The sequence below is a fragment of the Nicotiana sylvestris genome, chromosome 9 (assembly GCF_000393655.2).
Source record: "Nicotiana sylvestris chromosome 9, ASM39365v2, whole genome shotgun sequence".
NCBI classification, from domain to species: domain Eukaryota; kingdom Viridiplantae; phylum Streptophyta; class Magnoliopsida; order Solanales; family Solanaceae; genus Nicotiana; species Nicotiana sylvestris.
This window is the reverse complement of record NC_091065.1, coordinates 39,402,154-39,474,242: the sequence shown is the minus strand read 5'-3', so window position 1 is coordinate 39,474,242 and position 72,089 is coordinate 39,402,154. Positions and strand designations below refer to the sequence as shown.

At 38.4% G+C, this 72,089-nt stretch overlaps 3 protein-coding genes and 1 non-coding gene across 7 annotated transcripts; 1 reads left to right on the top strand and 3 right to left on the bottom strand.

Annotated features, from left to right (window-relative positions):
- Nucleotides 1–19,652: 19,652 nt before the first annotated feature.
- On the bottom strand, nt 19,653–20,311 carry LOC104220870 (uncharacterized). The gene is made up of 3 exons (XM_070157086.1): nt 20,205–20,311; nt 20,012–20,145; nt 19,653–19,810 (listed from the first exon to the last, which is right to left on the bottom strand). The coding sequence occupies exons 1-3, from the start codon at nt 20,309–20,311 to the stop codon at nt 19,653–19,655; spliced, it is 399 nt and encodes a 132-aa protein (XP_070013187.1).
- Nucleotides 20,312–24,419: 4,108 nt separating this feature from the next.
- On the top strand, nt 24,420–24,524 carry LOC138878854 (small nucleolar RNA R71). The gene has a single exon (XR_011402627.1). It is a non-coding gene; the product is annotated as a small nucleolar RNA R71 (small nucleolar RNA).
- Nucleotides 24,525–30,461: 5,937 nt separating this feature from the next.
- On the bottom strand, nt 30,462–70,615 carry LOC104219467 (D-lactate dehydrogenase [cytochrome], mitochondrial). 4 transcript variants are annotated; one of them, XM_070155924.1, is made up of 18 exons: nt 70,090–70,613; nt 69,374–69,473; nt 68,780–68,880; nt 67,866–67,914; nt 61,384–61,476; nt 60,186–60,300; nt 57,793–57,853; nt 54,060–54,096; nt 53,931–53,992; nt 52,146–52,242; nt 43,451–43,525; nt 42,802–42,910; nt 40,935–41,044; nt 33,312–33,374; nt 32,265–32,344; nt 32,030–32,160; nt 30,918–30,961; nt 30,462–30,810 (listed from the first exon to the last, which is right to left on the bottom strand). In XM_070155924.1, the coding sequence occupies exons 1-18, from the start codon at nt 70,350–70,352 to the stop codon at nt 30,691–30,693; spliced, it is 1,710 nt and encodes a 569-aa protein (XP_070012025.1). In that variant the 5' UTR covers nt 70,353–70,613; the 3' UTR covers nt 30,462–30,690. The 4 variants fall into 4 exon arrangements, with proteins under 4 accessions (XP_070012025.1, XP_070012027.1, XP_070012028.1 ...); XM_070155926.1 differs by lacking the exon at nt 61,384–61,476 and having other exon boundaries at nt 70,090–70,614; XM_070155925.1 differs by lacking the exons at nt 30,462–30,810; nt 30,918–30,961 and adding an exon at nt 30,984–31,516 and having other exon boundaries at nt 70,090–70,615.
- LOC138876867 (uncharacterized mitochondrial protein AtMg00300-like) lies at nt 63,975–65,112 on the bottom strand. Its single transcript, XM_070155928.1, has 2 exons — nt 64,531–65,112; nt 63,975–64,450 (listed from the first exon to the last, which is right to left on the bottom strand). Exons 1-2 carry the CDS (start codon nt 65,073–65,075, stop codon nt 64,444–64,446), a joined length of 552 nt encoding a protein of 183 aa, XP_070012029.1. The 5' UTR covers nt 65,076–65,112; the 3' UTR covers nt 63,975–64,443.
- Nucleotides 70,616–72,089: the final 1,474 nt, after the last annotated feature.

Sequence of the window (72,089 nt, the reverse complement as noted above, 5' to 3'; positions counted from 1 at the left end):
TTCTTGATTTGGGGTCTCTTGATGTTTCTTTTTGTGCACATTATGTATATTGTGCACCCTATGACCGAGCCGTGAGGCGCCTACGTATCCTTCTTTGAGGAATCAGGTCAAACGTAGTTCACTAAATAATAGTGATTTTTTTTACCATTATTATTGTTACTTCAATTTGATTTTCATCGATTCCAAGAGACGGTAGGAACGAAACAAATATGGCTCAAAAGGGGAAGCAAAGGGTATAGTGTTTGGATAGCAGAATAAATTGCCTTTGTCATTCCAATCTTCGAAATAATGCTAAATACAAACATTCAAAAGTTATGCGTAATATCTCTTTACCGCGTCAGAATTGATCGCCATGTCCATGCATTTGCCTTCAATATCTGTTAAGCATAGTGCACCATTCGACAATACTCTGGTCACAATGAATGGTCCTTGCCAATTCGGGGCAAATTTGCCTTTCGCCTCAACCTGATGTGGAAGAACACGTTTCAGCACATGCTGACCCACTTCAAACTTCCGTGGACGCACCTTTTTGTTGTATGCTCTTTCTATTCTTCTTTGATATAATTGACCATGACATACTGCGGCCAATCGTTTTTCATCAATCAAGTTTAACTGTTCCAGACGGGTTTTGACCCATTCATCATCATCAATCTTTGCTTCGGCGATGATCCGAAGGGAAGGAATCTCAACTTCTGCAGGAATTACTGCTTCAGTGCCATATACCAACAAATAAGGAGTTGCTCCTACTGAAGTGCGAACAGTAGTGCGATATCCCAATAATGCAAATGGTAATTTTTCATGCCATTGTTTTGAACCTTCTACCATTTTCCGAAGTATCTTCTTTATGTTTTTGTTGGCTGCCTCTACTGCTCCATTCGCCTTGGGCCGATATGGGGTAGAGTTGCGATGTGTAATCTTAAACTGTTGACATACTTCCTTCATTAAGTTGCTGTTAAGATTAGCACCGTTATCTGTGATGATCACCTTCGGGATTCCGAATCGACATATGATATTTGAGTGGACAAAATCGACCACAGCTTTCTTGGTCACTGATTTAAATGTTTTGGCCTCAACCCATTTGGTAAAATAATCAATGGCTACCAGAATGAACCTGTGCCCATTGGATGCTGCCGGCTCAATTGGTCCAATCACATCCATGCCCCAAGCAACGAAGGGCCATGGTGCCGACATTGTGTGCAATTCGGATGGTGGAGAATGAATCAAATCTCCGTGTATTTGGCATTGATGACACTTGCGCACAAAACTGATACAATCTCGCTCCATGGTAAGCCAATAGTAACCAGCACGGAGGATCTTCTTTGCTAATACATATCCACTCATGTGGGGTCCGCAAACTCCCGAATGTACTTCAGACATGACAGTTGTAGCTTGTCTGGCATCTATGCATCTTAATAATCCAAGATCTGGTGTTCTTTTATACAAAACTCCTCCGCTTAAGAAGAATCCATTTGCCAATCGTCTAATGGTCCTCTTTTGATCTCCTGTGGCTTGTGCGGGATATATCCCCATCCTGATATACTCCTTGATGTCGTGGAACCATGGTTCACCATCAAATTCTTCTTCGACCATATTGCAATAAGCGTGCTGATCGTGGACTTGAATATGTATTGGATCTACATAAACTTTGTCCGGATGATGCAACATTGATGCCAGGGTAGCCAATGCATCGGCAACCTCATTATGGATTCTTGGAATATGTTGGAACTCCACTGATTGAAACCGCTGACAAAGATCATGTAGACATTGTCGGTATGGTATGAGCTTCAAGTCTCGAGTTTCCCATTCTCCTTGAATTTGATGGACCAAAAGATCCGAATCTCCCATGACTAAGATTTCTTGGATACCCATATCTGCGGCTAGCCTTAACCCCAAAATGCAAGCTTCATATTCAGCCATATTATTGGTGCAATAAAATCGCAATTGAGTCGTAACAGGATAGTGATGCCCTGTTTCAGAAATGATTACGGCTCCTATCCCGACTCCTTTCATGTTAGCGGCTCCATCAAAGAAAAGTTTCCAGCCAGGTTTTTCAATTCTCTCCACCTCGTCGATATGCATTGTTTCTTCATCAGGAAAATAGGTTTTCAACGACTCGTATTCCTCATCGACCGGGTTTTCGGCTAAATGATCGGCCAGTGCTTGAGCCTTCATTGCAGTTCGAGTCACATAGATGATGTCAAATTCTGTGAGCAATATCTGCCACTTTGCAAGTCTTCCCGTTGGCATAGGCTTTTGAAAAATGTATTTCAATGGATCCAACCGAGAAATGAGGTAAGTAGTGTAGGATGACAAATAGTGTTTCAATTTTTGAGCTACCCATGTTAGGGCGCAACATGTCTTTTCCAGATGAGTATACTTAACCTCATAAGCTGTGAACTTCTTGCTAAGGTAGTAGATGGCCTGTTCTTTTCTGCCAGTGAGGTCATGCTGCCCCAATACACAACCAAATGAATTTTCCAAAACTGTTAAGTAAAGAATCAAAGGTCTTCCTGGCTCTGGCGGGACCAACACGGGTGGGTTCGACAAATACCCTTTTATTTTATCGAACGCTTCTTGACACTCATCGGTCCATTTGACCGCAGCATCCTTTTTCAACAATTTGAAAATTGGCTCACAAGTTGTTGTGAGCTGAGCAATAAACCTGCTGATATAATTTAACCTTCCCAACAAACTCATTACTTCAGTTTTGTTCCTGGGAGGTGGCAATTCTTGGATGGCTTTGATTTTTGATGGGTCTAGCTCGATGCCTCGTCGACTGACTATGAATCCTAGCAACTTTCCAGATGGAACTCCAAATGCACATTTGGCAGGGTTAAGCTTGAGGTTGTACCTGCGAAGTCTTAAGAAGAACTTCCTCAAATCCCCAACGTGGTCGGCCTGATGCTTTGATTTTATGATCACATCGTCCACGTATACCTCAATCTCCTTGTGTATCATATCATGAAACACTGTGGTCATTGCTCTCATATAGGTTGCTCCGGCGTTCTTTAAACCGAATGGCATTACCCGGTAGCAATAAGTTCCCCATGGTGTGATGAATGCCGTCTTTTCTGCATCCTCTTCATCCATTAGAATTTGATGATACCCGGCATAACAATCCACGAAAGATCCTATATCATGCTTGGCACAATTGTCGATCAAAATATGGATATTGGGTAATGGGAAATTATCCTTTGGACTTGCTTTGTTGAGATTGCGGTAGTCGACGCATACTCTAATTTTGCCGTCTTTCTTTGGTACAGGAACGATATTAGCCAACCAAACAGGATATCGAGTGACTCGAATGACCTTTGCTTCCAATTGTTTGGTGATTTCTTCCTTAATTCTCACACTCATGTCAGGCTTGAATTTTCTCAGCCTTTGCTTGACAGGAGGCACCGTTGGATCGGTGGGCAATTTGTGAACTACTAAATCAGTGCTCAGGCCCGGCATGTCGTCATATGACCATGCAAAAACATCTTTGAATTCTATGAGTGCTTTAATTAACTCCTCTCGAATTTTTGGTTCGAGATGGACACTTATTTTAGTTTCCCGGACATTACTCGTGTCCCCTATATTGATGTCCTCGGTATCACTCAAGTTAGGTTTGATTTTTTCCTCAAAGTGAATTAACTCTTTACTAATCTCTTCAAAAACCTCATCTTCATCATATTCTGATTCATAATCACAATATATTTCTTGAATTATTACTTCGGAACCAGATTGATTTTTAAGACTGGGCTGAGGATTCCTCATGCATGCCATATCACTAGAGCCAGCGTAAAAAGAACTGTACAGAAAAAAGAAAAAGAAAAGAAAACTATCAGGAATGACAATAAAAAGGAAACTGCTTTTTATTGGATGATGAAAGATAACAAGGTTTGCACACTTCAAACAAACTGTAAGATAAGCTTTGGGATTACAACCCTGAAGTAACCCAAACAAACTTGAAAGAAAATCAAAATAAACTACCAAGACTCCTTTCGAATGGGGAGAGGAGTGGCTTTCCAATTATTAAGCTTTGTTTCTGGCCCAACGAATTGAACTTCCGCGTTGCTACACCCTTCTCCGCTTTCCAACATATTCACATCATCAAACAACTTCTCAAATCTTTCAATCAACTCCTCCTCAGGATTGACCCGGGATTTAGGAATTGTTGTTATCGGGCGATTTCTAGCACCGGTCTTGACAAAAGATTTTGACAGATGTGGGACTGGTTTTGGAAGATCCCATGCCTTATGTTTCAACTTTCTGGCCTTTATCACGTCATTTACGGTGGGTATGAACCCCAAACCGAATGTTCCCCAGTTCTCGGGGAGAGATACTGGTTGTATAATTCCTTGCAAAGATAAGCCCAGGCCTTTGCCGGGTATAAAACCATTCTTTAACATTTCATAAGCTATCATGACTGATGCAGAGGATATCTTTGGATTCGGAAGGTATTTCCCCTCTGGAATTTTCTCTACCGACACTGTGTCGGATACTTGGTATACCCATGGTCCCTGGTCATTTTCTGTTCCCTCGACCGGTACAATGGTACTGCTGCGAGCATTTAAACTTTCTTCCCCATGCACAACTATTTCTTGATGATCCCATTCAAACTTGACAACCTGATGTAGTGTTGACGGGACTGCTTTAGCAGCATGGATCCATGGTCGGCCCAACAACAAGTTGTAAGAGACAGTTATGTCCAACACTTGAAATTCCATTGTGAATTCAACTGGCCCTATTGTTAGTTCCAACACTATGTCGCCAAATGAATCTCTGCTTCCACCGTCAAACCCCCGTACGCAGATACTATTCTTCTGGATCCTCTCCTCTTTAATTTTTAATTTGCTTAAAGTGGAGAGAGGGCAGATATTTGCACTTGACCCATTGTCAACCAATACCCGGGTTACTACGGAGTTTTCACATTTCACGGTGAGGTAAAGAGCTCTGTTGTGCTCAGTACCTTCCACAGGTAATTCATCATCAGCAAATGTAATTCTGTTTGTCTCAAAGATTCTGTTGGCTATTCTTCCTAAATGATTTACGGAGATCTTTTCAGGAACATGAGCCTCATTCAGGATTTTCATCAAAGCCAGACGGTGCTCCTCTGAATGAATCAGTAATGACAACAATGAAATTTGAGCGGGCGTCTTCTTTAATTGATCCACAACAGAATAATCATGGAGTTTCATTTTTCTTAAAAACTCTTCCGCCTCTTCTTCCGTCACAGCTCTCTTTATTGGTGTTGGATTGTTTTTAGTTTTTCTTAACTCTTCGGGCGTAAAACATCTTCCCGAACGAGTCAAGCCTTGCACCTCACACACTTCTTCCTTGACTTCTTTTCCTTTGTACATTACAGTCACCCGTTCGTAGTTCCATGGGATGGCTTTGTTGTTGATGACCGGCAGCTGGATTACAGGTGCGATAATAACCCGATCTGTACGGGCTCCTTCCACGAATACAATGGGTTTGTTAGCAACCCCTGGTACTATCACTTTCGGCCTTTCTTGTTTTGCGGCAACTTTGCTCGATGATCCCTCCTCGATTATCATAGATGGTCCATCACCATTTCTGTTCTGCTTAGGTACCGGCTTCTCCTCTGTTAACTGCTTATCTGATTTGGCTTTCATGAGACTTGATCATCATGACAGTTTGTGATGGCTTCTTTGTCTCCCCATCAGCTTGTATGATTTCTATCATATTAGCCTCTTGATGGGCTGGCATTGGATTTCTATTGATATTTGGGGCTTCGGGGGTTTGAACCTCGATTTTATTAGTATCAATCAGCTCTTGTATTGCATTTTTTAAATGCCAGCATTTCTCCGTATCATGGCCTGGTGCACCGGAGCAATATTCACAGCTAATGGTGTAATCCAGATTCTTTGGAGGAGGATTGGGTAGCTTGGATTGTATTGGTCTCAGCATGTCTAGCTGTCTCAGCCTGTGGAACAGACTAGTGTAAGACTCTCCCAATGGAGTGTAAGTTTTCTTTTTCTGTTCTCTTTCCCCCCTGAACGCTGGCCTCGGCCTGAAACCTGGTCCGGGATAGGCTCGTGGGTAAGTACTTGGTGTGGCAGGAGCACGCCAATTGGTGTGAACAGGTGGCTGATTGTATGCTTGAGCATGGTTAATGGAGAAATGAGGCTCCAAAGGGTGATAGTAGTGTTGGGATGAATCATGGTGGTAAGCTGATTGGCGAGGTCGTTGTTGATTATAGTAAAGCGGTGAACCTCTGGGTCCCGACCAAATTCCTGAATCAACTACCGCTGCTTCCTCCCTCTTCTTTCTTCTGATTCCTCCTACCCCGCCTTGAATAGCTTGAGTAGTTGCCTTAATTGCTGAATAGCTCATAATTTTATTTGTTTTGAGACCTTCTTCCACCATACCTCCCATCTTCACCACTTCGTTGAATGATTTTCCAACCGCTGAAACCAGATGGGCATAGTAAGTTGGCTCCAAGGCTTGGAGGAAGTAGTCTACCATTTCGCTCTCCTTCATAGGAGGATCCACTCTTGCTGCCTGTTCTCTCCACCGAAAACCATACTCTCTGAAACTTTCATTGTGTTTCTTCTCAAATTTTGTCAAAGATAATCGATCTGGGATGATTTCCAGATTGTATTGGAAATGGTATGCGAATGCCTGTGCCAGGTCATCCCAGGTGTACCATCTCCCATGGTCCTGGCATGTATACCACTCCAAAGCTGATCCGCTTAAACTTTGACTGAAGTAAGCCATCAATAATTCATCCTTTCCCCCAGCTCCTCGCATCTTGCTACAGAAACCCCTTAAGTGGGCTACTGGGTCGTCGTGCCCGTTGTATAGGTCAAATTTGGGCATCTTGAAGCCAACTGGTAATTGTACATTGGGGAATAAGCACAAATCTTTGTATGCTACACTGACTTGCCCACCTAATCCTCGCATGTCTCTGAATGATTGTTCTAAACTCTTGACCTTCCTGAACATCTCTTCTTGTTCAGCATTTTTGGTTGGCTTGTCAATTTCGGTTGGGAGATCAAAATGAGGAGCAGTTGAATTAATTTTGGAGGCTTTGAGGGTGGGCTCCGGGGGTAATATTGGTTGTCCTGGGCCTGGAATGTAGGCTCACTAGGAGATTTGTGAAATGTAGCAGGGGGAGGTGCTACGAAAACAAGAGTCATAGGTGGAGGAAAGTATGGAACTGGTTTCGGAGGTGGAGACTGTGGTGTCTGAGAGGTGGTGCCTCGGTAGTGCTGGTAAATGGGGAAATTTGGGGATAATTCAGTGGTAATATTATCCTGAGTGTGGGTCATTGATGGAGCAGGGTTATTTGGGTAAGATGGGGGGTAACTGTCCTGTAGACCAGGCTTGGTACATCTCAGCCATTTGTTGCTTGAGTTTAAACATCTCTTCTTTCATTTTCCCGACATCCATCTCCTCTAGCTCCATACCTGTGTCAACATCTGGGACAGACATACTTTCGGGTATTGGTCCTTTTGATCTTGTGTGATAGTGATAATATGCCAGTATACTCTTTAGAGAAACTAACTGCTTGAATTCTGAAAATGAACAAACTTGTTAGTTTTGAGAGTTTAACACATATATAATCACACGTTGAGATGCAATGCTCCTAGACAAATAATCCCTTTCTATTATGCATTTGCTCGGCTGCTTGTGTCGTCCCAGCTTTCTTGAAATTTTTATTGTTATTCACTTCTATTTATTATATATATCTTTTATCGTGGTGGTCGAATCTTATAGAGATTGCCTACGTATCATGCCCTTACATGAATCAGACCTTGCGTAGTTCGGACTAAAGGCAATCACTTTTATTCATTATACAAAGATGGAATTACATTTGAAAACTTTTAAGAAAATGTCTTGAAACACACACACTTAAATCAAAATAAAAGATACAATTCTTAACATCTCACAACGTGCCCCACTTTCCACTTGTGTTGTATATTATTAGACTATTTGCTCAATGTGGAGCTTGACCTGGATGACCTCCCAGCGTACGATACATCCTTTCCAACTCCATTGCTAGATGACGAGCAAAAGTGGGCGCATGCTCTGTAAACCTTTCATAATCCATTCCTTGGCAGTTTACATAACTTTGAGATGTGAAGACTGCCAGGTCGTGGATTTGTGCCCTGAAACCTTGGAGACGTTGGTCTTGGTCTTGCAATTGCTGCTGACGAGTGGTGGCTATATCTCTGACATGGTTTTCACGATCTAGAGCTGATTCTAACAGAGCTCGGAGTCTGGCCTGCTCTAATCTTGCTTGCGCTCTTTCTCTGTCGAGGTCTGTTCTCTGTTGCATCTTCTTGCCTCTTCTAGTTGTGCACGAAGCTGGTTTTCTGATCGTATCCAATGGTCTTTTTCCTTCTTGAATTGTGCCCTGTCTTTTTCGGATTGCCTATCTTGGCGTTCCTTATTAGACATGGCTTCTTCGTTTAATCGTTGGATCCTTTCTTTTGCTTTGCTCAACGTCCTTTCGTTTTCTGCAAGAATAGAATCATAATCTTGCATTCTTTCAAAAAGATTGGCGATGGTTTTTTGATCCTTCCAGCTCCTCTTTGGTGTTTCAGAAACTCTTTTCATTTTTTGGAATCGAGCATGAAGATTTTCATTCTCACAAGCTAGACTCTTCTTCTCGCCTTCGGCTTCTTGTGCTTGCAAATCTTTCTCCAAACTGAGGCTTTCTCAGATTTTCTTTTAGGGCATGGATAGTTGCTTTGTACCCTTTTTCCTTTTCTCCCCAGATCAACCGCTCTTGGATTTTATCATTGAAGTTTTGAACATGGGGTCTTTTTGTTGGCCTTCTTAGCTCAGGCTCTGGTACATCATCCACGCGAGACCGTTTTTCAAACCACCTTGCATATCCAGGATTTATCTCACCCTTTGTAGTGTCTGGGACTTGAGTATCACTTTTTAAGTATCGACATCCATTCCACATCTGCTGAAGTAGAGCCTCAGGAATAGTGGCTTCTGGGTGTAATTCGATTACTTGCATACTCAAATCTTCATCATCAGGAACTACTTGATATCTCCCTAGTTGTCTTAGGACTCTTAGTGGCGCATACGACTGAATGCTTCTCAATCCCAATAGTAGTAGATAACTATTTGAGGTTGACATGTGTATTACTTCCCTCATCAGGAGCCATCCCAAAGTCCATTCAATCTGATTTGCCGTTAAAGCCTTTAGATGAGATACCCATGCTTCTATTCCTTCTGGAGCCTGATAATTTTTTGTTCTTTCCTCATAGCTCTCGATGCAATTATCATTGTTTGACCCATACTGTATGATCTTGGGCTGTTGTTGGAGATGTTCCATCACCCACATTTGCAACAAAATTTTGCATCCTTCGAAGACCTTTGCTCCTGATTTACATAAAGTCAAAGCCCGATAAATGTCTGATAGAATGATGGGGACAAGGGTGTGATTTTCTTTGGTGGTGAGGATTTGCACAATTTTTGCGGTGCGAATATCAATTGTTCGCTCTTTGTTTGGGAAGATCACGATTCCTAGAAAAGCCACCATGAAGGCAAAGCGACGGTGAATATGCCAGATGTCTTTGTTTTGCTTGTTAGTAAGGCCTTTCTCATGAATTTCGAACTCATCTGACTTTCCGAACCTTGAATACAAAAAGTTAAAGAAACAACATCCATTGATGACATTGCTTTTCCTGATTTGACTGCGGATGTTCAGAAGGCCGAAGAATCGAAGTACCGAAGGAGCCTTTGTGAATATCAGGCTTTGATTTCTTAGACTTCCGTCAAAACCAGCATATCCAGCTATTTCCTCTAATGTAGGAGTAAGCTCGAAGTCAGAGAAACGAAAGACATTGTGAGCAGGGTCCCAAAAAGTTACTAATGCCGCAATCAGATCATCACGGGGTTTAACCTTCATAATATCCGTGAGGTTTCCCAAATGCTTGACGACCCATCTTTGACCGTCTTCGCCTAAATCATACCACCATATTTGAAGCTGAAAGAGAAATTCTTCTGTACTCGTGGATGAGGGGCTTTGTGTGGTGCTCATTTTGTATCTGAAGTTTAATTTAATAAAGTTAAGACTCATTTTGGAAATAAAAAAAAAAAACTATTTTCAAAATTTTATATTTTTGAAAATTTACTCTAAAAAAATCATTTTATTTATTAAATTATCTTTATTTCAAGATTTAAAAAAAAACAACCCATTTTATTCCTCTCTTCTCACCATGATTTCGTTTAAGCTGGTCAACAAGCATGTTCGAGGCAAATGAATGCACAAGTAGCAAGTAGGATGCATCAGGATGGTCTTTTTGTTTCGGGTTCACCTGTCCTAGACAGACCCAACCCCTGTGTTGAGTCTCCAAGGCCAAATGTATATGATGCAAATAGACGTTCCTACTAGGGATCCGGTACATGGCTGAGTTATTCTAAGTGTAAAACCTGAGGTTGATTGTTCTAAACCTGGCTTACCCAAACGGACAGTTTGAGCCGAAGCGGGGGCAACGTACCGGGAGCACGAAAGTCTGCCCGGCCTAGTTACTTGTCCCAACTCCGTCTTATTTGGTATGACTTTAACAGAAAGGTGGGTCACGCGCACGTGTACACCATAAATTCAGAAGACTCAGAAAGAAGGGGGTTTCGTAGCAGTTGTATATATTCACAATTCAAATAATATTAAAGCGGTAAAAAGCAACATTTAGCATATTAGCATATAAACAGTTGAAAATCATATAGTAAATAAAGCCAATTAACACAGATATTTTAAGCTCGAATTCTTTAAACCCTGAACCAATGGTTCTGGGTTACAGTTTACACTGTAAAGTCCCCAGCAGAGTCGCCAGAGCTGTCACACCTCCTTTTTACCGCGCCCGCGGGGCGCGTGGGGAAGTTTTCTCCAATTGAAGGACAGTCGAAACGGGATTTATTTAATTATTTCAGAGTCTCCACCTGGGAATTTTAAGGCATCCCAAGTCACCAATTTTAATCCCTGAATCGAGGAGAATATGACTCTGTTTATTATTCTGCGAACCAGAAATCCTGAGTAAGGAATTCTGTTAATCCGGAAGAAGGTGTTAGGCATTTCCGAATTCTGTGGTTCTAGCACGGTCGCTTAACTGTTTTTATTATTGGCTTAATTATCTTGATTTTACTAAATACGTTTTTATTGCATGATTTTACTACCGCTTTTTACTTATTGTTTACAATTATATGGACGAATTACGCGTACGTATATTCGTATTATATACTTTTTATAATTACCGGGGATCATGCCACGCGTACGTGTACACAATAAAATTGTCCATGTTATAGTTTTTATAAAAAATATATGTTCGAAATTTAAAATAAAATCAGGAACATCATCACCCTTTTTATTTAAATAATGAACTGCACACCTCGGGTTATATGAAATTATTTTAACATCCTTGGAAAAATCCTTTTCTTAAATATTCGCTCGAAATTGCGCGTACGCATAATCCGAATTTGCTTTTTTTTTTAAAAAATAATCAGGGTACGCGAACGCATCCCTAATTGCGTAAAATTTTTGTAATAATATTATGGATTTTCCACAAAATTGTTTATTATATCTACACATTTTTTATATGAAATTCCTGTAAAATTCATATTTTAGGGGATGCCTTTAAATTCTTAAAAGAATTCACAATTTATTAAGTATTGCCCGTTGACTATAATTTTCGAGTATTAATTATGTTCATCCCAAGACTATTCAAATTCAAAGTAAAATAAGAACATGATTAATACTATTCTTCACAAATACAACATATACATATACCAAAGGATGAATGCCATATGAAACTCACAAAAATAATTTATGAAGGGAAGAAGTATTTTTGAACAATTTTTATTTATTTTAATTAGTGCAAATTCTACTTTTATTTACCATTGATATAAAGTGTTGCGATTGGTTCTTATACATATCACCTCATTCTCACATGCTTGTTTTTGATCCAGAATTATAATTGCTCAGTTTATTTATAACGATAAATAATCAAATTGATGAGAAAAGAGTTATTATTCAAATTGATTCAATTCGAATTGTATTACATACAACATAGTTGTACGCCTAAACATTCATAATATTCTTAACATCATGACGAGCTATACCAACTCACTTTACTCATATGATTATACCTGTCATCATACCATATAATAACTTATACCAATCTAAACAAAATCATATTTGTTGCAAGATATACTACTAATGTAACTTCTTAATATTTCCATTCTACTTTACATTTAGCTAATGGTATTATGGGATGTAATCAATGGCCCATTTTTATGCCTTACTCCCTGTTTTGACAATTCACATATACCTATACCAATGAGATTTCGGAATGGCTAACATTATTACAAAGCTTTATATGAATTTCAAAATAAGACAATTAACTCATAGCTATCAAATTGAATTCACTACTAGTTAACTAACATGAAACAAAAAAATGAAATTTAAACTAATGAACTTGGACAATTGGAAACAGAATTGCAATTCAGGCTTCATGGATTTGTCATGTTGAATCTCTTTTCAACATAAAATTCAAAAGATAAGTACCTGGAAATGAAGGTAGAAGAAGTAAATTTCAGCAGTAGCAGCAGTAACAAAATACTGGCAGAATATCAGTATTTCCACAGATTTGAGCAATAACAAGACCCGAGAAACCCAAATTCACAAGAGTAAAGCTTCTTAAAGAACTTCATATTTTAAGACCAAATAGTATCAGTACACAGACCCGGACAGATTCCAAAAAGAACAACAAAGTTTCGGATTTTTTTTCTTTTCTTTTCTATTTTTTCTGTTTCAGCTTCACTGTGTGTGTGTGTGTGCGAATATTTTCTTTTCTATTTCTTTTTCTAAAAGAGCTCCTAAATCAGATTTCTCCTCCTTTCAAAATCAGATTTTTCTTCTTAAAATCTTTCTGTTTTAAAATCTGCCTCTATCAGATTTTTCTCTTTCAAAATGTGCCCTCAAATCTGATTTTTTTTCTCTTTCAAAAAAATCTCTCTTATCAGATTTTTCTCTTTCAAAATCTGCTCTTAAATCAGTCCCTATCCCCCTCTATTTATACAGGGCTGTCCTGTACCCTTCTAGTGCTGCCTGGACCCTTTTCTCCTTTTAAAAATCAGAAAATTTTCCATTAAAACTGCTTTTGAATACTTTAAATCTAAGTGCTCTTATCCTGATTTTTCAGCAGCCCATTACCCTTTGTTTCCCATTAGTATCTTAAATTATAGCCAACCAACATTCCACTTTCAGTCCACTATTCTATCACATTACCCTCACTATTCTGTCCCAAAAAATGTCCCAGATTTCCTACTGTAATTACTGTTATTACTGCCTTAAATTCAGAATCTAACAATACAGATTTTAAAATCTGTTTAAGCAGCTATAACCAATCCTAAAGTTTTAGACTGAATCCTAACTAAGAATGTAACCTTCTAACACAATTACATCTAATCAACATTTGTAAAATCACACTGAATTCAGAACTAACATCATAACAACATATTACTGAAATTATTATAACAATTCAGACTGGACTTAACATTGAACCAAGATCAAACACACACAGGAGCATTGTCAATATACTGACAATGCCCTGTTCAGAAAACAATACATACACATCATACATTTGAATTTACTGATTTGTAAACAAACATGATTTAATTGACGAGTATTAATCAGTTGATTATTTACAACATTTGTCCATAATCAGTTTAAAACAATAGAAGCAGATTGTTTCAATCAGCATCATCATAAATGAGAATTCATAATATAACTAATCGACGAACTTAATCGAGTCGATTACTTACATTGTGAATAATCACAACCAACAGAAACAGTTTCATATTTTGATCATATAGACGGGCATGAGACAAAGATGACAGAATTAATCAAAACAAAAATGTGAAAAATTAACAAGTTATTAAAACAAACGAAAATACATACAGAATACACAAACAGAAATAGAAAAGTACCTCTGAATTTTAATCAAACTCGAACTCAACTTGGCTTCGGATTTTGTTTGAAATCAAACAGACCTTAGTCGAAGTATTTTCCACTGAAAATACTTCGACTAAGGTCGATTAAACCTCAATCTTTCGTCTGAAGTGAACAGAATCCAAAAGTCTGGTATTTCTAGGGTTCTTGAAGGTTCGATTTGGGACTTAACCATTTTTTGTCAGATTCGAGGGGGACCAAATACGACACAAGGGTGAGGGTAGCCTAGGGGTCATTTGGTGTCAGTTTAGAACGGATCTGAGTTTGTTCTTGTTTGGTCCGAATCTTCAAAAGAAGATTCGAGAAGCTCGGAACTGATTCGAGCCAAACAAACTTCAGATCCATAACGAGGCATGCTAGGGGGTACTATGGTGTTATTTTGGAAGCCATTGGAAAGGTTTGAGTTTTCAGACCCACCTTCGATTTAGTATTCGAAGAGTTGGGGTCTGATTCAAAGGAAACTAAGGTCAGATTTGTGTAGAGGATGTTCAGGGGGTTCTAGGGTGTTATTTTGGTGACCGGCGGTGTTGATGCCGTCGGGTTTCAGGCGGTGGGATTCTAGGGCGGCTAGGGTTAGGGGTGGGGTTTGGGGACGATGATGAACAGTGAGAGGAGGGGGGTGTTCAGTTAGGGGCCGGGGTAGGGATTTGGGATTTATATAGGGGGAAGGTGAATTGATACTAACCGTTAGATCAAGTAGAATGAAGGGCCAGGATCAGTTCATTAAACCAAACGATGTCGTTTGGTTTAATGCCAGGGTCGGCTGAGTCGGGTCAATGGGTCGGGTAGAGGGTTCCGGGTAAGGGCAAGGTATCTCAGTCGTTGGATTGATTTAATCCAACGGTCCTTGATGAAGCGGGACCAAACGTCGTCGTTTGGATTTGCTCCTGAGTTGGACCGGACCTGGGTTGTTTTGATTGGGCTGAGGGGGGTTAACTTGATTTTGGGCCTGGATTTTAATCCAGGTCCGATTTTTTATTTCTTTTTCAATTATTTCATTTTTCTAATTTAAATTTCTAATTTTAATTATAAAACAATTTTAACTTCACAAAAATATATTAATTACTTTATAACAATTATTTAACACATAGACAAAACATTAATCACACAGTGAAATATTTAAAATAGAACTAATGCATTTTTTTTTTGTGATTTTATTTAAATTATCTTTTAAATGCATAATTAAATCTTATATGCATGCAACATGTATTTTATTTTATTTTTCATTTTTATTATGACAAAGTAAACATTTACGGACATAACACATATATTTAACACCACGCAAATTCAAGAATTACACAGTAAAAGAAATTTATTTTATTTTTTGATTTATTTTGGAGTAGTTTTCGTAAGGCAAAAATTACGTGCTCACAGGTATATTCCTATCCTAACCACAAATCCGCTCCCCCTGAAGGTTAAGATCGTGCTCTCTTTAATTCTTCTCTAATCTAAACACGGCTTTTCCAAGCATAGCATAGATAGTAAATAGAACCTAACTGTTGGCCAGACAATTAAGCAATTAAACACAGAATTGAAGAAATAACCATATGTTGGTGAATTATAATCAAGGTTAAGTTAATGTCAAACCACAATATTCATGGCTAAATCACAACCCCAGAATAATGAGTGTTTAGCCACTCATGATGTAATCAAACAATTGCATAAGTTTTGATTAATTGAAAATACTAGAAAAGATGAAGAATTCCGAGATGTTCTTGCTCCTCAATGTTTCTTGTGTGTATTTTTGCTCCAAAAGTGCATCTCCCCCTCCAAATTTAGGCTTAGTCTTCCTTTTATACGTGTTGAATAAGTCTAGGGTCGAATAAACCGTGTCCCGGGCGAAATAGGACACAATTTGCATCACCGGCGCCCAGCCCGACACCAGGTGCCCTCCACAGTGCCCCCAAATTTGTGCATACTGTTTTTGGCGCCACAGGTGGCGCTAGGCGCTGCCTGTGGCGCCCAACTGGCTTCCTTTTCCGATTTTGTTCGTTTTAGCTTCAAATCTTGCACGTTTTTCCCCAATTGCTCCCAAATCATTTCTACAAGTAAAAACACTTCAAATTAATATAATTCATAGCATTTAACATCCTAAATTCACAAAACAAGAGTAAGATATGAGGCGATATACATAAAAATATATATTAAGCTAAACATCAACACCCCACACTTAGACCCTTGTTCGTCCTCAAGCAATGGGACAATCTAATAAACCCTCAACTACGTACAAAGATCAATCATAGAGGAGCACCTTAACTTTTAACCACACACTATACTCTTGACTACCATCAATACCGGTACGTAAGCATGAACACACAAAATTTCACATTATTCCCGTTTAAGCATACCCAAGTATAATGTTTCAATTCAATAAATTCCAACAACCTTTTCATCACCACCCAACCTCAACAATCGACTTGCAACCACTAAGCACCCTCAATTCGTGCACTTACCCAACAAGAAAGTTTACAACATTACTAATCATTCATGAGATCATGTGCCCTCACCAACAAACAAAAGAGTGAGTATAAATTAGTCCACACATTCAAATATACTTTTGAATATAGATTAAGGACATCACACAACTGAACAAAATTCGCTCACTCTCACAAAGAATTCATATGCATCCCATGGTCGTACCATAAGCTTGCCCGTAGTGTATATTTTTACTAATTTAAGCTAGCCAAATCTAGGATCAATTAAGACTTTTAGGTTGTAATGTAGGCTAAGGGACGGGTAGGATACATTTAGGAATAGTGGCTAACCCTCCTAAGCACTTTAATACACTACATTCACAATTCAAGCACATATTCTTCTCAACCAATTCACTTGCCATATACAACATAGTCCTCTTTTCAATTAAGCACCTCTATATTTCCACTAGCACAAATCAATAAGAATTGGAGGTGTGTATTTTTCTCCATTATTCGAACTATCATATTTTTTTTTTTATTTTCTTGCAATTTTTCTTTTCCTTTCTCTCTCTCTTTTTTTTTCTTCACACACTCCATACATTAAAGTTCATCGGCTAGTGACTTTTGATTTCAACCTTAGTGCACCAATGGGCCCTTCCATGGTTCCAATCAAAATCTACTCCCCAATCTCTAACCTTACTTCTTTTAGCGACTAAGTGCCTTAGGAGGTAAAGGTTCAATCAATATCAAATTAAGAACAAAATAGGGGATGGCTTGTAATGTGGGTGCCAAAAGAAAGGTCTATAGGCTCAAAGAGGCGAGCAACGGAAAATTCTATTATTATGTGACAAGCACATCCATGATCAAGCAAGAAAATGCCTACGTCATCTCCTCGATTAGCACAACTTACAATTTCGCTTCAATTAACACACGGGGCAAGTTCTAGACTATACAGGATAGCATAGAAAATCACAAATCCTCACACACACGTTGTGCATGACTCAATCAAGACGGTTCTGTTCAACTCTCAAGTCAAGCAAGCACAATTAAATGAGAAATTTAAGCAACATTGCACTATGCGGCATACAAATCAAACAACTGAGAAAAGGCATCATAAAATAGGCTATTTACTTTACTTAGGCTTCACAATTCAAATCAAATACACGGGAAAACAGAATGTATGTCATAGCCTAATGTGCCAGCATCAACCATGTCAATGAGTATCTCAGAACGACTCAGTTCCTTCCTAAACTACTCCTAAAAAGAAATTAAAGTGCCCGGTTCGAGCTACATCCTTGGAAAAGAACCGGTGCCCAAAGAAAAACTAAGGAATACTACCTAGCTATTCTAAAAAAATAAAAAAAATAAAAAAATAAAAAATCTTTTTGGTGTTTTTAAATCGGACTTTTATCCCTCAAGAAAATTGTCCAAAGATCCATCGTCGGGAAAAGTCCGAGCTTTTTCAAAACAAAAATTCTTTTTCTATTTTTATGCTTTTTTTTAAAGCAACTAATACTAAACTAGACTAACTACACTAGAGTTATTGAAAGAAACAAAACAAAACAAGTTAATACAAAATATACAACTACAACACAGGTAGTATTCCTCCCACCCCACACTTGAACTATGCATAGCCTCGATGCAAGTAAAAATGAAAAACATAGTAGGGTGAAAAGAAAAACTCCCTGTCAATCAGAGTCCACTCCCCCAGCAATGCTGGGGTCATCATCATCTGGTCCGAAAGGCACCAAATTCATGGGCCCCATAGCACCATTGCCATCCTCATCCTCCGTATCCGAGCCTTTTGCAGAGTTGAAGTCCTCAAACGGGTGAATGGAGCTTCCCGGTGCAATCCCCAACATCTCCTTGGACGTGCTGGATAAGTTATCACGCAAATGCATACGCTCCTCGTCTGTAATGCCAGCCCTGCTCATGAGCAAGTTCAAAGTGTTATAAATGTACCTGTTGAAGTTCTCCTCTCACTCCAACCGAGCAGCGGGGGTGAGTTTGGACGATGCCTCCACTACAGATGTGATGTCCATAAGCCCTGACGACGCCTCCACCACCTCATCATGTCTGGGGTACTCTGGCACTCCGCAAAACATTATATACTGAGTAAGTAAATTGCCAAAGAAGAACCGCTGAATTTGTCGCCCAAACCTTGTGCGAGTAATCTCATTGAGCATTATGTCAGCTACATTAATTGGTTGGCCTATCATCAAGGAGAAGATGAGACACACTCTAGCTCGAGTGCAGTCACTGCTATACTCCGCCAGCATTAGTCTCGCCTGCACAAAGTTCTGCCACACTTTGGCAGTGTTGTTGAAGTCTGAGCGGACCATAGAGAGGTGAATGTTGCCTTGATTCCGTATCCACTTATCATTGGACTCTACGCCACAAAGAGTGTGACGTATTTGCTCATATTTCGGCTTCTGGATCAATTGTTGGAGTCTCCTTGGGTCGGCATTCTCAACCCCCAAATAGTCATACAAATACTCCCTGCCCAGTGGCACATCCTTTCCTCGTACACGGGAAGTGCTTCTTCGATAATCCCAGTTAGCATACAGTTCTCGTACCATGCTCAGGTTTGTAGGCCCCGGGCATTCCAAGAACTTGTCCATTTTTAGAGCTCGCAGCTTGTCAAGTATCTCCGGAAATTTCCTCTCTAAGGCTAAGGTATTAATCCCCATCTCAGAAACGTACCGACCAGACAGCACAAAGTCTCTATGCCAGGCTATAGTAGCAGCATCAACCAAGTCCAAATGAGGCCTCGGCCTTAATGACACTTGCTGAGATCCCTCGGCAACCTTTTTCCCCTTGGATTGCAGTGAAGAGCTTTCTCCCTGCTTGCGCTTTTTGGTCGCCGGAGAGGTGGTGGATGACTTTCCAATGCCTTTGCCTTTGCTAGTGCTATCATGAGCCATAGTATCCTGGACCCTCCAGCTTGGCGCCTGGCGCCCTGCCTGGTGCTGGGGTTTTCGGACCTCACTGTTTTTGGCGCCCCAGGCAGCGCTGGGCGCTGTTCTCGAGAAATTTTTTTTCTTTTTTTTTTGGAATGAATATCTCGATCCCCCGAGCCCTATATATCCCTAATTTACACGTCCTACCCATTACATCTAAATTTTCTATACCTATAAAGAAAATGCAATACTCTACCTATTTTAAAAAGAAAAATTAAGAAGTTAAACTAGGAAAGCAATAAAAATTGGGTTGCCTCCCAACAAGCGCCTGATTTAACGCCGCGGCACGACGCAGAATCTCACTTACTCATCAGGGAGTACAACCTTGGTCTTCTCACGATTAATCATTCCTCCCCAATAATGCTTGACTCTATGACCATTCACCAAGAATTTCCTCTCACAATTCAAAGCTCGCAGCTCGATTGCACCATAAGGAGTGACTCTCACCACCTCAAAAGGACCTGACCATCTCGACTTTAGCTTCCCAGGGAATAGTCATAGTCTAGAATTGAATAATAATACTTGTTGGCCTGGTTCAAAGTGACGCGGCTTGATATGTTTGTCATGCCATCTTTTTGTCTTTTCTTTATATAGCTTAGCATTTTCATAAGAGTGCAGCCTGAACTCGTCTAACTTATTCAACTGCATAAGTCGTTTCTCACCTGCGGCCTCAAGGTCCATGTTCAGCTTCTTAATGGCCCAGTATGCCTTGTGTTCAAGCTCAACGGGCAAGTGACATGCCTTCCCATAAACCAGCTTGTAAGGGGACGCTCCAATTGGCGTTTTATATGCAGTCCTATATGCCCATAGGGAATCATCCAACTTTGCAGCCCAATCCTTCCTATTCACACTCACTTCTTCTCCAATATTTGCTTGATTTCTCTGTTTGACACCTCAGCTTGCCCACTTGTTTGAGGATGATATGTTGTAGCAACTCTGTGGCGAACTCCATATTTAACCATTCAACAATCTATTGCAAAAATGAGTCCCTTCATCACTAATTAAGGCATGTGGAGTCCCAAATCTCGAGAATATGTTCTTTTTCACAAAAACAGCTACCACCATGGCATCATTCGTTGGCAAAGAAATTGCCTCTACCCATTTTGATACGTAGTCAACTGCTAGCAAAATGTATTTGTTTCCTATGGACGGTGGAAATGGCCCCATAAAATCTATCCCCCACACACCAAAAAGCTCAACTTCTAGAATGTTATTTAAAGGCATTTCATGCCTCCTTGTGATTGTTCCCGTTCTCTAACATTGGTCACACTTCTTAACGAATGCATGTGCATCTTTGAATAAAGTCGGCCAAAAGAGACCGGATTGTAGCACCTTTGCAGCTGTTCTATCTCCTCCATGATGGCTCCCATAAGGTTATGCATGACAATCATACAACACTAATTCCACCTCTTTTTCAGGAATGCATCTCCTCATCAACTGATCAGCACATTGCTTATACAAATAGGGCTCATCCCAGTAGTAGAAGTTCACATCATGTAAAAACCTCTTTCTAGCTTCAGATTGGATTTCGGGAGGAAGTACCTCACTCACAAGATAATTCACATAGTCTGCGTACCATGGGGGAGGGTCTTGGTTTATAGCAAAAAGTTGCTCATCAGGGAATACTTCTTTAATTTGGCCACCCTCCTCCACGTGATCGTGATTTTCCAACCTTGACAGATGGTCAGCTACTTGGTTCTTTGTCCCCTTTCGATCTCGTATTTCTATATCAAATTCCTGCAGCAATAAAACCCAGCGCATCAATCTAGCCTTAGATTCTTTTTTTGTAAACAAATACCTGATTGCTTTATGGTCGGTATGGACTATGACTTTCGTTCCCACCAAGTATGCTCGACATTTCTCAAAGGCCCACACTACAACTAACAAATCCTTCTCAGTGGTGGTGTAATTCAGTTGTGCATCATCAAGAGTCTTACTCGCATAGTAGATGGAATAAAACACCTTGTCCTTCCTCTGGCCTAGCACTACCCTAATAGCACGGTCACTCGCATCACACATAAGTTCAAATGGTAAGGACCAATCAGGTGCCACACTAATGGGAGTAGTCACCAACTTCTTTTTAAGTTCTTCAAATGCCTTGAGGCAAGCATCATCAAAGTTGAAAGTTACATCTTTTTCAAGCAGCCTGCACAAAGGAGTAGCAATTTTCGAAAAATCTTTAATAAAGCACCGATAAAAACCCGTGTGTCCCAAGTAACTCCGGACACCCTTCACTGAAATAGGTGGAGGTAATTTTTCAACCGCATTCACCTTTGCTTTATCAACTTCAATGCCACTCTTAGATACTCTGTGACCCAATACGATGCCTTCTTGTACCATAAAATGGCACTTTTCCCAATTCAGTACCAGATTTGTTTCTTCACAACGGGCTAGAACCTTGCTTAAATTCCTCAAGCAATCATCATAAGAAGACCCAAAAACTGAAAAATCATCCATAAACACTTCCACAAATTTTTCCACCATGTCGGTGAAAATAGCCATCATACACCTCTGGAAAGTGGTTGGTGCATTAGAAAGACAAAACGACATTTGTTTGAAGGCAAAAGTGCCATAAGGACAAGTAACAGTAGTCTTCTCCTGATCCTCTGGGCATATGACAATTTGATTGTATCCTGAATAACCATCAAGGAAGCAGTAATATTCATGCCCAGCGAACCTGTCTAGCATTTGGTCGATGAATGAAAGTGGGAAGTGGTCTTTGCGAGGTGCCTTGTTGAGCTTTCTATAATCAATGCAGACTCTCCATCCCGTAACAATGCAAGTGGGGATTAGCTCATTCTTCTCGTTCTCAACTACAGTCATTCCTCCCTTTTTAGGCACACATTGAACCGGGCTTACCCAGTTGCTGTCAGAAATAGGGTAAATGATACCTACATCGAGCAACTTAATTACTTCCTTTTTCACCACCTCTTTTATAATGGGATTTAATCTCCTTTGTTGCTCCACACTGGGGCGGTGACCGTCCTCTAAAAAGATTTTATGCATGCAGAACGATGGACTAATACCCTTGATGTCAGCTATAGTCCACCCAATGGCCTTTTTATGCTCACGGAGTACTCTGAGCAATTTTTCTTCTTGAGTGCTGGTCAAGCTAGACGAAATTATCACGAGCAATGTCTCAAAGTTCCCCAAATAAGCATAGCGCAGATGCACTGGAAGTGGCTTGAGTTCTAGCTTCAGAGCTTCTTCAATAGATGGCCTGGGAAAGGTCAGAGTAACAGGCCTGTCCAACTCTTCAAATTTTCTAAACCCCTGTACATAACTGCAGGACATATCTAGTACTTGCTCAATTTCTCCTATCATTTCATCTTCACTATTTTCTACATCCCCAATCAATACTTATTCAACAGGATCTGCAAGGCTCATATAGGATACTAACGATGTGGCATCACTCTCCACCACAGAGATCATGGATAACTCTTCATAGTGGGCTAGTAACTTGAGTGCTCTATAAATATTGAAGACCTCCACTCGATCACCCACTCTCATTGTCATCCTTCCTTTGCAGACATCAATAATAGCTCGGCCCGTGGCTAAGAATGGACGCCCTAAAATAAATAGAACTTCCTAATCAGGCTCGTAATCCAAGATAATAAAATCAGTAGGGAATATGAAGGAACCAACTTGAACTAGCACATCTTCAATCACTCCCTCAGGATGAGCAAGGGAGCGATCAGCTAATTGTAAGATAACTGTTGTTGGGCGTGGCTCACCCAACCCCAACTGTTTGAACACAGATATCGGCATCAAATTGATATTGGCTCCAAGATCACATAAAGTTCACCCAACAACATGTTTACCAATCGAGATTTGGATAGTAAAACTACCTGGATCCTTCAATTTCTGAGGTAACTTGCCTTGAATTCTGGAACTGCACTCCTCAGTGAGTGCCACAGTCTCAAACTCGGTTAGCCTCCTTTTATTTGCCACAATGTCCTTGATGTACTTTGCATATTTGGGTACTTCTTATAAGATGTCAACCAATGGAATATTAATTTGCACCTGCTTCAAGATATCAAGAAACTTTTTATATGCGGCATTATCTCTTAATTTCTGCAATCTTTGAGGGAATGGAGGTGGTGGCCTTGCAACCAATTGTGGGGGTTGCTCAGACACCGCCTCTCCAGCTGGATTCTCTGGCTCCTTAGCTTTCTCTGATGTTGATTCTATAGTGGTTGGCCTCTCATGAAAAGTCACATGTTTCCTCTTTTTAGACTGAACTTCCTCTAGTTGTCTCCCATTCCTCAACGACACGGCATGAAGGGCCGCCCTAGGATTTGCTTCAATGTCACTTGGAAGAGCTCCAGCTGGTCTAGTGTTTTGAGAACTAGCAAGCTGTCCCATTTGACGCTCCAAATTTCTCACTGTTATGGCGAGGTCTTGTTGTTCAGCCATCACTTTCTGAGAGAGGGCTTGCTGTTCAACCATCACTTTTTGAGAGAGGGCTTGTTGTTCCGCCATCACTTTTTTCAACATGTCTTCAAGGTGACTTGTAGGACTCATTTGTAGTTCAACCTGAGGTGGTCTATATTGTTGTTGAGGTGCTTGAGGCCTGTATTGATTCTGAGTGCCTTGGTTTCCACCCCAAGAGAAGTTTGGGTGGTTCCTCCAGTTGAGATTGTAAGTGTTCCCATATTGGTTTGTTTGGACTCTATTTGAATAACCCACAAAGCAGACAGACTCTGGGTTTGCGGGGCATATGTCTCTCGTGTTCCCCTCTCCATATATTTCACAAAAAGCTTGAACCTGTTGTACATGTTGCTTGTTGATACTCAAGTTCATCTGGTTGACTTGATTGGCTAGTGTAGAAATCTGCGCTGATAATGCTGAGACGACATCTAACTCAAGAACCCCTACAGACTTTTGCACTGTGTGTCTGCCCATCTCTCATTGCCAATCTGAATTGCTCTTGGAGAATTTGTTCAATAATGCATATATCTCGTCAAATCTTTTCTCCAACACTTGACCCCCAGCTGCAGCATTTACCACGATCTTTGTTTCAGAATGTAGCCATTCTATGAAAGTGTGAGTTAACACTTCATTCGTCTGATTGTGATGAGGACAGTCTCTGAGTAGCCCCTTGAACCTTTCCCAAGCTGAGTATAAAGATTCTCCCACTTTCTGTTTGAAGGCAACTATCTTACTTCTGATCTTTGCAGTTTTGCCTGAAGGGAAGAACCTTGCCAGAAATTTTCTCGCCAAATCATTCCTTGTTGTAATTGAATTAGCCGGTTCTGCCTTTAGCCATCGCTTAGCCTCGCCCAACAGAGAGAATGGAAAAAGTGTGAGCCTCACATAATCTGGAGTGACCCCGTTAGTGATATAAGTATCACTAATCTCCAAGAAGTTTAGAATATACTATTGTGGATCCTCGTGTGGAAGACCCATAAATTGACCGTTTGCATGAGGCAGCTGGATCATGCTTTGTTTCAGCTCAAAGTGCCCAGTGATCCTGAGCTTCACTATACTGGAGGTGACATTAGCAATGCTGGGCATCGCCACCTCCTGAACAACCATGGGTTGCTCCTCTGCTATGTCCACAGGAAATTGAACAAGTGCCTGAATATTATTTGTGTCCCTTGCTTCCCTCAACCTCCTGTGAAATGTTCTCTCAGGTTCAGGATCAAAGCCTTGAAGTCGGTCTTGGCTTCTGACCCTATGCATTCAATCAAAGTTCCTGAGATCCGAGCAACAATCAAGTAACGTTAGACTCGATGAAATAAACAATTAAAGCAAAAACTAGCAAGTAGCTAATATTCAAGTCCCCGACAACGGCGCCAAAAACTTATTGCTCCCAAACGCATACACAAGTATACGTGGTCTACAAGTAATATAATAATAAGTTGAGTGTCGAACCCACAGAGACTTGTATAAACTACTCACTAACTGACTAAAATTGTTATTTAATCTAGTTAAAATCAAAGTCCAATAATATGATTATACTATACTACTATTCTAAATAATAATGAAATTATCAAGTAACAAATTTATTGTTGTGTATTCAGTAGAGACAAGTATTCCAGGGTTGTGATCGATTCACCATTCATATTGTGTTCTAATTAACTCTCCCTTTCGTATAATTCACTCATGGTTGCTAATTAATCGATAAATGCTCTCATAGCCATCTCCCGAAGTACTACTCACCTATTCTCAATAGATTAATGCCTATATTCTTATGAAATCAATCTATTAAAAATGCATTAAGATCACGATATTTAATTAAGCACGGTGACTAGGTATATTTCTATCCTAACCACAAATCCGCTCCCCCTGAAGGTTAAGATCGTGCTCTCTTCAATTCTTCTCTAATCTAAACACTGCTTTTCCAAGCATAGCATAGATAGTAAATAGAACCTAACTGTTGGCCAGACAATTAAGCAATTAAACACAGAATTGAAGAAACAACCATATGTTGGTGAATTATAATCAAGGTTAAGTTAATGTCAAACAACAATATTCATGGCTAAATCACAACCCCAGAACAATGAGTGTTTAGCCACTCATGATGTAATCAAATAATTGCATAAGTTTTGATTAATTGAAAATACTAGAAAAGATGAAGAATTTCGAGATGTTCTTGCTCCTCAATGTTTCTTGCGTGTATTTTTTCTCCAAAATGCGTCTCCTCCTCCAAAATTAGGCTTAGTCTTCCTTTTATACGTGTTGGATAAGTCTAGGGTCGAATAAACCGTGTCCCAGGCGAAATAGGATACAATTCGCGTCACCGGCACCCAGCCCGGCGCCAGGCGCCCTCCACAGCGCCCCCAAATTTGTGCATACTGTTTTTGGCGCCACGGGTGGCGCCCGGTACTGCCTGTGGCGCCCAACTGGCTTCCTTTTCCAATTTTGTTCGTTTTAGCTTCAAATCTTGCACGTTTTGCCCCCAATTGCTCCCGAATCATTCTTACAAGTAAAAACACTTCAAATTAATATAATTCATAGCATTTAACATCCCAAATTCACGAAACAAGAGTAATATATGAGGCGATATACATAAAAAAATATATATACTTTAAGCTAAACATCAGAGTTTTAAATAGAGTGACATGAATAGCTGAATTCAACTTGCTAAAAATTATATAAGGCATATTTGTTGTTGTTATTGTTGCGTAAGGTAGGGTTAAATGGTTGTTTACTCTAGTTAATTAGTTGCTAATCAATATGTATGGGATTTGAAGCTAGAGTTAAATGGTGAATTAGTCTTTTCAGACTTGAGGGATATGCTTCCCTATTTCATTAGAATTTGAAAGAGTGAAGAAGCTTTATTTTTGTTGGTATGTGTGTTACAGAAAGGTTTGAACTAGTAGTTTTAAGTGAATTTTACCATATCTTTTAAAAATACGAAAATGATGTCCAAAATAATGAACCAACAGTGTAATTTGAGCTCTTGAATCGTTATGGTACATTTAAAGATACAATTTACAGATCATTGAGGCACTTAATTTTTTGTATCCCGAATATGATATTGTATCGCTATTCTCCTTGCGTATCCAACTTTTTGGTTTTTATGAGATTCTGAAAAAGAGGAACAAGTTGACCCTTGGACGCACTATTTCCTTTTAACCTTTTGTGTGAAATGCAGCAAAAGAAAAGGAAAGAAATTCTAGACTGATTCCAGCATCTCCACTCTGTACGACTTCGAACATCAAGTTAAGTATACAAACCACGGATTACTGGTAATAAGGGAGGGGTATGATGAAAAAGTTGGCTGAAAATTTTGTGAAACAAAAGAAAACACATAATTTGCTTTGACAAAATCGGGAGGAATCCTCTTTCCCTCTCTCAGAAGGTTGACTTTGAACTTCAGTCATTGGGAGAAATCCCTTTGTCTTAGGTTCTATGGATGGCACTCTTTCTTATGAGAGAGAGCAAGTGTAATTAACCAAGCTCTTTCAACTTGTCCTGTCTTTTGATAAGTATTGTGGTTAAGTTTAGTTGCTGTAAAATTTCTTATTTACTGCCCTGATTTGAAGCTGAAAGAGTAATAGAAAAACTGATTCGCTGGTTGAATTGAAAAAAAAAACTATATTTGAGGAAGAACTATGAAAAAATCATGATTAGACTTTGGTTCGAAATTCGAATTCCAGAAAATTCTAAAAAGAAATTGAAATTTTTATAGTATAGTCAAGTGATAGTTCGCCACTAGTTAGCTCCATGTAGTTCTGTTAGTTGAATTAGTTAATTACTTACAGTTTAGTATATTGAGCTCTATAAATACATACAATGTAATCCCTCTTACGTCGATATATGTAGATCAATTTCTCTTTCTACACTTCTTTTGTATATAGTTTCTTTACAACTTGAGTTGAGTCTTTCGAACTCATCCTAGAGTTTCTATTAATAATATATATTATGGCAAAAAAGGGACTGAGAAGCTCATTGTAGGTTGCAGCAAAATAATTATCATGTGATTCTTCAACTAGTTCAAGCAATTCTCTAAATCCTTTTACCTCCTCAACCATGAAAAAATTACAAACAAAAATAAAGAACATCAATATAGAAGTAACGAGAGAAATACTTTTCTCCACTATGCACCGAGCCAAGTTAATAGAAGTCGGGAAAAAAGCATTTTCACAAATCAAAGTGAGTTCGACCTTTTTTGCTTCTCTTGATCGTAAAGCTCCGTTATAAATATTAATTGTTTGTTCTATGTTTTCATGTGATTCTTTTTACATTTTTAGAAGCGACATGTGATCACAAATTAATACAGAGTATAAAAGAAAGTGAATAAACATTTAGAATTTTTTGTTTTTTGTTATTCAATGTTGCGTCATGCGTGTAAAAAACAAATTGAATTACAAAATTTACCTTTGTCCACACTTAAATGATATAATTGCAAGAGAATGATACAGACCATGCATTTATTAATGGGAAATTTTCATAAAGCACTATATTTTAGTAGTAATTAGTTATCTATAGATACCATTTGCTATATTACGGATTATAGATACCTTTTATGTGGTTATAAGATATATTTGATGTATTTAAGTTATTGTATTCACGAATACTGTAGCAAAAATAGGCGTGAATCAGGGAAGTCCAGCTAATCAGTTGTTGTATTCGAGTGTATTCGACTGTAATCATGGAGTGAAACATGGGATTACAGCTGTATTCATGACGTGAAATAGGGGATTACACTGTTTTTAAAACGGAAAGTGAATCAATTAACATAATAGACTCCTAATATAACTCAACAAACTCAATTATAACACACAAATTTTGTATTTTCAGTTATAAAAAAGATTCTCAACCGAAAAATACCAATCTTTAGAGAAATTATATAATACATCTGAATACATAAATTTTATATTAATTAAAAAAACTTATGAATACATTCATGGCATATAGCGAGATAGTGAATACGATGAAATACATAGAATACAGCGGGATACATTGAAATACAATGAAAAAAAAGACAGAGAATACAATAAAATATATGGATACAGCGAGATACATTGAATTACAATGAAAAAAAAGACAATGAATACAATGAAAATCATGAAAATACAGTGTAATACGTTGAAATTACATTGAAATATATTAAAAGAAACGTTCTTCTTCATCGCGAAAGAAAGAAATTGTCACTTAGTGGATCTCCGAAACCGAATCCTCTTTCCACGACCGCCGACATCTCCTTGTTGGACTTGAAATTATGAGCAATATTCCCATGTTGAAGTTGATGAAAATCTTGAAAATTTTGAGTGCTACTCAAATGATCAGAATCTTGAACGATCAGAATCCCACGAAATTTTATTGCTGCAATGTCATGAGCCGTCGCCAACTCCTCTACGGCAGTTCAATTCCAGAAGAAGACAAAGCAAAAAGAATGAAAAAAAAGTTGATTAGCGTATAAAGGGAGGGGAAAGTGGGAAGGGATAGAAAGAAAATCGGTGGAAGGAAGAGGAGATCGGAAATTTTAATGGGATATGGGAAGAAGTGAGGCTTGACTCTCAAGTCATTCCCAAGAAAGGTAGTTTCAAGTACCTTGGATCGGTTATTCAGGGGATCGGGGAGATTGACGAGGATGTCACACACCGTATAGGGGTGGGGTGGATGAAGTGGAGGTTAGCGTCGGGAGTCTTGTGTGACAAGAAAGTGCCACCGTTACTAAAAGGTAAGTTTTATAGAGCAGTGGTTAGGCCTGCCATGTTGTATGGAACTGAATGTTGGCCGGTAAAGAACTCACACACCCAGAAGATGAAAGTAGCAGAGATGAGGATGTTGAGGTGGATGTGCGGGCATACAAGGATGGATAAGATTAGGAATGCAGATATTCGAGAGAAGGTGGGTGTGGCCCCCATGGAGGACAAGATGCGGGAAGTAAGACTCAGATGGTTTGGGCACATTCAGAGGAGGAGCACTGATGCACCGGTGAGGAGGTGTGAGCGACTGGCTGTAGTGGGCACGCGGAGAGGTAGAGGGAGACCTAAGAAGTATTGGGGAGAGGTGATCAGACATGACATGACGCGACTTAGGATTACGGAGGACATGGCCCTTGATAGGGAATTATGGAGGTCGAGCATTAAGGTTGTAGGTTAGGGGAGAGGGTGAATATTTCTACAGCACAACTGAGAGAGACTATCTAGTTAGGAGTTAGACTAGGAATGTCAGTGGTCGTCTATTGATGCAGGGTTTTACCTTCTAGTTGTACTATACCAGTCATCTAATTCGTAGTTCGTATTTCGTATCCTGTATTTCATATTTCGTATCCCCTATATATTGTTGTTATTTTATTACGCATTTTTATGGTACTAATATATTATATCCTATTGCTTTTTTTTGAGCCGAGGGTCTCCTGGAAACAGCCTCTCTACCCTTCGGGGTAGGGGTAAGGTCTGCGTACATATTACCCTCCCCAGACCCCACTTGTGGGATTATACTGGGTCGTTGTTGTTGTTGTTTGCTAACAATGGGGTGTGGGTACACCAAGCCAAGCCAATGAAGGCAAGATATGCATCTTCCATACACACATTTATCACTTAACTATGATTAAATGATACGTATCTTCATTTTAATTTTTAACAACTAAGGTTAAATTGCTTAGTTTAGCATTTACATCGAGTGCAGGAAAGACCATTAAATCTCAAAAGGTTGTCATGAGAAAGAGAAAAATGAACATAATCAAATGAACTGCTGCAATGTTTCCTGTGTAATTCAACTGCTTACAAAACATATTTAATCTGCATATATTGTTAGCATCCTGCAGTAGCAACGTCTATGCTAGTACAAAGGACACTCGAGCTGACACAGAATACATTGTTACAACACGAATTCGGGAAAAGAAGAAAACAATATACGTAGATCACTTCACACTGCTATCTTAGAAGCAGACATGAGGGGGAATAAGCTTCCCGGGATTCATGATATTGTTGGGATCTAAAGCAACCTTTATCTTTTTCATCGTCCTCAGGTTCTCGATACCAAGTTCCTTTTCAAGATACTGAAAACATAATGCAGAAGAAACGTAATGATGTTTATGTTAACAATTGTGTCATCCTATTTGTAAGACATCAAAAAGCCAAAAGGACAAGTGTTTGAACATCATACCTTCATTTTCCCAGTACCGACACCATGTTCTCCAGTACAGGTGCCTGTTCAGCAAAGAATGAAAATGGTAAAACGCCATCCAAGTGCCTTTGATGAAATGGTACTTTGATAAAATGTGGAAAGAGTCTATACATAGAACCACACAATGAGCAACAGAAAGAGTTTCAGGTGAATTGCAGAGCCGCAAAAGTTACTATAAACAGCATGCATGTTCAAAGTTCGCATGCAAATTACATGCATAAGATAATTCTGTTGGTAGGTTTTGAGACAAATTCAGCAAAACATATCAGAGGTTAAGAGGGGTGGTAAAAAGAGAGGTAGCTAAGCTTTCTTGCCCCATTGGAACAATGTCAGTCAGAAAACTTTTCTTGGCGATTCAGCTTATTGGACAAGCAGACCAAGTAAGAATAAAGATCAAGGGCCAGACTCTGCAGCTTCTGTATTAGCTATATCTTTCCAAACCCTGGTAGTGATGTACTGATCAGAGAATTAATCATGGCCCAAGGTAACTTGATCCTTAGATCTTGCTTTCACATGGATTGTAACTTCAAAGAGTCGTTTGGTTGATAGTATTTGATAATTAATCTTGGCATAAAATCCTGCACAAAGCAGTATTTGGTTGGCCGCATTAAAATATAAAATAATCGCCACGTAACTAATGCATCGTTTGTTGGTGGGTATTAAATAATACCCGCACCAAGTTATGTGGGATCTCCCGGACCACCCCGCACATAGAGGGAGCTTAGTCTACTGGGCTGCCTTTTAGGTTATGTGGGATCCTTGTATTATTTATGCAGGATAATGTGGAATAAGAATACATGTATTAGCAATACGGGGAATAAACTATTAAAGACAAAAATGCCCCTCTAAAGTAAGTAATCATGTATTAGAATCTCTTTATTATTAATTACCACATAATATTCCCTTCATTATTAATCACCGTATAACCAATCCCAACATTATAATCCCCGCACACCTAGTATTTGAAGCAAAAGACCCCTATATGAAACTACGCTTGTTTCCTTTTCATATTTCCTTCTTCTTTGATGAGGTGTTGGATGGATATTGCAGACGAAAGAAGAGGATCGCTAAGCCCAAAATGCAACTTGTACCTTCCATTGATAAAGCAGTATGGACCATGAAGTGGTTTAGCCTCTCAGCTTCTCGTCGTTGTTCCTTTTTGGTAGGATCAAATAGAACTATTGTATGGAAATTTCCATCACCGGCATGAGCAATAACAGTGCTGTTAAAGAAAAACAATGAGCAATATAGATGGTAGAAACTTGCAACTTAATGTCCGTAAAGTTCAACATATCGAGTCCAATAATTTATACAAACAAGACATACCATGTTAAAGGAGAAGCATCCAATTCCTGTTTTGATCTTGATATTAATTCAGCAAGGTGTGACAAAGGTACACAGACATCCTGCAACAAAATTAACATGTATAAGAATACATGTATTCAGCAAGGTGTGACAAAGGTACAGAGTCATCCTGAAAATAAGTATCTTTGCAGAAATGAGAAAATAATATATCATCTCCTATTGGAATTACCTATTATAGTGTCCCCGAGTTGGGGTTTAACTGAAAGAAACAACCAAATCTGAAAGCTAGTCTTTATTTTTTATTTTTTAAATTATTTTTAATAACCGTGGTGTCCAGGGTTAGCCTGCTGAAAGCTAGTCTTTATTATCTATTGCATAAATCAAATATCGATTGGCAACGCCCTAACGTGGTTCAAGGATCTCCTTTTTTTGTACAAATAATTATGTGCACAGACAATTTAGGTTCCAAGAGATTTAATTTTCCGCAACAGAATGATAAATATACTTGAAAGTTAAGCTAAAGTCTAACCAACCCTCTGTGACATTATGAGCAGAATGCTTTCCGAGTATTTATAGGCTCCAAGATGCTATCTAGTTCTATTAGGATTTTATTTTCAATTCCAGGAACATCCATTTATAATATTTCATCTAAATTCAACGAAATTTACGACTTAAAGGGTAAGTGTCAATTATGAATCTGAAGGTGGCATCACCATCAAGATCCCAAATTACCCTATATTCAGCAATACTTGTCTTTTTTCCCCTCATCTTTGGGTGGAGGTGGAGGGATGTGGCATGCGGGTGGTTTTTTTTTTTTGTGTGTGTGTGTGTGTGGGGGGGGGGGGGGAGGGGAGCTAAAGATCATAATGTAAATATATCCATAAGAATTAAATAAACTTTGATAGATGAAAGCAAGAAGGAAAACGCGAACACAAAAGTAATGTGGTTGGAACATTTCAAATGAACCTGAGATCCAAATGAAATATTCCAAACCTAATACCTTATAACTAAAAACATAGAGCATGTGTTTTCAACTCATTTCAGTGTAAATTAGCAGTAGAAACAAACCGTTATCATCGCCTCAGAATTAGGTTCCATTGCAAAGCAAGCCCAAAGTGCTTCCTTTCTTATCTACACAGAAGCCATTCAACAATTAATAAACAACATTGTTAGACGGGCCAGTTACTAACTATTCAAAAGTTGGCTTGTATACCACATGGAATCACATTTTCGCTGAAGTCACCGAGTTACTATGATCCATCACATCCGCACCAAGTCAAATGGTTCAAAATTGTTCAACATAGACGAGATGAGGGTTGTATGGTTAAGAAGTTTTTTCTCACCTTTAGTGTCTAAACATCTAATAGAGTAAGATGTGGAATCTCACTAAGCAATAGGATACCTTTTATAGTGGAACGGATAGTTCGAAAATTTATTTTTGGTTCACTTGTTTCAAAGCTTGATCATGTCTTGCGTCCACCTCCAGATGCACCGATCAATAGGTGTAAAACCATGGTGAGTGAAGGTGTTAAAAGGGGACAAGGTAGAGAAGGAAGTAGTCTTCAAAGACCTACAATTTCTTGGAACCTTAGCGAAAGATAGAGCACAATGGAAGAAAAAGATCTATATAGGAGATATCAATTAGTTGGGAATATGTTCAAGTCATGTTATGTTGCTCGGACTCTCCGAAAATGCCAATGGGCGCCTGTAGGATCCTCCAACAGTAGTACATTTTTGGAGGATCCGACACGGATGCGGCAGCTATTTCGGAGAGTCCGCGCAACAAATATGTTAGTACATTTACTTTAGGTCTAAATGTTTTCTAGGAAAGTTTTAGCCCTATTAAAAAAATTTATGCGGATAGAAATTTAGAGAACTTCTACTACTTCGTTTTTGTTTTTATTTTGTATAACGTTGGTCTGAGATGAACTTAAATGAAAAGAAAGGCCAATGAGGATTCATATAGCCAACCACAACTTGTTTGGGACTGACTACTAGGGCATAGTTGTTTTTGTTTCAAAGTTTCCGATAACTACTTGTTTATGTTGGAATTGGAGACTCGGTCATGCTGATGACAACCAAATAAAGGAAGTAGTTAGGAGAATAATACTGAGCTGAAAGACGTTACTTCCTAGAAATTTTCAAAGGATATGATCATAATTTTCATAATTGTATCTATTAAGGATTGACATAATTTGGAAGGCACCAGGCAAACCTTACTTTGAAGACTATGATGCAGTAAAAAGAGTATAAAAGTGAAATTAAGCAATTGTCCCAATCACAGGTTTCAAACACGATTCTTAGGAAAAAGATCGAACCTCTTCTTTTACAAAAAAAACTTGACAATTTATTGCATAGAGAAGAACGTAAAACAACTACTCGAAGCACATCTTTTCAAAGTTTTGACAAAAGCATGCTCAAGCAAAAATATTGCTCCTCTATTTATTCAAATTATCAAAGGGGTGAGATTACCATGTTACATGAAGCTATCATGGGGAACTCATAAAGACATAAAGGAGAAGTACATAGCATAAGGGAGAATCACAGGGACTCGACTTTTCACCTTCCGATCATAGTAAGAATGATGAGAACTAGAAAATTACAATTGTACAACAAAAGAAATTCAGGAATTCTGTTTTTCCAAATTTATATCTGTTAGCGGAAACGTAAAAGAAAGAACACAAGATTTAACGTGGTTCGGATCAAAATAATCCTACGTCCACCAGAGAACATTTGCCTTTTTAATATTAACAAAGGAAGGGGAGAGTTCCCAATTACACTTAAGAGAATTTCTCTCTTAACTCTCTACTCACTGCAATGTGTTGTATTATTTTTGGGATGGTTTCTACAAATGAAGGAGTGCATCTATTTATAAAGGTAAAGACCTCCTCTTGATGTCATTGGTGACATCAAACTACCTCCTCTTGATGTCATGGGTGACATCAAAGGAGGAAGCTTCCTCCTAGCATCCATACCAACTCTTTCCACCAACTCTTCCAATTGGCATGTCATTGTTGACTAAACATAAACCAACACTTTCAATCTCCACCTTGGTTTGCGTTTCGAGCGTGCGTGTGAACAACTCTGGCCAAAACTTCTAAGCTTACTGGGCAACCCCGTTGTAAGAAACAAGAAGAATCAAACCATTGTTGAACATACCACCTCCACCTAACAACTGTTCTCTTCGGAGTTGCATCAGTTGATGCACACCCCCGCCAAGTCCTTGCAGTGTGCAAACTTAGCGAGTGGGACTATCTTGGTCAACATATCTGCAGCATTATCGTCTGTGATAACCTTCACGACCTTGATAGTTCCCTCTTCAACAACATCTCGAATAAAATGAAATCTGACATCAATGTGTTTAGTGCGCTCATGAAATCTCTGATTTTTCATTAGATGAATAGCACTCTGACTATCACATCTAAGAGTTGATTCCAACTTAACCAAACTCAATTCCGCTACTAAACACCAGATAGCTTCCTTCACCGCCTCCGCTGCTGCCATGTATTCTGCTTCTGTCGTAGATAAAACGGCAATCGAGTGCAGAGTCGACTTCCAACTAACGGCACTGCCAACGAGGGTAAAGATGTATCCAGTTGTGGACCTTCTTCTGTCAAGATCTCCTGCATAGTCAGAATCTACATAACCGAGAATTGAAATACCTCCACCACTTTTTCGAAAGGTCAGACCAACACCAGAAGCTCCTTTGAGATATCTCAATATCCACTTGACAGCTTCCCAATGCCTCTTTCCTGGGCTGGACATGTATCTACTTACCACACTTACAGATTGAGCAATATCTGGACGTGTGCATACCATAGCATACATAATGCTACCAACTGCACTGGCATAAGGAATCTTTGACATATGCTCCACCTCATCCTCGGACTGAGGCATTTGTAACTCTGAAAGTTTAAAATGAGGAGCTAATGGTGTACTTACAGGCTTGCACGTATGCATATTGAATCTCTTGAGAACCCTTTCAATATACCTCTTCTGAGAAAGATGTACAACACCGTCTTCTCTTGAAATCTCCATACCAAGGATTTTCTTTGCAGCTCCTAAATCCTTCATGTCAAATTCCTTACTCAACAGTTTCTTCAAAGCATTTATCTCTGTAATGTTGTTAGCAGCAATAAGCATATCATCAACATACAACAGTAAATAAATCATTGAGTTACCAGACATCTTCTTGTGATACACACAGCTATCAAATGCACTCCTTGAGAATTCATGTGTAGTCATGAATGCATCAAACCTCTTGTACCACTGTCTAGGGGATTGCTTCAAACCATACAAAGACTTCTTTAGTTGGCATACGTGATCTTCTTTTCCCTCAGCTAGGAAACCTTCAGGCTGATCCATATAGATTGTCTCTTCTAGATCACCGTGTAAGAAAGCAGTTTTGACATCAAGCTGTTGAAGCTCCAAGTCAAATTGGGCAACCAATGCTAGTAGCACGCGAATTGAGCTATGCTTCACGACTGGAGAGAAAATCTCATTGTAGTCAATTCCCTCCTTCTGACTGAATCCTTTTGCAACCAATCTCGCCTTGAACCTAGCATCTTCCACTTCAGGAATTCCCTCTTTCTTTCGGTAGACCCACTTGCATCCAACTGTCCTCTTCCCCTTTTGTCTTTTCACTAAGACCCATGTCTGATTCTTGTGAAGAGACTCCATCTCTTCAGTCATGGCTAACCGCCATTGTACAGCATCCTTGCAAGAAGTTGCTTCAATATACGAGGAGGGCTCCAGATCCTTAATCTCTTCTTGTGCAGCTACGAACGCATATGCAATCAAGTTTGCTTGATCTATAAGGCGTTCCGGTTCTCGTGTCTGCCTCTTCTCCCTCCCCTTTGCAATTGTGTATGGTTCATTGACAACAAGTTCTTCAAGGTCTACATCTTCTGACTCATCTTTAACCTGAGTCTCTTGATCCTTTTCCTTGGCAAGCTCCACCGGAAGCTCCACCTGCTCGTCGTTCTTGTTTCCTGAAAACTCCACGGAAACTTTACGGGGATCAAGTATAGAGGATTCATCAAAGGTGACATCTCTACTAACTATAAATTTGAGTAAAGACAAACACCAAAGTTTGTACCCTTTTACTCCATCCACATACCCTACGAATATGGCCTTCTTAGCCCTTGGTTCAAGCTTTCCTTCATTAACGTGATAATAAGCTGGACACCCAAATACTCGTAAGTATGAATAGTTAGAGGGTTCACCTGACCATACCTCATTCGGAGTCTTAAAGTCAATTGCCGATGCTGGAGATCGATTGACAATATGAGCAGCAGTGTGAACTGCTTCAGCCCAAAATACTTTGGACATTTTGGCTTGTAGGAGCATACAACGAGCCTTTTCAAGAAGAGTTCTGTTCATTCTCTCGGCAACTCCATTCTGCTGTGGGGTATGCCTGACAGTCCTATGTCTTGAGATCCCATGAACCTTGCAGAATTCATTAAACTCTTCATTGCAAAACTCCAAGCCATTGTCTGTGCGAAGATACTTGATTTTCCGCTCCATTTGATTTTCAACCAAAATCTTCCACTCTTTAAATGCTTCAAAAGCATCACTTTTTGCCTTCAAAAAATGCACCCAAACCTTTCGTGAGAAATCATCAATAAAAGTGAGAAGATACCTCTTTTTGCCCTTCGATGGAAGTTTAGAGGGACCCCATAAATCTGAATGGATGTAGTCTAGCACTCCTCTTGTCTTGTGTTTGCCAGTGCTGAAGCTGACCTTCTTTTGCTTCCCTAGAACGCAGTGCTCACAGAAGTCAAGTGTGCTGATCTTCTCACCTTCCAAAAGGTTACGATTGCTCAACATCTCCAGTCCACGTGCGCTCATATGACCCAGTCTCATGTGTCATAGTCTTGCCTTGTCATCATTAGATAACTGCACTGTAGATGCATTTGCAGAGCCAACAATGGTGCTTCCGGCCAATGTGTAAAGGCCGTTCTCCAGCTTGCCTTTCAGCATGACTAAAGAACCTTTAGTCACCTTTATAGTTCCTGCTTCGCTCATGTACCTGTAGCCTTGTTCATCCAGAGTACTCAGGGAGATCAAATTCTTCTTCAGATCAGGAACATGACGGACTTGTGTAATAGTCCTCACGACTCCATCATGGCAGCGAACCCGAACTGAGCCAATGCCAACTATTGCACAAGTTGCATTATTGCCCATTACTACGGTTCCTCCACTTTTCTCATAGCTGCTAAACCAGTCTTTTCGGAACGTCATATGCAGAGTGCAAGCAGAGTCTAACACCCATTTGTTTCCATAACTACTATTATTATTACACGATGTTGTTAGTACATAATCATTATCAAAATCATGTACCTGTTCAACTGTGGATGCACTCGCCTTTTCCTTGGACTTTGACATTGGGCAGTCTCGTTCAAAGTGCCCCTTCTTGCCACAACCCCAACACTCTGTATTCTTCTTGTTCACACGAGACTTTGATCTGTGCTTTGATTTGCTCTTTCCCTGTTGGCTAGTCCGGCCTCTCACAAAGAGCCACTTGCCTGGTCATCTCTATCTCCTTCAATGTGCCTCCGCACATCACTAGAGTTAAGTGTCTGCCGCACTTGCTCAAGCTTGATAGGCTCCTTGCTATACATTATTGAATTCTCAATATCACGATATCCTGAAGTCAATGAAAATAGTAAAGCACATGCAAGCGTCTCCTCCTCCTTTTTAATTCCTGCAATCTGTAAGTCCATGACAAGTTTATTGAACGCATCTAAATGATCTTGTAACGAAGTACCTGACCCCATCTTAAATGTGTGAAGACGCCGTTGTAACAACATCCTTGTTGTCACTGATCGGTCTTGGTATAGCCCTTCTAGCTTTTCCCATAACTGTTTGGCCGTCTCTTCGGTACCCGTACTCACTTCACAAAGCACGTTAGGTGCAAGGGATAGTTGGATTGCACTCAATGCATCCCCTTCAATCTTCTCCTTGTCGGGAGCTGATATATCCTTAGGATACTTTCCGTCAATAGCATGGATTGAACCTTCCCTCCGCAGTAACGCCATCATCTGGATCTTCCAGATATTGAAGTTGTTGCGTCTACTAAATCTATCAATTTCAAACTTCATGGAACTCATCTTTGCTTGTTCTTCCTTCTTGGATCGTTAAAGAATCCTGTTGCTCTGATACCAATTGTTAGCGGAAACGTAAAAGAAAGAACACAAGATTTAACGTGGTTCGGATCAAAATAATCTTACGTCCACCAGAGAACAGTTGCCTTTTTAATATTAACAAAGGAAGGGGAGAGTTCCCAATTACACTTAAGAGAATTTCTCTCTTAACTCTCTACTCACTACAATGTGTTGTATTATTTTTGGGATGGTTTCTACAAATGAAGGAGTGCATCTATTTATAGAGGTAAAGACCTCCTCTTGATGTCATTGGTGACATCAAACTACCTCCTCTTGATGTCATGGGTGACATCAAAGGAGGAAGCTTCCTCCTAGCATCCACACCAACTCTTTCCACCAACTCTTCCAATTGGCATGCCTTTTTAATATTAACAAAGGAAGGGGAGAGTTCCCAATTACACTTAAGAGAATTTCTCTCTTAACTCTCTACTCACTACAATGTGTTGTATTATTTTTGGGATGGTTTCTACAAATGAAGGAGTGCATCTATTTATAGAGGTAAAGACCTCCTCTTGATGTCATTGGTGACATCAAACTACCTCCTCTTGATGTCATGGGTGACATCAAAGGAGGAAGCTTCCTCCTAGCATCCACACCAACTCTTTCTCTCTTAACTCTCTACTCACTACAATGTATTGTATTATTTTGGGATGATTTCTACAAGTGAAGGAGTGCATCTATTTATAGAGGTAAAGACCTCCTCTTGATGTCATTGGTGACATCAAACTACCTCCTCTTGATGTCATGGGTGACATCAAAGGAGGAAGCTTCCTCCTAGCATCCACACCAACTCTTTCCACCAACTCTTCCAATTGGCATGCCATTGTTGATTAAACATAAACCAACACCTTCAATATCCATGGTTTTGTTCCCTTTTCATTTTTAATAGGAAAGATATTTTTCTCAATTAATTGAATCTGTATTGAGTTGTCCGTGTTTCTCCTCCTTTCGTGGTTTTTTTTTTTTGGACAAAGGTAAGTTGGAACTAAAAACATATAGGAATAAGATTACGAACTGCAATTATTGGAAGGTACTCAATAGCTTGGATGTTTAGCTACAAAACTTGCATGCTCCATCCACAAGAAGCCTTATCATTTTTCAAAACCTTTCCATCTTACCAGCTAGATGTTTGGGAAAAAAATCATTTTTTATTATGAGCAAATGATGCTAAAATCATTACTCCACAAATGTTAACAAGCTCTTATTGTGCTAGTCTATTTTCTTTTAAACAAGACAGCATAAGACCAGAAATCTAGAAAGGTTTTCATATTCTTTTCTTATTTTTTGAGACTATAGGAGGAGTAGGGCTTTTATAGAAGTTATCATTGCTAGCTGTCATTTAATTGAAATATCATACAACATATCCATGTTAATGCAAACACTAATATTAGCCCCTCATTTTCTAAGATCTAGTTTGATAGAACTAAAAACACAAGCAAAGGTACTTTTATAATGAAAAATTGAATAGAAACAGAATGTAAAAAAGTTATAATATTGAATAGACAGAACTAAGACAATGAAGTACCTTCCAGAGTTCCTTTTTCTCGTCAGGTTCTTCAGCGAAAACAAAATCAGAGCCATGGTGCTGAGAAGCTATCTTCTGAACAATCTGTGTTTGCTCACGCGAATACGCTTCTGATAGATCACAAAAATCAGTAGCTAGTTAAACAATAGGTAAGTGGCATCAGTATAGTTAGTATGTTCACTCACAACCCCACAATGAAAACAATAGTTAGGATCAATCGCGAATACTCAGAGTGCATATCATAGTAATCTTCAGAGGCACCCTTGAAAAGGGCCAGCTGGAAGTTCAATGTGTTCTGCAACTGAGTTTTAATCCCTCTACCACCATCTAAAGACAAAAGAAAGGGTCAATCTTCCTAATCTACTGGAAGGAATAATTTGTTAAAACTCTGGTTAATCTATATTGTCTACTGGAAACAGCCTCTCTATCTCCACAAAGTAGGGATAAGGACTGCACAGTGCACACACACAACCCTCCCCAGACCCCACTATGTGGGATTACACTGGTATATTGTTGTTGTTGTCTGGTTAATCTATATGCACTCCTATCACAGGTTATCTGAATTGTCTCTTCTTGACTAACTATTCTCAGTAAGGTGCTTGAGTTGACACCTATACTGATCATCTATTGGAAACTTTGCGTCACAATATAAAAGATTGAAAGCAACTTGTTCGATCAGATTTATAAATCAACAACCTTCAAAGAATTCATAATTTAATTTCTAATAGCTTGTTTGGATAATGACTAGGGATCAGTAAGCATTTAGACATAAACAAATCTGATTCCACCAAAATCAGATCTCTGTACTGTAAGGTTTCAATTAAAAATCTTTTTTCAAAAATACATGACAAAAGAAAAATAAGGACAGCACAACAAGTTAAGGCTTTCCGTATCAACCATTAGTCTCATTAGCACATAAATCTGGCATTAAGCAAACTTGATATATACCAGACAGAAAGGGAAGTGGAATTCTGGAAAAGAGGGAGGAGGAAGAGCGGTGGAGGAGAGCGCGGAATGAAGATGAAAAAGAGAGTGCGGACAGGGAAGAGGGGATATACTGCTCGAGTTCAAATGAATGAGATATCCTAAGGACTGCTGGAGAGAGAGAAAGGAGAGGAAGGAGAGGAGTGGTTTGACAAGGAAGCTTCCATCATCTTGGCCGATAAGGGACTGAACAAGATAGGGCAATTAAATGGCGCCTCCTGGGACATCATTCCAGATGTGCTAAATGCATGGCCATCATCACTTGGACTTGGATTTGAAATAGAAAGTCAATGTTTCGGTTGTCCGGCCAAAGAAGTAGGAAGACTTTGGGAAGGCCAAATCCTTCCATCCAAATGCTACCGATTAGTATTTTATTATCAAAAGTTGTCAACAGAATTATAGAAGCAAGCAAACTCTTATTTATGAATTTTGAAGTATAAAAGGAAAAGGAGATTCCCAGGAAGCCAACTGATGCAACTCTGAGGTTGTGGTGTAATAGTCAATGAAATTGGAATGGACCATGAGAGAGACACTTGTTCAAATCCCAACGGAGGCAAACAAGCTAGGTAATTTTTTTCCATCTATCTAATTTTTGGTGCAAAAAGTTACCTGATATAAGTTCTAGTGGGAGATAGCAGGTAACCGGTGGATTACTCGGGATGCGTGAGAGCTGGCACGGACACAACTGTTATAACAATTGTTTTTGGGAAAAAACATGTTGGTATGCTGTCTTCTACTACTGTTATGAGATTAAAGATTATAACACAAGTTAAACTAGGCATTAAACAATTATATGGTGAGACGGAGATTAACAGAAGTTTTAGTATTCATACCATAAAAATAAAACAGACAGGACTCTTTATATCAAATTTGCACACTTCACCTGTGCCTACAAATTCAAACATCAAAGTTGGAACCTCCGGCAATTTTTTGTCATTTGCAAGATTGATTGCTCTCACTTGAACTTCATCCAAGAGCTCCACTCTTGACACCTAAGGTGCATTGCAACAAAGAATTACTTCTTTCTCCAACAGAACGTTATGGTTTCTATTTTGAATTGTCAAAAATGTAGACTCAGAGGCCCTCAATTTCCCAATTGCTGAACTAAACAACAAAAATGAGCTCCATCACTAACTCTGCCGAGTACAATTACAGTGTTCAGTTTAAGCAAATGGAAGCATGAAAAGAAAATAAAGATTCAAAAACCGTTAACCTATTTGATATCCTCTGAAGATGTGACTGAATGGAATTTCTTACACTAAGACGATAATAGAGACGTTTAAATCTATTAAACATTGGCTTAATCTTAAGTTACTCATAACAAAAGAACTTTCTAAATCTTTAATGGAAATGAGTCCCATATTTAATCAGTTTAATCAGGCATAATTTGATTTACATGAAACTAGTTGGAATCTGTCAATGAAGTTTGTGTAGCCATGCAGAGAACACTACATATATATTAGGAGACTGGTTCAACAAATTTCATTAGAATTGTGTTATGATTATTCTAATGCATTTAGTTGAGTTCTGACCTGTATACCAGAATGCATAGTGGCTATAGCAACGTCTGCAGCATCTTTAATTGTTGGAAAGTTGCACATTACAACCTGTACAAATATCATGAAAAATGCAAGTTCAACATAAAGCTATTTACAGCACAATATGAGAAGACACAACTCTCTCTAAAATGGGGGTACACAGACTGGCCTAATAGTAGGGACTAACATGAAAAGTATGATTAAGTTTCTAACTTAACTGAGATACAGTGTGTTCTACGACAGAACAAATTTATTGCATCAATCCTTAGCGACATTGTATAGATCAAACCCAGCACATTCAAGAATTTATAATTGCACATGTAGCACCAATAAGGCCTAGTTTCACAGGCAAGCCTGAGGCCACAAGAACCTAAAGTTCTTTCAGGTCTCCATAACAACAGGGTAGTATGCATTTAGTATCAAGTTCTTTCAAGTCTCAACGGCATTAGGGAAGTTTGTAATCCTACCTCAAAAATTTTCAAGTCTCCAAAAATTCCCAGTCATATTATGAAAAATCGATGTTATCATTTGTTTATAGGTTTATTTGAATATCTATTCCGATGGATTTATGACCTATGGAGATGTTAGAATCTCAAAGATATTCTACTCCCTTTGTTTCAATTTACGTGAACTTATTTCCTTTTTAGTCCGTGCCAAAAAGAATGACCCTTTCCATATTTGGAAACAATTTACCTTTATGCAATGATTTACAGCCGCACAAAATATATGTGCCTTATTTTATACCACAAGTTAAAAAAAATTCTCTTTTTTCTTAAACTCCGTGCCCAGTCAAATAGATTCACATAAATTGAAACGAAGGGAGTATAATATTTTAACAACAACATACCAAGTATTATCCCACACCATGGGGTCTGGGGAGAGTAGTGTGTACGCAGACCTTACCCCTACCTTGTGAGGATAGAGAAGCTATTTCCAATAGACCCTCGACTCAGGAAAGCATAATTGAAACGGAGGGAGCATAATATTTCAAGAGAATAACTCAATTTACCCCTATAATTATGATTTTCTTTCCTTTCTTAGAATATGCATGCTTAGCTATTTAAACCCCAATGGCTTGACGGAATAATCAACTTGTGTTTTCTTCTTTCTCACATGGTATGGGAGCATTTAATGAGAAAATAATCTTTGGCATGACTCGTAGTGAAGCTGATCACTCTGTGTTTTATCGGCATTCTACTTCAAATTTGTGTGTTTATTTAGTGGTGTATGATGATGATATGGTTAGTACTGGCAATGATCAGGATGATATCACTAGTTTGAAGCAATATCTTTTTCAACACTTCAGACTAAGGATCTGGGCAGATTGAAGTATTTTCTAGGTATTGAGGTCGCTCAGTCTAGCACAAGTATTTTTTTTTTCTCAGCAGAAGTATCCCTTAGACATTCTTGAGCAGACAGGAATGATGGGTTGTAGACCCATTGACACTCCTATGGATCCAATTGCCAAACTTCTGCTAGGACAGAATGGATCCAATTGCCAAACTTCTGCTAGGACAGAAGGAGCCTCTTAGCGATCCCGCAAGATATAGGCAGCTGGTTGGCAAGTTGAATTACCTCACAATGACTAGGCCTGATATTTCATTTCCTATTAGCGTTGTAAGTTGGTTTATAGACTCTCCTTGTGATAGTCATTGGGATACAATTGTCCGAATTCATCGATATATAAAATCAGCTCTAGCCAAAGGACTGTTGTTTGAGGATCAAGGTCATGAGCAGAGTCGATATAGGTAAGACCTATGATATATCAAGGTGGTCAGAAGAGGTAAAGTAAGGTCTAGACTCAAAGAATGTGACATCATCCAACATAAGGCACCTACGAAGCCCTATTGAACTCCTAAATACCCAAGAAAAACACACTTGAGAGCACGAGGAACTAACTTATCCTTCCCAGGAGCGAAGTTATGAACGAAACATATACTCCCAAAAACACGAGGGGGAAGAGAGTATAAGGGCGACAGAGGAAACAATAATGAATGTGGAATTTGATTATGGATGGAAGATGAAGGCATCCGATTAATCAAATAACAAGACGCGAGAACTGCATTGCCCAAAAAAACAACAGAACATGAGACTCAATGAGAAGTGTGCGAGCAATCTCAATAAAGTGCTTATTCTTTCTCTCTACTACCCCATTCTGCTGAGGGGTATACGGATAAGACATCTGATGAATAATTCCCTGAGAAGTCATAAATTGCTAAAACTGATAGGATAAGTATCTTAAAGCATTATCACTGCAAAAGATGCGAGTAGAAACGCCAACATGATTTTTTATTTCAGCAAAAAAACTCTGGAATATAGAAAACAACTTAGAATAAGCTTTCATTAGGAAAATCCAATCTTGAGTAATCATCAATGACACTAATAAAATAACGATATCTTAAGGTTGAACTGACTCTACTAGGACCTCATATATCAGGATGAACTAAAGAAAAAACAGACTTTGCACGACTCTCAACACTACGCAAAGGTGGCTCGGGCATGTTTTCCAAGTTGACACGATTCACAGTCTAATGTAGACAAACTAGACAAACTAGACACCATCTTCTGAAGCTTGGATAAATTCGGATGTCCAACATGCAGTGGAGGGATTGAGTGAGTCAAGGTAGTAAAGGCCTTATGATTCACGTCATGTGCCAATCGTCTGTCCCATACTGCAGACCTACATAATTAGGAGTCATCAATAAAATATATACCACGATGGAGGGCACGAGTCAACAGACTAACAGATGCAAGATTAAAAAGACAGTCGGGTTCATAAAGAACAGAATCTAAAGTGATAGAGGATAAGGGATTAGCTTGGCCAACTCCCCATTGGCTTAAATAACATTGGGAAGAGACTGTGAATAAACAATATTTGAAAAGTGACATATTATCATAGATATGATCAGAGACGCTTGAGTCCATAATCCCCGGTCCAAGAGTAGTAGACTGAGAAACACAAGCAAAGGAATTACCAGCAATAGAAGTATTAGTCTAAGCAACAGAGACTACTTGTGGAGATGTTTGCTTACTTGCTTGATACCACAGGAACTCATTATATTCCCCTTCAGATAAAGAAAGCCCCTGGTTACATGCAATCTTGGTTTGAGCAACATGGCATTTATAGGTGGTCGATCATGCAAAGAGTAACACACCTCATGGGTATGTCCCAGCCTATTATAATAAGAACACTTGGGTCGAGACCTTCCAAAACGACCACCTCCTCGTTTATTCTCCATAGTTTGAGATGCCCAATTTTTCACTATCTGGATGCGAGAACATAGGAGTCAACTATCTGTGATGAGATTATTGTGTGACTAGGCGATGCAGCAAGGCGAAGCAATCGAGAGAATAATTCATTAACAGTAGGAACAGTGGTACTAGCTAAAATCTGGTCACGTACTAAATCAAGATCATTAGGAAGTCTGGCGAGTGTAAGAACTAGAAACATCTTTTGTCGTTGTTCTTGTTGCTTTTCAACATTAGTATAAACTGGCAGCAACTTCTCAAATTCTTCTTCTTCCATGACTACCTGTACTTGTCCCAAGTAAGTAGACATATCAATTCCTATTTCTTCAAATTTGTCATCTACGATAACACATCATAGAAACGAGATATGTCGTTAGTATATAAAGTGCGAGCCTTTTCCCAAACTAAATGACATGTCTGGAATGGACGAAACAAGGGCATCAACTTGGGATCAATAGACCGCCACAGGATACTACATAATTGCACATCGATCTTCTCCCAAAGTGCTTTGGCCTTTTCATCTCCCTCACTGGCCTTTTTGGTTAAATGATCTTGAACACTTTGACCCTTGCACCACAACGCAACACAAGAAGCGCAAGCTAAATAGTTTGAACTTCCCACTAAGGGCTCTGAAGTAATCATGAAGCTTGAATTTCCAGAATACGTGTTTTCAGAACCAAATACATCAAATCTCAAAGACAATTTTGGACCAAATAATCAAACAATCAAGAGATCACAAAAAACAGTCAAGCAGCAGCAGAAAAAGGACAATGTAGTCGCCGGAAATTTGAATTAGTAGCCGAAATCTGCAACGAGTCGCTGGAAAATAAAAAAGTTGCCAAAATTTGGTGTAACCTGGATGGGTAGTGATGTTGAGCATAATTTCATATATTTTGCTATTATTTACTCTGTTTTTTTACCGCTTTTTGATTGTATTATATATTTTATATGCCCAATTTTGTTTGAGTATTGAGCTTTATACTTATTTGGTGTTAATTGATAATGTAGGTATATTGGAGAGTGAATATGGAATTTTGGAGAGAGAAAAGAACGAATTACCAATCATCACATAATGATTACTTGGTGAGTAATCATTACATGATGATTGATTGCTTAATAAAGTATAAGTCAATTGAAAGTTAGGCAACAAGAATTGAAAGAGGAGACAACAAGAATTCAATTCTTGCTGCCCAACTTTCAATTGACTTATACTTTATTAACCAATCAATCATCATGTAATGATTACTTACCAAGTAATCATTATGTGATTATTAGGTAATTCATTCTTTTCTTTCTCCAAAATTCCATATTCACTCTCCAATATACCTACATTATCAATTAACACCTAAATAAGTATAAAGCTCAATACTCAAACTAAATTGGGCATATAAAATATAAAATACAATCAAAAAGCGGTAAAAATGCAGAGTAAATAATAGCAAAATATATGAAATTATGCTCAACATCAGGTAGGCTCGGAATAACCTTGCAAACCAACTATCCAGAAGAAATTTTGTCAAAAAAAGGCTGGAGATTGCCTCACGCGCCGGCGCGTAAGTTAGAATCTCAATAACAACCACCCAGTGAGATCCCACATGTAGGGTCTGGGGAGGATAGTGTGTACGCAGATCTTACCCCTACTCCGGAGGAGTAGAGAGGCTGTTTCCGGTAGACCTTTGGCACAAGAAGGAAAAAGACAATGTATCAGTAGCTGCAAAGGAATCCTAACAGATAACACCAGCAACGCAATAACCAGAAAATAGAGAGCAAAGTATTAACACTAAGCATCAACAAAGGCACAATACTACATACGCAAGGGAATAATATGTACATACAGGGCCGCTAAACATACTATAGCCTAACTTTCAACCCTAAAGAAGTATTAAGAACACAACTGAAGCCCCTAGCAGCTTAAAACAAGACACTATCACACTAGCCTCCTATCTCCTAACCTACAACCCTAGTGCTCGACCTCCACAACTTCCTATCAATGGTCATGTCCTCGTAAATCTGCATCCACACCATGTCATGCCTGATCACCTCTCCCCAATATTTCTTAGGTTACTCTCTACCTCTCTTCATACCCGTCAAGGCCAGCCGTTCACACCTCCCCACCTTCACCCGAATATCGTCATTCCTAATCTTATCTAGCTTAGTGTGTCCGCACATCCATCTCAGCATCCTCATCTCTGCAACTTTCATATTCTGGATATGAGAATTCTTCATTGGCCAGCACTCTGCACCATACAACATGGTCGGCCTAACCACCGTTCTATAGAACTTTCCTTTTAAGTTCCGGAGGCACCTTCCTGTCACACAGGACACCAGACGGAAGCCTCCATTTCATCTACCCCACTCCTACACAGTGTGTGACATCCTCGTCAATATCCCTATTCCCCTATATAATCGACCCCAGGTACTTGAAGCCCCCTTTCTTGGGGATGACTTGTGAGTCAAGCCTCACGTCCACGTCTACGTCCGCTTCACCCGGCACGCTGCTGAACTTGAACTCCATGTATTCAGTCATCCAGCTCAGCTTGAAACCTTTAAACTCAATGGTCCGTCTCCAAACCTCCAACCTCTCGTTAACACCGCCTCACGTCTCATCAATCAGTACTATATCATCAGCAAATAACATACACCATGGCACCTCCCCTTGGATATGGTGTGTCAGTGCGTCCATCATCAGGGCAAATAAGGACGGGTTGATCGCAGATCTTTGGTGTAGCCCCATAACAACCGAAAAATGCTCCGATTGAGTTGGAATCTCGCCGAAGAGAATTTTTCCTGCAGCGTGAGGGCACGTTTGAGGGTTTCTGCCGGAGAAGGTTGGTCGTCGGAGGCTTATTTACCTCATGGTGATATCAGTTTTTACACAACACTAGCGAAAAAGGACTTTTAACTGGACAGACTTGCGGTCACTGGAAAATTTTCCGGTTAACTGATTTTTTTCTTCCTGGAGTAGCTGGTACTTTTGCAAAGCGATGAATCTCTCAAGGTTGCTCTGATACCATGTGAGAAAGCACTGAAAAATTATACTCCCTCCGTTTTAGTTTATATGAATTATTTGATTGGGCACGAAATTTAAGAAAAAAGAGAACTTTTGAACTTGTGGTGTAAAATGAGGCACAAATATTTTGTGGCTATAAATCATTGCACAAAGGAAAATTGTTTTCAAATATGGAAAGGGGTCATTCTTTTTGGCACGGACTAAAAAGGAAATATGTTCACATAAATTGAAACGGAGGGAGTATTATTGAGATCACTTTTCAATATACTACAAGAAGCCTTATTTATAGTTATGCTCTACATAGTACATATTACTCCTATTCCAATGTGGGACTAGACTACTGATATACATAATACATAACTATCTAACAATTGCAGAAGAGAAAATCCATTGCTGAGCAATTTTCCGGCAACTACATCATTGTTCGAGGGTTCATCATTATTCCAGGAGTACTGTGCATATACCAATACCACCAACACATCCGGAACCCTTATGCGACCAAACCCCAAAAACCCCAGCCCATCGAAGCTTCCACTCGCCTTCACGCGCCAGGAAGTCCTCTAATTTTTCCGGCAAGCTCCTCTCACACGTTGCCGCGACATTATGGCCGCTTTCTGGCGAGATTCTTTCTTCGGCGAGACTCGTCTCTTCATTCTAAGACTACCCATCATCTTTTCTGAATTTGTTGACAACTAGAACTAGGATTCCAACATACCAATCAGATTCCGGCAAGGTTTTGCCTTTCAGGATATATTGTCACAAGATTTGTAGTCTAATGATCAGCTTGTAGACACGTTTACCAAGTCTCTCCTAGGCCTCTAGTTAGTTCTATACTCCCTTCGTTTCAATTTAGATGAGGTAGTTTAACTCGGCACGGAGTTTAAAAAAAAAAGGAAGACTTTTGAAACTTGTGGTCTTAAAAGTATAAGGAGTAAAAGCTTTGTGGGGCCATAATATTTGTATGGTTATAAAAGCTTCTCATTAAAGGTAAAATGAAGAGTTTAAAGTTGGATTATTTCCAATTATAGAAATGTGTCATTCTTTTTGGAATGGACTAATAAGGAAAGTGTGTTATCTAAATTGAAACAGAGGGAGTATGTAACAAGCTCGGCACATATAATATATATGCACCGGTTTGAAGGGGAGTTTTAGATATTAAATAAACTATTATAGTATTGTAAAGTGTCTCACATTGGACAAGTGTAAATATTCTCATCGTAAACTTTGTATATAAATAGATAGAAGCATGACATATTAAGGTCACTCTTTCCCATCAACTCTTTCTCCCAAGTTATATTTCTAACAAAAACAACGATTGCTAGAAAAAAAATTAAATTGAAAACACCCATCAGGTGTTGACTGGATTTGGTGGCTCCAGTGTTCATGTCAGATTGACACCACTATGCCTCAGTGAAGTCATAAAACCATATGACACAGTATATATCACCTCTTCCCATATAAAATTCAAAAATAATAATCAAGGTAATGAATTTGACAAGCTAGAATTGAATTGAATCCCAAATAGCATTCAAGTTTTAACAATCTGAGGTCAAATACAAAATGGATAAACATAACTAGAATCAACTTCAACCGAATTACACAATAGAATTAGATAAGATACAGAGGGTGTTTGGATTGGCTTTTAAGATGGTCAAATCAGTTTTTAAGATCTTTTTAGCTTTTTTCAGTGTTCGGCAAAGTTAAAAAGTGCTTAAAATAAGTTAAAAATTACTTAAAACAAGCCAAAAGTAATAAGCTGGCAACCCCAACTAATTGTTTTTGGCTTAAAAGTTATTTCTGCTGAAAAATCACTTTTTTAAGCCAATCCAAACGGGCTCACAATCTCTTTCTTCTTTTTTAGGTCAGATACAATCTTGATCTCAAAGTTGCTAGACCGTTTACATATTGTTGTCCAACGACGTTCAGTGAAACCTAACCCACGACCCCTACCCACTTCAAGTTGCATATTTCAGAGTGGGGTAAAATTAAGCTTAATGTTGTGACAGGAGACAGAATTGATAATTGACCTATTTCTTTTCCTTCCCACCCAATTTGAGGATTGATCTACAGACTCTTCATCGACAAATAGAGAAATATTTTTTCAGAAAGTGGTTTTCGTAAATAGCTGTGGAAGTCTTTCTATCCGTTGCACTAGACATAGCCATGTGATAGTATGAACAAGTGTCAAATATCACTCTTTCTTGATCAGTAAAGATATTTAATTATCATGAGTGAGAACATTCAAGTTTCACATTTACCATTTGTTCAGAAGACCATACATTGATTATAAGTTCTCCCACAGTAGAATGCCTGAATGTAATTAGATATTCCCCTAGTACGTTGAAAACATTTACAGAGTTGAATGTTGCGAAAAACAGGACTCATACTTGAGAATATCTACATCAAGGAAAAGTAAAAACAGTAAAATACCACTGAAGACTGTGGAAGTTTCTGCAAGCGCAAGGTTATTTCAGTTATAACGCCTAAAGTGCCTTCACTTCCAATCATCAGGCGTGTCAAATCGTACCTGCAACAAGCAGCTTCACCACTTTTAATGAATGCTAGCTGGACAGTTTCTTAATGTAAACAGTACAATCAGAAACTGATACCAAAATTAAAACAAAGAATCATATTTTAACTGAGAAAGCAAAAGATACTACAGATTTTTAACACAAGAAACACTCAATGATCATTCAGAAAAGTCTATGCATATCAATAGTCATCATATTTCTTCAGAATGATAGAGCAGAGAAGTCTATATGAACAACTAATAAAAGTGTGATTACGGAAAAGTCTATTGTATCCTACATAAGACGATGCAGTACTAGCTACTCATCCATATCTGCATCATCTCTCAGTCAGTCTAGCAGAATGTTTGATATTAACGATGTTTTCAAAGGCTCATTGCATCAGTATAAAATTAACGAAATGCATTAGCTGCATTTTACTGGTCATGTCACCATTTCATTGCAATTTGGTGCATTGATTGTGGACGACAATTTGGAAACTCTTTGAAATGGAATGGGTGATGCTGGATACAGCCAAAGGCTTAGCCCCTAGTTGAGCGTTTATGAGAAAAAGGAGAAGATCTGGAGTTGGGAAGTAGTCCATTTGGCACTTATGTGCAATATTGAAAGAGAGAAACCGACAAGCTTTCAAATGCATTGAGAATAGCTCTGCACAGATGAGAGGAATACTTATGGCTTTTTATAAAGTATAAACCTTTGGAGCACGTATGAGATTCCAAATAGTGCAGATAACCGAATGCTCTTTGTAAAGAGCCATACTTTTATCTAAAACTATTACTTTTGTACACTTCTTAAATATGGGAGTCTCTTTCTCCCGACCATACATCAATAAAATCTTAACATTATCAAATAAATTGGTCGTATTATGGAATTTATATTTAAATACTCATCAGCATATGACCCATATAAACTATCCAGAAACATGTTCAAGATTCACTGGTGGGGTACATACTTGAAAAATGTTTAAACATGAATGCTACTTCCAAAATTCATAATCTTAAGACAAAGGAAAGACTGTCTGGAGTTTGAAATCCATGTCTATCTAAGTTGACCTGAGGCTAAGAGGCCAACTCCTAGAAGCTCACCTTCCTCGTTGACATTAATGGAATTTCGTATTTAATAAATTATCAAGAGAAATAATGGTAAATAATGAGAGCTAACAGCATTATCATTACAGTGAAGATGCCTATGCATCCAACTATTATATGATTGAAAATCGCATCACCTATTTTCATTCTTCATTAAGGATATTAAAACAAGATCAAGTTGTTCGAAGAGCAGTGTTGTCAACAGCGAAAAGCTCTAAAAAGCGCTTCAGGTCTATTGGGGCTTTAAGCGCAAAGCGCAATTAATATATCGGCTTTATTTAAAAAAAGTCACAACGAAGGAAAGAAATAAATATATATGTAATTCAATAAAAAAGAGTAACAAATTCACTCATGATGTTTTACTCAACAACTAAATTATTATTGTTCTTTAGTACTACCCAATTCAAGATAGAACTCATGGGAAATAAGGCACACGCCTTAGTGTCTTGCTTACACTGAAGCGCAGCCTAAGCGAGGCGAAGCGCGCTCTTTTCTGAGCTTCAGGGCTTAAGCGCGCCTTAAATGAGCCTTTGACAACACTGTCGAAGAGAAAAGGATATCAAGTTACGAAACATCGAGACTAATGTAAGAAAACGCACCCAGCAGCACTTTTTCTGGCACGAGATGCAGTCCTCATAACTTCTCCATCAGCTAGAACAACCTGCAAGAGAACTATATTTAACATTTGGCTCTCCCATCAATACAAGCCTTTGATATCAACTTACTACCTTAAGATTGATGACGTTATCCCGCATTGTACCATACCTACATGCTAGAGAAAACTCTTAGTTGGAAACAAGCCAAAGAATAGCGAATTTAAGATCAACAGAATTAAGATAATAGTAAATCCAATATTTACGGGGCCACAATTAGAGAACTTTTTTATCCAAATTGTGATATAATATATTTCAAAACTATCAACGGGCGTAGCCAACTTCCTCCTCTTGCATTTTTTGTGGGGCTACTTTAGATGAATCCTCAAGAACTACTAGGTAAATGTAAAGGTCAAGGACAAAGAAGCTTAACAACTTGATGAAGAATATATGGAAATAGAACACGAGGAGGAGCAAATTCGTTTATGCAATTAAATCAGTTTTCCAAATTGCTGTTCAACGGCTTATTTTCAGTTTCAGCACTTCTACCCAAATGTGTAATTGCTTCTTCATAAAATAAAATCAGCTCCAACACTTAAAAAGTGTTTTTCAGCACTTGGTGCTTAAAAGCTACTCTTTTAAGCTAAGCCAAATCGGCTCTAAGTCTACCACATATAGAAACTTAACACAACACATAACAAGTAGATAGTCCAAAGCTAGTAGTTCTATTTCCAGGATCTCTAACTTAATGTTTCATGGTTTAAATTTAAAATTGTGATTACGAATCACGCAATATCTATTAATTTGGAAACAAAGGTGCTTGGGGTCAAGAAATTATCACAAGCAATATCTATTAATTTTGAAACAAAGATGTTTGGGGGTCAAGAAATTATCAAAGTCACACAACTCTTTTTTGCAGATGACGTCCTTTTTTCTTGCAATGCCGAACATAGTGCTGACAATTGGCACAATTCATACCCGTATTTTACCAATCCGCTCACATTTAAACGGTTTGGTGGGTGACATTAAAATATGGGTCAAATGCGGATTGAGCCCATTTTTAACCATAGAAAAGTGGATTAAAAGTTGGTAAAAATATGGGTTTAACATATTTCAGGCTTAATTTGGGAAAATCATGTCTTCTCTTTGTTAGGCAAGGTTGTTTCTATCCTTACATTGAAAGACAATGATTATCCTTTTTAAAGCTTACCAATCACCAGAAATGCCATGTTTTTTTTATACAGTAAATAATTTTATTAACATTGAAAAAATCTCCTATGTACAAGAGGTACATCAAAAAGTGAAGAATCTACAACAAAATATTATTCTCTACGTTCAGTCATCTGTACAAATAGGAATCTCATGGGTGGACCAAAAAGCAATCAAAAACAAAAGACAATTCCTCAAGTGTACAAAATCATTTTCAATCCCCTCGAATGCTCTCATATTTTCCCACATAAGAGCTAGCTAGCAACCGTCCATGTCCTTTATCTTCTTCTCCTACTTCTACCAGCCCCGCCGTGCAACACATCTTTGTCAGTGCCTGGCATCACTCGCTATTTATCAAACCAATTCAAGATTACCCTCCACAGACCCAAGGCCACCTTAATGCACCAAAAGATGATCAACTTCTTCACCCGAACATTTGCACATATAGTACTAGCTAACATAGGTAATATTTCTCTTGCTTAGATTCTCAACTATCATAATCGCTCCCCTTGCTACCAAATACGCAACAGCAACAACAACAACAAAAAATAGCACTTTCCTAGCCGCCCTTGGAATACAAACCAACAAGTGAGGAAAACATGTCTGCTCTCTCACTAGCAACTTCTCATAAAAAGATTTGACTTTGAATAATAGCCTATATGGCCAAGCTTCTAAATTCAACTTATTTTGAGAAGTGCTTTTCTCAAAAGTGTTTTTCAAAAAAGTACTTTTGGTGATAAACAATTTGTGTTTGGCTACTTAATTTGAAAAGCACTTTTGAGTAGCAATTAGTGTTTGGCCAAACTTTTAGAAAGTGTTTCTAAGTGTATTTTTCTCAAAAGTGCTTTACAAAAAAGTGTTCTTTGGGAGAAACTATTTTTTTCTGCTTCTACACAAAAGCACTTTTTCCTTCAAAAAGCTTGGCCAGACACCTTAACTTTGGAAAAAAGTACTTTTGCACAAATAAAAATACTTTTGACTCAAAAGAAGCTTGGCCAAACGGCTATAAGCATTCACTCCTCAATGCCTATCTCCATGAATCCTTATTAGATGGATGTATGATATGCTTATATAGTACCTTCATCAACCTTTGGAACTCCCCCAACTCTCATTCTTGTAAATTTCTCCTAAACCTTAGGGCTTAGGCCCAAAGTACTTCCCCATTATGCACCCTTCGAATCTTTTGGACTGACAAATCGCTCTAGTTCGAAATTCTGAGGGAATGAAACCCTCAATTTGTCCTCCCATACCACTATCGGTTCCAAAAGCTAATTGTTCTCCCATCCTTAACCCTAAAAGTAATATGACCACAGAAGTCTTCCCACCACTCCATATACTACACCCAAATAGGTCTGAAATAGATTTAGCCCCCCCCCCCTCCCTCCACTCCACACACCCCACCACATAGTACCATACTTCTCTACTACTACCTCTTTCCATAAAGCATGCTCCTCCACCTGAAATCCCCATAACCATTTCCATAGCAGAGCTTTATTGTACACCCTAAATCTTTCACCCCTAACCATCTCCCTCGCAAAAATACCACGTTTATTGGAGATTTATTGATTGGATCAGAAGATGTAACATCGGTACTATTTTCCCTGGCATCCATGTCGCCAAAGAAAGAAACCCAACTAGAAGAACTGACTAGTGGGCTAGGAAAGGGAGAGCTGAACGTTGTCAAAGTTTTCCATTTTGTGTTGGCACTGGACGGAAGTTTTGGCAAGGAAGCATCACCGACCTGGTGGGCATCTTCTGCATCAATATCACTACTAGCGAAATGGGTTGGAGGAACAAGATGGGGTGGGTGGGGAATGGATAGTAACAAGAGGTGCGAGATAGCAAAAATGATGGGGTAGGATAGAGGTTGAGGATGTCACTGTGTGATGATGCCGAGAAGATAGGGATGTAAGGCAGGGGTGGTGGAGGCATTGAATATTGGCCACTTATTTCATTTGGCACGTGAGTTATTTATAGATGATTACAATTAAGAGACATAAGAGCCACAAGTGGGAATTCAATTCTTCCAGGTTATCATGATGACAGTGAGGAGCCAAAATAGGTACTGGTATTTAATTCTTGTACAGAATATGAGTTACCCAAACTACCTGTCACACAACCCATTCTTGACCTATTTTAAATATGGACAGGTTGGTTGTTTAAGCAACTTTTACTCAACCAGTTTTCAACCCGCCCAAACCCAATCTGACCCACCCATTTGCCAGCACTAGCCAACGGTAACCAGCTGGAAGCCTTGACACAGGTGCTTATGTGGTTTCAGACTGTGATGGACTCAAGATCAACCTCAAAAAATGTGATAATCCAAGTAGATGAAACGGTACATTTGATATTCTGGCAAATGTGCTTAGTTGCTGGTTCGGAGCCCTCCCAACCACTTATCTTGATATGCTTTTGTGTTCATCAGTGAAATTACACTTGATCAAGAAAATATTAGAAAAAAAAATTTGGAAATCACATGATGTCTTTGTTATTCATAGTATTGCTTTAAAGTTTCCGATAACACTTCACAGAAACAAACAAAAAACAAAAAGAAAGGAATTAAAGTATGAAAGCACACGACATATAATTAGAGAGCATTTTCCAGCAACAAACATGAAAGATGAGATTATCTCTAAGGGAACAGTCTCAGAGCAACTACCTCACAGCTAAAGAACCAGAGCACCGTGTAGCACACATTCCCCCGATAGTTGCCCCAGGTCCTGAAACATGGCATGTTCACACATCTCAAAATTTAAGAACATACAGATGAAATATCATCTGCGTTAAGTAAAGACTTTATATATAAGAGTTACAAAATTTCAAATCGACAATGGAGCATGGAAAAAGAAAGGGATTACAGCAAAGGCAGGTAACAAAATTTGGACATACAAGCTAATAGCAAGAGGATTTAGAGTCATGTCCACTGAAAATGATACTAAACATGAAGACAGCTAAACCAAAATCACTGCTGATCAATAAAGATAGGCATACAATTACAATTATCTGTAACCCGGACCAGTTTTGGAGAAATAGGTCAAGATGAATATTCGGATGCATTTTAATTCATTCATGTAATGTGATGAAGCCAATTGAACTGTAATTCTGGATATATGGAGTAAGGAAATTGACTTGAAAGTTTTCTTTTTTTTCCCACAACAAATTTGGCTGACTTTGGTTGTATTTTTTATAATAGATAAATGTAAAAGGTTGACTTTAGGATATAGTTAATGGAACGATGAAATAAAGCACAGTGCGAGGAACTTTTGGACTTGATACCAAATTAGCCGAGAATTTGAGATCATCTCCAAAATTTTAACTTTTTCTGGTTCTACTCTATCTTTTCCGGAAATTATAGGTCAATCAGAACTAATAAACAAAAGTTGCAGCAACTGGAATTGTGGAATTATATAGCATCCTGTATCGGGCATAAATAAGCCATCCAACAGGGTTTCTAGTGCCTTAGGCTATTCCATCCATTACCTCAAAGTTTAAGGCCGGATGTTCAGATTCTTTTACATACTATCAGAGCCAATCTTTGCCCAATCTCGCACTTAAATATGTATTGAAGTCCTTGCGTGAACACAAGAATTGAGTTACACATACTGGATAGTGTATATTTATATAGTGTTCTCATCGGGTATAAAAATAGCATTCTGCGAGATCTATAATGGTTTTAGCCTTTAAAGCCACTTCACTAAATACCTTAAGGTTTTAGGTTGGATGCTCAGATCCTTTCACATGAATTTTAGTACAAAAATTAACTGTAAGAATGGAATGAAAGTGAATCAGACTATAGATTTGGGATCTGATACATGCCTATTCAACTACTTTTCGTCATCTCCCACCTTACTTGAATGATACTGAAGAAAGAACAATGAGATTATTCTCAAGACATCATTGAACATAAAAGATAAGAGGTGAGATTTGATCTAAACTTCTGCAACAAAGTGAACAACGTATTCAACAATGACAACATTAAAAGAATAAGAGGCAATATCTGGGAAAAAGAAAAAGAACTGATACCTATATATGTTTCTATAAATACTTTTCTATAAGCAAAAAGGGAAAAGTTCAGTCAACTGGAAAACAAAGTTTCTTTAGCTAGGTCAAAGTTCTGAAGCTTCTTGTAGGGCACTAAACTGAAATACAACCTCTATGATAACAAAGGCACAACTTTGACAATACAATGATTTAACTGGGTTTAAATTCAAAGAAAAAAGTGAAAAGATATAATTTCTGCTCAGCATACTATCTTAACCCATGTTGCATCTTAGTTGCACCAATTTAAACTGAAAAGGATTAAATAGATCTCTTCAGAGAGGTTCTTTATTTTATTATTTTTGATAAGTAACTTTGGAAAGAGTTTTGTAATACCAAACTAGTTTAAACCTTTTCTTCTACATTTTACAGTTGGAAATCAATACCATGTTCTTGGTTCCTTTTTTGGGAATAGTACAGAAACACCTTTCGCCATATTTCTTAAGCAGCAACAAGGAGAGCTTCACGTTACCAACCAATCATGAAAGTGGTTTTTTCAATTATTTGAAGCAATTACCACCAGATTCAAAACAACTTACACATAGTCTGAACCCAAAATTCACTGATACATATTTGAGAAAAATATTGTTATAGTATGGCAACTAAGAAGATCATATAGCAGTCGAGTGAAGATCTGTTGTTCTCTACATCACTCCAAATATCGCAAACCTGTGCATAGAATATATTGTTTGTAAAAAATTATGTCTCTTATGTTTCCGCTTTACTTTCAGAGTGCTTTCACCATCTCTTACTTTTCTAACAATTAAGATCTTTGTAAATGCTTAAATCACATATATGAAAAACATCAATATTGAGTGTGTGTATATATTAAGAACACATTAGTACCATTGTGTTTACCAATGTTTAGGGTTACTACTTAGCAGTACTTATAAAGAAAATCATAAATTTGAAAATCATCTCAAAGCGCAACAAAGGATTTTATTCAAAGATAAAGAGAGTAAAAGTAGGGAAAACTATGAACACTTTTAACCAAAGGAAGATAACAGGACTAACCAGGATCAAGGGGAAAAAAGAGACCATAGGGCTTCAAGTACTCATTGAGCTCCATCCATCCAATGCCTGGTTCAACCACCACATCCATGTCCTCAACGTGCAAAGCTTTAACACGCTACATTTTGAGTAGTTCACAGTAAAGTAAGTAATGGGGACAAGGAATCAGGAACTATAATGCATAAATGCCATAGCAAAGGCAATTTTTTCATAACTGCAATTGCAAAGACAGCCTTGAGCCGAGGGTCTATCGAAAACAGCCTCTCTATCTTTATAAGGTAGGGGTAAGGTCTGCGTACACACTACCTTCCCCAGACCCCATTTATGGGATTAAACTGGGCTTCTTGTTGCTGTTGTAATTGCAAAGACAGCCATCATTTTTAACTGCCATTGCAGCATCAAACTTAATAAAGATGAACGAAATCAATATATTCATAACATAAAAGTTAGATTTTTTTTTACTTTGCCACCACATTATAGGTTAAATTCCCAGCAAAAAGGAAAAATAACTAAAAACAGGGTGGTATAAAGAGAAGTCGGTGAAGGGCCAAAGCACCTCAGAAAACACTGAGAGTATCTGGCAAAAGCTGATCTTGATAATCCACTTTGCCCTTCTGTTATATACAAAATTTTCCCCGTGGACTATCATAAGAGCAATTTCCTCAGTATACACTAGTTATGTTGCGTTAGAACAGGGCAGTTCCAGAATAAATCAATAGCTAATTGGGGTATTTTATTATCTGAATACATGGATCTTGGTTTATGAAGAAACTTCTATTGATCGTTGATGCACTAAATCTCAACTGGTTAATGATGGACCCTAACAAGTTTAACCAAACCATAAAACATACAGCACATTAAATATGAGTTTCCAACGATCCCGGATATCAAGCCTATGTGAGAAGCCACATGGTATCATCAGTTTATTACAATAGTCTGTTTTAGAAAAAAACACCAAAAGGACCAATACCTTTATCATCCGTATAATCAGCTCTAGGAATACACAATTCCAAAGGATTTGATGTCAAGATGGTTGACAAGATACTATCAAGAAACATATAGCAACCAAATGTGGTTTATTATCCTTCTGATCCACAAGGAGGTATAATTATGTGACTTAATCGAATTAAATAGGACGGTATATAAATGAAATTTCAAAAGCCTTCCTCCAAATAAATGAAATTTCAAAAGTAAGCCTTACATTCATCAATGTCATATCAATGCAAACACCGCCGTTGGGAGATAAGGTGTGTCCCTCAATAGAGGTAGCTCCTCCGTAGGGCACAATAGGGACCTGCAACAACAATTTCCTGAATCGAACTGGATGATGTGCATGAATGACACAAGTATAAAACCATATTAACAGTGTTAGCGGAAACGTAAAAGAAAGAACACAAAATTTAACGTGGTTCGGATCAAAATAATCCTACGTCCACCAGAGAACAGTTGCCTTTTTATTATTAATAAAGGAAGGGGAGAGTTCCCAATTACACTTAAGAGAATTTCTCTCTTAACTCTTTACTCACTACAATGTATTGTATTATTTTTGGGATGATTTCTACAAATGAAGGAGTGCATCTATTTATAGAGGTAAAGACCTCCTCTTGATGTCATTGGTGACATCAAACTACTTCCTCTTGATGTCATGGGTGACATCAAAGGAGGAAGCTTCCTCCTAGCATCCACACCAACTCTTTCCATCAACTCTTCCAATTGGCATGCCATTGTTGACTAAACATAAACCAACACTTTCAATCTCCACCTTGATTTGCGTTTCGAGCGTGCGTGTGAACTCTGGCCAAAACTTCTAAGCTTACTGGGCAACCCCGTTGTAAGAAACAAGAAGAATCAAACCATTGTTGAACATACCACCTCCACCTAACAACTGTTCTCTTCGGAGTTGCATCAGTTGATGCACACCCCCGCCAAGTCCTTGCAGTGTGCAAACTTAGCGAGTGGGACTATCTTGGTCAACATATCTGCAGCATTATCGTCTGTGATAACCTTCACGACCTTGATAGTTCCCTCTTCAACATCTCGAATAAAATGAAATCTGACATCAATGTGTTTAGTGCGCTCATGAAATCTCTGATTTTTCATTAGATGAATAGCACTCTGACTATCACATCTAAGAGTTGATTCCAACTTAACCAAACTCAATTCCGCTACTAAACACCAGATAGCTTCCTTCACAGCCTCTGCTGCTGTCATATATTCTGCTTTTGTCATAGATAAAGCGACAATCGACTGCAGAGTCGACTTCCAACTAACGGCACTGCCAACGAGGGTAAAGATGTATCCAGTTGTGGACCTTCTTCTGTCAAGATCTCCTGCATAGTCAGAATCTACATAACCGAGAATTGAAATACCTCCACCACTTTTTCGAAAGGTCAGACCAACACCAGAAGCTCCTTTGAGATATCTCAATATCCACTTGACAGCTTCCCAATGCCTCTTTCCTGGGCTGGACATGTATCTACTTACCACACTTACAGATTGAGCAATATCTGGACGTGTGCATACCATAGCATACATAATGCTACCAACTGCACTGGCATAAGGAATCTTTGACATATGCTCCACCTCATCCTCGGACTGAGGCATTTGTAACTCTGAAAGTTTAAAATGAGGAGCTAATGGTGTACTTACAGGCTTGCACGTATGCATATTGAATCTCTTGAGAACCCTTTCAATATACCTCTTCTGAGAAAGATGTACAACACCGTCTTCTCTTGAAATCTCCATACCAAGGATTTTCTTTGCAGCTCCTAAATCCTTCATGTCAAATTCCTTACTCAACAGTTTCTTCAAAGCATTTATCTCTGTAATGTTGTTAGCAGCAATAAGCATATCATCAACATACAACAGTAAATAAATCATTGAGTTACCAGACATCTTCTTGTGATACACACAGCTATCAAATGCACTCCTTGAGAATTCATGTGTAGTCATGAATGCATCAAACCTCTTGTACCACTGTCTAGGGGATTGCTTCAAACCATACAAAGACTTCTTTAGTTGGCATACGTGATCTTCTTTTCCCTCAGCTAGGAAACCTTCAGGCTGATCCATATAGATTGTCTCTTCTAGATCACCGTGTAAGAAAGCAGTTTTGACATCAAGCTGTTGAAGCTCCAAGTCAAATTGGGCAACCAATGCTAGTAGCACGCGAATTGAGCTATGCTTCACGACTAGAGAGAAAATCTCATTGTAGTCAATTCCCTCCTTCTGACTGAAACCTTTTGCAACCAATCTCGCCTTGAACCTAGCATCTTCCACTTCAGGAATTCCCTCTTTCTTTCGGTAGACCCACTTGCATTCAACTGTCCTCTTCCCCTTTTGTCTTTTCACTAAGACCCATGTCTGATTCTTGTGAAGAGACTCCATCTCTTCAGTCATGGCTAACCGTCATTGTACAGCATCCTTGCAAGAAGTTGCTTCAATATACGAGGAGGGCTCCAGGTCCTTAATCTCTTCTTGTGCAGCTACGAATGCATATGCAATCAAGTTTGCTTGATCTATAAGGCGTTCTGGTTCTCGTGTCTGCCTCTTCTCCCTCCCCTTCGCAATTGTGTATGGTTCATTGACAGCAAGTTCTTCAAGGTCTACATCTTCTGACTCATCTTTAACCTGAGTCTCTTGATCCTTTTCCTTGGCATGCTCCACCGGAAGCTCCACCTGCTCGTTGTTCTTGTTTCCTGAAAACTCCACGGAAACTTTACGAGGATCAAGTATAGAGGATTCATCGAAGGTGACATCTCTACTAACTATAAATTTGAGTAAAGACAAACACCAAAGTTTGTACCCTTTTACTCCATCCACATACCCTACGAATATGGCCTTCTTAGCCCTTGGTTCAAGCTTTCCTTCATTAACGTGATAATAAGCTGGACACCCAAATACTCGTAAGTATGAATAGTTAGAGGGTTCACCTGACCATACCTCATTCGGAGTCTTAAAGTCAATTGCCGATGCTGGAGATCGATTGACAATATGAGCAGCAGTGTGAACTGCTTCAGCCCAAAATACTTTGGACATTTTGGCTTGTAGGAGCATACAACGAGCCTTTTCAAGAAGAGTTCTGTTCATTCTCTCGGCAACTCCATTCTGCTGTGGGGTATGCCTGACAGTCCTATGTCTTGAGATCCCATGAACCTTGCAGAATTCATTAAACTCTTCATTGCAAAACTCCAAGCCATTGTCTGTGCGAAGATACTTGATTTTCCGCTCCATTTGATTTTCAACCAAAATCTTCCACTCTTTAAATGCTTCAAAAGCATCACTTTTTGCCTTCAAAAAATGCACCCAAACCTTTCGTGAGAAATCATCAATAAAAGTGAGAAGATACCTCTTTTTGCCCTTCGATGGAAGTTTAGAGGGACCCCATAAATCTGAATGGATGTAGTCTAGCACTCCTCTTGTCTTGTGTTTGCCAGTGCTGAAGTTGACCTTCTTCTGCTTCCCTAGAATGCAATGCTCACAGAAGTCAAGTGTGCTGATCTTCTCACCATCCAAAAGGTTACGATTGCTCAACATCTCCAGTCCACGTGCGCTCATATGACCCAGTCTCATGTGCCATAGTCTTGCCTTGTCATCATTAGATAACTGCACTGTAGATGCATTTGCAGAGCCAACAATGGTGCTTCCGGCCAATGTGTAAAGGCCGTTCTCCAGCTTGCCTTTCAGCATGACTAAAGAACCTTTAGTCACCTTTATAGTTCCTGCTTCGCTCATGTACCTGTAGCCTTGTTCATCCAGAGTACTCAGGGAGATCAAATTCTTCTTCAGATCAGGAACATGACGGACTTGTGTAATAGTCCTCACGACTCCATCATGGCAGCGAACCCGAACTGAGCCAATGCCAACTATTGCACAAGTTGCATTATTGCCCATTACTACGGTTCCTCCACTTTTCTCATAGCTGCTAAACCAGTCTTTTCGGAACGTCATATGCAGAGTACAAGCAGAGTCTAACACCCATTTGTTTCCATAACTACTATTATTATTACACGATGTTGTTAGTACATAATCATTATCAAAATCATGTACCTGTTCAACTGTAGATGCACTCGCCTTTTCCTTGGACTTTGACATTGGGCAATCTCGTTCAAAGTGCCCCTACTTGCCACAACCCCAACACTCTGTATTCTTCTTGTTCACACGAGACTTTGATTTGTGCTTTGATTTGCTCTTTCCCTGTTGGCTAGTCCGGCCTCTTACAAACAGTCCATTTGTCTGGTCATCTCTATCTCCTTCAATGTGCCTCCGCACATCATTAGAGTTAAGTGTCTGCCGCACTTGCTCAAGCTTGATAGGCTCCTTGCTATACATCATTGAATTCTCAATATCACGATATCCTGAAGTCAATGAAAATAGCAAAGTACATGCAAGCGTCTCCTCCTCCTTTTTAATTCCTGCAATTTGTAAGTCCATGATAAGTTTATTGAACGCATCTAAATGATCGTAACGAAGTACCTGACCCCATCTTAAATGTGTGAAGACGTCGTTGTAACAACATCCTTGTTGTCACTGATCGGTCTTGGTATAGCCCTTCTAGCTTTTCCGATAACTGTTTAGCTGTCTCTTCGGTACCCGTACTCACTTCACAAAGCACGTTAGGTGCAAGGGATAGTTGGATTGCACTCAATGCATCCCCTTCAATCTTCTCCTTGTCGGGAGCTAATATATCCTTAGGATACTTTCCGTCAATAGCATGGATTGAACCTTCCCTCCGCAGTAACGCCATCATCTGAATCTTCCAGATATTGAAGTTGTTGCGTCCACTGAATCTATCAATTTCAAACTTCATGGAACTCATCTTTGCTTGTTCTTCCTCCTTGGATCGTTAAAGAATCTTGTTGCTCTGATACCAATTGTTAGCGGAAACGTAAAAGAAAGAACACAAGATTTAACGTGGTTCGGATCAAAATAATCCTACGTCCACCAGAGAACAATTGCCTTTTTATTATTAACAAAGGAAGGGGAGAGTTCCCAATTACACTTAAGAGAATTTCTCTCTTAACTCTCTACTCACTACAATGTATTGTATTATTTTGGGATGATTTCTACAAGTGAAGGAGTGCATCTATTTATAGAGGTAAAGACCTCCTCTTGATGTCATTGGTGACATCAAACTACCTCCTCTTGATGTCATGGGTGACATCAAAGGAGGAAGCTTCCTCCTAGCATCCACACCAACTCTTTCCACCAACTCTTCCAATTGGCATGCCATTGTTGACTAAACATAAACCAACACTTTCAAATAGCATAGACAAGGTTTCTAATAAGAACTCACTAAGGAACATATGGTTTATTGACAAGTTATGCACAGATTATAATATAACTATTGCAATACGGGTGAATAACAATCACAGGACTACTTGTATTGGTTATTGGGTGCTTGGCTAACCGCATTACATCTTAGTGTCTAATCTAAAACTTGTGTTTGGTTAGAAATTGGATAGAGACTCGTTTCCAATACTACCCTTGGCCTGACAACATTATTCTATCCAATAATACTTTGACTATAATGATTAGCAACATTATCAAAAAAATTAAATATATTTTATAGTTTGACTTGGCACAAAGTTTAAGGAAAAAAAAAGACTTTTAGAACATGTGGTCCTAAAAGCTTAAGGGGCAAAAGCTTGTGGGGCCATGACATTTTTGTGACTATAAAAGCTTATCATTAAGGGCATAGTGGGTAAAATGAAAAGTTTGAAGTTAAATTGTTTCCGAAATTTAGAAATGTGTCTTTTTTTTGGAACTCACTAATAAAGAAAGTGTCATTTAAATTGAAATAGAATGAGTAATTTGTATCGTATCAAATAAAGAACGGTTGTAAGAGGATATATAAAATAAGGTATATTACAATATGAAATAGATGGAGAAATAAATATTGCATTCCCCTACTAACATGAAAAATATTTTAAACACATTCCTATAACTTTAAAATAAATACTAAAAAAATTATTCAAGGCAAATGAAACATATCAAGTAAGAAATGACTAACTAAACAAGCGAGAATATATAGGACATCTTTTCAATTTACGTAAACAAATGCTTAACTAAACACGCAACAATAAAGGACACCTTTATACAACAACAACAACAACCCAGTATAATCCCACTTAGTGGGGTCTGGGGAGGGTAATGTGTACGCAGAGCTTACCCCTACCCTGGGGTAGAGAGGCTGTTTCCAAATAGACCCCCGGCATCCTTCCAACTTCCCACCTTGCTCTTGGGGAGACTCGAACTCACAACCTCTTGGTTGGAAGTGGAGGTTGCTTACCATCAGAGCAACCCCTCTTGTCAAAGGACACCTTTATCATTTACATATTCTTGTGCAGGTATTGTTAATATGCCTTTTGTTATTCCACATGGAAAAAATGCAACCAGACACCCAACTGTTAATCTGGAATTTTGTAACGGGAGTATTTCCATAATGTGAGTGACCAAATAAGCCCTAATGCTAAGGGTATTTCATTGTACTTACTGCATAGCATCTATGTCATTTAAGCATAAGAAACTCATAGTTACTTTTCAGCACATAAAAGATATAGGAGATCGCCACTTCCATCTACAAATTTATGATTGAGAAAGCTCAAGTGCTAATTCATTGCCTTCTGTACAAAAGTTAATGCAAAATAATAGAGACAAAATACTCCGAAGTGCAATACAGACCTTGTGCTTGTTGCAAGACCTAACTATCTTAGACACCTCCTCCTCAGACCTGCATTTGGGAGAACAAGTTGAATGATAATCATTATGTTTTTCAATTAGATAAAAGCAATCACCATGAACAATAAAATAGCTACAGCTCCACCTTGTTTAAAAAGCTAGGTTTTTGTAGTGATTTATTGATCTTGAAGGCATAATGATATGCAAGCAGATAACTAGTTCTTCATCTTCAGTTGATTTTGTTTTCCTTACATTTCCAAATAGGATCTTTCAAATGGCAACACTGGCAAACATATCATTCTCAAGAAAGAGAAAACATACTACTAATTTCTAATACTATGGAATTTGTCAGCATTAAGTTTAGAAGTATCTTACAATACACATTGATTACTTGTCTGTACCATGTGATAGTTTGACTTACCACAATGTCCAAGGTGACTCTTGAAATTGCAATTAATCAGGTCTGTATAGGAGGGTGAAAAATCTAATTTTCATTTACTTGGAGATACAAAGGTGGAAACATGTAACTATTAATATGCTACTCAAGAAGATAACAGTAAGCAAAAGCACTGTCATCTGCGGAAACCAAAAATTATCTTAGAATGAGGGGAAAAAACAACCATGTTCTCTTTGAGACTAGGGAGTCCAGAAGACAAACCCTCCTTAACTTTCAAGACAAACTTAGCCTGCTGAAATTCATTGTGTTTCTCTGTTCTATCTATTTATGATTTGGGGAGAGGGGACGGACGCCTGACATAAAACACATGTTAAGAATACATCCCACATCGGACAAAAACTTATATAGACTGCAAATCCTGGTCTACAAAGGAATAGAAATAAAACTGTAATAGAGCAAAGAATTTAGAAGGAAGGAAAGCAATAAGAATAGAAACCTTGTTCCAAAGAATGAATCTGACCTTGGATAAACTACGACATCAGGGATGTTTACTGCTTTATGGAAGCTGTTCTGTGGCTTCCCATGAACGTATCTCTCATCTTCATCCAATGTCATGTTATCCTAAATAATAAAGTTATAACGACCTCAAACCAACTAAAATCTATCTAAAAAATTCCACAATATACTGAAAATTATCATAACTTAAAACAACGGCAGGACCAGGAAATTATACAATGGATTCAAAGAAATACTAGAATGTCACACCGAGAGCAATTTTTGAACTCCCTTTGCCATTTTACTAGAATTTTTCCTTATGTTAAGGGGATTCAACAGTTTAAATATAAAAAATAAAAATAAAAGTCGCGTTTGCCCTATTTGTGCAGTGTAAGCTTTCAATGAAGGGGATTCAATTGAACCCCTTTCTTCAACTTAGCCCCGTCTGTGCTGTTATAGATTTATAAGGCTTGGCTAGCCGTGAAGAAAATTCTAAATTAGTTAAAGAATGAGAAAGCATGATAAATCCTTGTATTTAAGAAGCAAATCAAGAACCAAATCGTTATATCCAGATATACCAAATACATTAAGCAAAGAAACAATATTAAGAATACAATACCTGGCAAATTGCCTTCAACTCTTCTATAAGCTGTGGAGGAATTTCCCTATGATAACCTTTTACCACATAATTTGTGCTATCTTTGCCACCAATTTTCACACTTCCCAAAGAAAAAATAAAATCAATGTCGACATTTCAAAATCATCCAAAAGATCAATGAAACAATTTATATTTCGCCTGACAAATTTCACTATTCGATCAATCAATTATGCCTCAATCTCAGGAAATCATCTCTATCGATTTCACTATATTCAAGTACATTTCATTCCAAACATTCTAATATTGAAACGCAGCATCTTCTAGGTCAAAGCATGTAACTTTCTGATTGTCCAACATGATTATGTTTCATATACATGCTCATTTTGACAAATAAAGAAAATACATTTCTTTCCGATGACCATCATTATTTTAAATTACCTGTTGGCCAACATGAATTATTCATACATAAGCTCTAAGAAAAATCAAAATTTCCAAATTGCTAAACCAAAAAAATTATCATTTTTTCAAATAGTTAAAACCATCATAATTCTAAGTTCTCTAATATCCCCCATAAATATTCAGAAGAAAAAATTGAGTTCATTTTCAAGAATACCCAAAAGAAAATGTCTATTCTTTCCAATTGTTAAAGCACACCACAAAAGGGTAGAACTGTAAGGTAATAATTCTACTTCAGGGAAATATTTATGGCATTACTAATTTATGAATAAAGTGAATACCTATTTGGGTCAAAAAGTGGAGCATCACTGAGACAGAGTGAGTGTGAGTGGAGAGCAAGAGAACCAGCAGAGACAGCAAAGGCTAAAGGGATTAAAGAAGCAATCCATGAATTATTTGAAGAGGGTTTTCTAGAGCAAATTACAGGTTCTGCAAGGCTAGAAGATGGAATTTGGGGCCTCTGGAAAATTGAAGTTCGCTGTAGATTAATGCAAATGGGTTTTGAGCAAGAACGTAAACGGGAAAACAATGAAGAGAAAGTCATGGCCAAAAGCTAATTACAAAAAACAGTATACAAGGGATTCGTGGACTAATTGCGGTCTGAATCGGAGAACCAAAATTTGGATGTCAGTATAATAATATGGCCAAAGTTTGTTGTTGAGTTTTGGAAGTATGATGTTGATTATTACAAGTGTAAAACAAAAGCCAGTGCGGATTAAACTTAAAAGACAGAACAACACTAGGCATCGGATAAAAATCCTTTATCCTTGTTGATGTGTAGGAATTTATCCAAGTGTGAAGCTAACAAACAAATCTTGAAGGAGAGAAAAGAGAAAGAAAAGAAAATATTTAGTAGGAACAAGACCCTCTTGAATACAACTTACATCTGCTCCACTATCAATCATTGCTACATCAGTTAGAGAGAAAGTATTATCAATCAAGATAGTACATTTAATGTACCACTTATGAGCCGTAACAACCTGCATCATTCCTAAAAACATATCAGAATTTTCATTAATCGAATCAATCTGATCAGAAATTTCTTTTCCCTTTTCATTTGAAGATTCGGAAATTCCTTTAGCCGAAAAATCAGTTAGAGAATTATTTTTCTCAATTTGAGTAATCCGGTGATCACAAATCATTTGATTTTGTTTAAGAGACCTAATATCCTTTTTCAAATTTTCAATTTCTATCTTCAAATCATCAAAAAAGCATCTCTGCTAGGTGTACTGGACTTATGAAGTCGTTTATTAATTTCAGACAAAGAATAAGGCGCAAAATATTCAAATTCGTTCTTATGTTTTTCAAAAGGTTTTGAACTACTAGAACTAGAACTTGCAGCTAAATTAATAATTTTTTCACGAAGTTTTTCATCGGTAACTTCTTTTAAAAGTTCTATTACATTATGAGATGTAATAGTTTTCATATTCAAATCATGAAATTGTGATTGCAATTTATAAAATTCGTCATCATCACAAGTACAAATATCACCTTTGCAAGTTATGCAAGAAGTATCAATATTTTTATCACTATCAAATAAATCAATTAACTCAACTTCATCCTCAGATCCAGTATCAGAGTAATAGTCAAATTCTGATTATAAATAGTAGACTTATCATCAAATTGAATACAAATCCTACCATCCGGATTTTGAGTAACATGCGAAAATTCAGTATTTGACAAGTCGTTAGTAATCTGACTTGGGGATATAACCGAATTTAAAGTCCAAGTAGTTGGGAAATTAATTTCTTCCCACCTAATAGGTCTCCTAGTGGTGACCTTGGACCTTGCAAAATTGGTTTCTACCAGTATGGTCTGATCTAATGTATCGTATAACTTACATCTAGGATTCAAAGTAGATAATAATTTAAAATAAATCCTATAAGACAGACATATAAGTTCAGAACCAGGCGCATAATTATAACCATGCGTTTTCACATTTAAAGTCAAGGCATCAAGAATATTAACATCAGAAAGAGATAGTTGCAGATTGGGTTGAGTATTAAAATATACTGGACCATAGGCCACAGTAGATTCAATCGAACCCATCAAAGACTGTCTGAAATTCAGATTTCTAGCATCTCTAAGAGCTGCCAAAAAGGTCTCTGATAACCCTTTAAGGGTTAAAGGTTTAAACGCAATTTGAACCATACCAATACGCAAGTAATGATAATGATGTTTGTATAAGTCAATATCGTGTTTGTTTAACAAACGAATAGTCTGTTCAGAAGAATTTAATGCCAAAGACTGTTCAGTCGTTTTTATCAATTGTTTTCAAGAA

What these genes read in the sequence shown, in the direction of transcription:
- LOC104220870 (XM_070157086.1), bottom strand. Translation starts at nt 20,311, where the DNA reads ATGGTTAAATATGGAGTTCGCCACAGAGTTGCTACAACATATCATCCT. An exon ending in AAGCAAATATTGGAGAAGAA is followed by an intron (nt 20,146 to 20,204) that starts GTGAGTGTGAAT and finishes ATGGGCATATAG; the next exon opens with GACTGCATATAAAACGCCAA. An exon ending in CATGGACCTTGAGGCCGCAG is followed by an intron (nt 19,811 to 20,011) that starts GTGAGAAACGAC and finishes CGAGATGGTCAG; the next exon opens with GTCCTTTTGAGGTGGTGAGA.
- LOC138876867 (XM_070155928.1), bottom strand. Translation starts at nt 65,075, where the DNA reads ATGGGCAATAATGCAACTTGTGCAATAGTTGGCATTGGCTCAGTTCGG.
- LOC104219467 (XM_070155924.1), bottom strand. Translation starts at nt 70,352, where the DNA reads ATGACTTTCTCTTCATTGTTTTCCCGTTTACGTTCTTGCTCAAAACCC. An exon ending in AACTTCCACAGTCTTCAGTG is followed by an intron (nt 43,526 to 52,145) that starts GTATTTTACTGT and finishes ATATTTGTACAG; the next exon opens with GTTGTAATGTGCAACTTTCC. An exon ending in ATTCTGAGGCGATGATAACG is followed by an intron (nt 32,345 to 33,311) that starts GTTTGTTTCTAC and finishes ATTTTGTTGCAG; the next exon opens with GATGTCTGTGTACCTTTGTC.